The 60,948-nt window shown below is 36.0% G+C and overlaps 8 protein-coding genes across 10 annotated transcripts; 3 read left to right on the forward strand and 5 right to left on the reverse strand.

The window, feature by feature from the left end:
* The first annotated feature begins 22,103 nt into the window (after positions 1-22,103).
* Positions 22,104-23,785, forward strand: LOC117780963 (cyclin-dependent kinase-like 1). The gene is made up of 3 exons (XM_034617664.1): positions 22,104-22,271; positions 22,575-23,447; positions 23,505-23,785. Exons 1-3 carry the CDS (start codon positions 22,104-22,106, stop codon positions 23,649-23,651), a joined length of 1,188 nt encoding a protein of 395 aa, XP_034473555.1. The 3' UTR covers positions 23,652-23,785.
* A 2,647-nt stretch (positions 23,786-26,432) lies between these two features.
* On the reverse strand, positions 26,433-27,840 carry LOC117779946. The gene is made up of 5 exons (XM_034616301.1): positions 27,724-27,840; positions 27,526-27,664; positions 27,376-27,461; positions 26,966-27,119; positions 26,433-26,905 (listed from the first exon to the last, which is right to left on the reverse strand). The coding sequence occupies exons 1-5, from the start codon at positions 27,796-27,798 to the stop codon at positions 26,433-26,435; spliced, it is 927 nt and encodes a 308-aa protein (XP_034472192.1). The 5' UTR covers positions 27,799-27,840.
* A 286-nt stretch (positions 27,841-28,126) lies between these two features.
* Positions 28,127-30,041, forward strand: LOC117779947. Its single transcript, XM_034616302.1, has 5 exons — positions 28,127-28,187; positions 28,842-28,927; positions 28,992-29,145; positions 29,204-29,412; positions 30,015-30,041. The coding sequence occupies exons 1-5, from the start codon at positions 28,127-28,129 to the stop codon at positions 30,039-30,041; spliced, it is 537 nt and encodes a 178-aa protein (XP_034472193.1).
* Positions 30,042-30,305: 264 nt separating this feature from the next.
* LOC117781791 (beta-1,4-glucuronyltransferase 1-like) lies at positions 30,306-31,713 on the forward strand. The gene is made up of 4 exons (XM_034618655.1): positions 30,306-30,515; positions 30,566-31,006; positions 31,064-31,355; positions 31,454-31,713. Exons 1-4 carry the CDS (start codon positions 30,379-30,381, stop codon positions 31,658-31,660), a joined length of 1,077 nt encoding a protein of 358 aa, XP_034474546.1. The 5' UTR covers positions 30,306-30,378; the 3' UTR covers positions 31,661-31,713.
* On the reverse strand, positions 31,390-34,994 carry LOC117781790 (beta-1,4-glucuronyltransferase 1-like). Of its 3 annotated transcripts, none has more exons than XM_034618652.1 (5): positions 34,726-34,994; positions 34,026-34,161; positions 33,429-33,938; positions 32,191-32,962; positions 31,390-32,013 (listed from the first exon to the last, which is right to left on the reverse strand). In XM_034618652.1, exons 3-5 carry the CDS (start codon positions 33,854-33,856, stop codon positions 31,816-31,818), a joined length of 1,398 nt encoding a protein of 465 aa, XP_034474543.1. In that variant the 5' UTR covers positions 33,857-33,938; positions 34,026-34,161; positions 34,726-34,994; the 3' UTR covers positions 31,390-31,815. The 3 variants fall into 3 exon arrangements, with proteins under 3 accessions (XP_034474543.1, XP_034474545.1, XP_034474544.1); XM_034618654.1 differs by having other exon boundaries at positions 33,429-33,913; positions 33,985-34,161; XM_034618653.1 differs by lacking the exon at positions 34,726-34,994 and having other exon boundaries at positions 34,026-34,278.
* A 1,309-nt stretch (positions 34,995-36,303) lies between these two features.
* On the reverse strand, positions 36,304-39,518 carry LOC117779948 (septin-interacting protein 1). Its single transcript, XM_034616303.1, has 3 exons — positions 39,513-39,518; positions 36,777-39,062; positions 36,304-36,572 (listed from the first exon to the last, which is right to left on the reverse strand). Exons 1-3 carry the CDS (start codon positions 39,516-39,518, stop codon positions 36,441-36,443), a joined length of 2,424 nt encoding a protein of 807 aa, XP_034472194.1. The 3' UTR covers positions 36,304-36,440.
* A 1,594-nt stretch (positions 39,519-41,112) lies between these two features.
* On the reverse strand, positions 41,113-42,529 carry LOC117779949. The gene has a single exon (XM_034616304.1). It carries the CDS (start codon positions 42,527-42,529, stop codon positions 41,201-41,203), a length of 1,329 nt encoding a protein of 442 aa, XP_034472195.1. The 3' UTR covers positions 41,113-41,200.
* Positions 42,530-50,586: 8,057 nt separating this feature from the next.
* LOC117779508 (ABC transporter G family member 20) lies at positions 50,587-60,741 on the reverse strand. The gene is made up of 10 exons (XM_034615728.1): positions 60,508-60,741; positions 54,424-54,624; positions 53,914-54,336; positions 53,756-53,849; positions 53,015-53,358; positions 52,545-52,954; positions 52,300-52,486; positions 51,565-51,830; positions 51,413-51,499; positions 50,587-51,359 (listed from the first exon to the last, which is right to left on the reverse strand). The coding sequence occupies exons 2-10, from the start codon at positions 54,525-54,527 to the stop codon at positions 51,148-51,150; spliced, it is 2,127 nt and encodes a 708-aa protein (XP_034471619.1). The 5' UTR covers positions 54,528-54,624; positions 60,508-60,741; the 3' UTR covers positions 50,587-51,147.
* Between the last annotated feature and the right edge of the window lie 207 nt (positions 60,742-60,948).

Raw genomic sequence — 60,948 nt, forward strand, 5'->3', positions numbered from 1 at the left:
TCCTACTGAAACGCAGCAAGATCGGACAAGTAGAACGGCAGTAATGGCGAATTTATGTTTTCAAAGCAATACAAGTAACAAGTACAATAAAGTAAGTAACGGGTATCCTGTAGTCGGGAACTCGACTATAGCCTTTCCGACCTGTTTTCAAAATATATACCTACTCTTAATACCTTGGTAGAAAAACGTTGTATATAAATATATTCAAATAATAATAATTAGAAATAACAACTTTTTCAGAGACAGACTTTTAAAAATGTTTTTCGAAATAAATTAATAATTTTATATTTTTGTTTTACTAATCTTTATTTTGCGACGGTAAATAATTGTATTTAAGGTTTTGTATACAGTAATGTTTTCATGAATTAATAAATAAAGTTTTAAAAATAGATTATATTATATTCTGGGCATTTTATTTTATTTAAAATAATTATACTCAATGTATGCTATGCATTAAATGAATAAATCATGTCAGCTAATGAAATTTATATCTCACATTTTTTGCAGGGAATTGCACACTCTTAACCAAAAGTCCTTACGTTGTTTGATTCTTATATCTAAACTTATGTTGACTCTCCGCTCATATTAAGCCATACATCATCAATCGTTTATTAATATAAATCAGAACCCTTGAAAGCAGCCTGCAATCAACAAATTTTATAGAGCTTCCTGCAAAGAAATTACTTGACCGCCTTTGACTAGGTATTATTTGCATGAGGTATGTTTTGTTTATAAATATACATAATTTACTTTGTGCTCTTGGCATGGAAAGAGTGACAAATAAATTGCAAAACAAAATTCAATTACTAAATGCAAATCCAAGACGTTTTGGCCATCTCCTCTCCCTCTCCTTGGCCCATCGTTAAATGTGTCAAGAAGCCGCAACCAAAAAGCATTTGCCATTTATTTACCATATTTTATATTGAAATTCGTGTTTATCGGGCCAAGTGTGGGGCGCGTCGACATTTTATTTATTTATTTGTATTTATTTCTTGAGCACTGCACAAAATTATTGAAAAGAGTTCGAGAGGCCTGTATCGGGTTCCTTTGCTGAGCAAAAACTTGGCAAACAACGACGGAAATTTGTTTTGGCATTGGCAAACAGGAAAAACCAAGCGCCTGGAAGTTGCCAGGCTTTTCGTAAAGGCGTGCATATATAAGTCATATTATTTTATATAACCACATATGACAATACAAAATTTCAAATGCTAACATAATATTTAGATAAATATTCAAACACTTACGCTATCAGAGATTCAGCACAAAAGCGGAATTTTGAAACCAATTTTCTGAATAAAAGAATACATCAATTTTTATATACAGCATTTAAAGCTATGTATATTAAGTCAGTACTGTTGACTACCTCTCGTAGATCTAAAAAACTAGCTGCCGCAACCAATGCCCAACGTATTATTATCAAATTTTCGTACACTCAACGCGTAATTCGCTTCATCAATCCCCTCCATTCCCTAAACTTCAACAATTCTCTGTATTCTTTGCTGTGTTGACCGCATATAAACAACTCTAACGCCAACGCCAACAACAAATAACAACCAACATTTAACAAACACCAGCGCTGCTTAAAACTTTTTCCAGCCAGTTAAAAAAATACCACTAAATGCAGCAACAACGAAAAAATACAAAAAATCTAGTTGAGTTTGAGTTTTTCCGACAGCCACTGGCCTCAATGCACATTTCAATTGCTCTGGTAAAGTGTGGATGGGTTTTTATTTTGCTTTGCTTTGTTTTTTTATTCTGCATTTCAAAAGTTAATCAAGTGCTAAATTAACTAAATTGCACTTAGTCTATGCCACAAATTGCTTGCAGTTGGTTTGCATTTTAATGCGATGGGGTATGCGCAATATGCCTTGCATATATTAAGTATACGCCATGTACAGCCATTCAAAACTGATTAAAAGTTTGCTGCAAATAGTTTGCAATTTAAATAAAAATTAGTTGCTTAAAAGCAAAGCCAGTAAAATGAAAACTCAAATATTTATTTTAAGTAAATATATACAATACAATATTTTTTTATCATAATGTGTTATGGGAAATGTAAATACATATGTTGGACAAATTTTAAAATTTAAATATTTAAATTTAACTTCATAATGTTATTGTCAGTAAATATGAAATATAAATGAAAATAGTTATTGTTTTTTGCAATCAACGCTAAGCGAGAGATTTCAAGGCTCATCGGTCGTCACCTGTGAAATTAACGAAGCGCATTAGGACAACAGCAATTGTCATAATAATACGCCTGAACAGCTGCGAATGACCAGCAGAGTAAGAAAAACAAAAACAAGTGTAATAATAGGGGACTTAACAAGCAAACATCCTTGGCTCAGGCCCGAGACTTACAGGTCTGAGCACCCCCGAGTATCTTTCTTGACTCTCCTCCCATTCCTTGTAAGTTGTTTACATTATTAGCTTCTTTTACGCTTGCCTGACCGAGATCTCAGCACCACGCCCCTAAAACTGCTTACCACTTGATTCGAGGAAGCTGACGAGCATATGGCTGACAGAACGAGGGAGCAACTGAACAGGACTGTGGGAGACTATTCCTGTCCCTTTGCTCTTGAGTATTTGTGGCTTAATACGTGCTAATTATTACATAATGATAATGTTTCATTATCCGGCAGTGGACGGATTGGGGACAGTTTAATGTCCAAAGTTTCCTATGCATTTTTCATGGTGATTTCCCTTTTACAGAAACTTTAAGCAAACACTTCTCTCTAAAGTGCAAGTAATATCCCATAGTTAGCCAGCATGCTACATCACTTTACGAGTTCTCCGCACTTTCCACTATGACACATTTTAATAAAAACCTGTAAAATTGTATGCGACTTCATGGTACACACCACACACATTGCGCAGGCAGAACAAAGCGAAGTTGGCAGTTGTATAAAATGATGGCAGCGCAAGAATATATAAGAGAACGTATGTATATATATCCGATATAGATACCGCAGAGTTCAAGATTCGCAATAATGCACAGATAGAAATTTCATGTATGATTTGATAGAAACTCAAATTCTAAATACTTATATTCAGGAGCCGATAACTGAAACTTACCATTTAATTTTTATTTAGTTCTCAAAATAAATGTTTTCGCTTTATTACGACAGAATAATTTTTTGAAAATTCAAATTTGTAAATCTCAAGTTTCAACTTTCAGACAACTTTTTATGTCATAATTAGTATAAAACAACACTTTCAACTTGATTCTGAGACCTTTCATTTTTGTTTGTTAAAAATCATGCCAAATTGGCTAAAAATTTAGACCTGTAAGGTGGCTAGGTCAAAGGTCTGACCAAGTTCAAACATACATAGCTTTGTCAAAACTCATTCGATTTTATAGCGGAAAATCATTTCGATCTTAAATTATTCTCTATTCAAGTTTATGCAATGCGTACCCCCTTGTGCTTTCGAAAATTCAAAATTTAAATCTCAAGTTAAGCCTTAATAAAAAAATGTTAAAATTGATTTGATGCACAGATACCTTAGAGCCTTTTACCTTTGAATTGAAAACTCAATACGGGTGCTAAGAAGTAGAATTCATTACAAACAGAATTCCAGTAAGTTATCCGAAAAAAAATGTGTATTATATAATCTCAGACAATAACCTGGTGAAAATATATACTTTACTAGCGTTCAATTTATATTTAAGACATAATGGATAAGATTTCTCTGAGTGTACTTTTCATATAGAAAACAACAAAAAACTCATAGCACACTTCGTAAGCAATTTTAGCTGTGCATTGAGCTGCAAATAAAACGCCACGCTGCACATAAATGTCACTAAATGCGCTTGCAACATAAACACATACAAGCACACACATAGCCGCACAAACACGATAGTGTGAAATAAAAGAAAATAACACGCACAAATACATAGAAAAAACAGGTGTCACAATGTTGTAGCTGGCGCTGTTTTTATGTCATTTTAACATTTCCTAATGTGTGTGGCATGTTATGCAACCAAAACCACAATACAAAAACAGCAACAGCAACAGCCACATCTTCATTCTAGTCAGAGTCGCAGACAAAAAGTTTTAAGCAAAAAGATTGAGGCATATTCAGTTACGAGCAACATTACAAAACACTCACATACGTTCTCTGAACTAAGTTTGTGCGGTTTATGTTTTAGAGTAGGTGTCCCAAAATAAATGTAATGCTATTTGATGACTTTGCTGGATATACGAGGACAGAATAATCCAGAAATACAAGTTTTATGAATATATGAACTTATATTTGAAGTCAGATTCTGAATTAAAATTAACATTTTATAAATGTATGCCTGTGAAAATTTTGAAAGCAGCAAAAACATAATGCTGTGTTAAGCAACCTATTTCTTAAAGATTAAAATTAATGGGAAATAACTTTAATTAAATAGAAACATACTCCAATGTCAACTTTAATACAATGTGAAAAATAAAATTAGCTTTATTTCGTTTAATCTTATATAATATTTATTATTAATAGATTCTAAAAACTTAATTAAATGGGGTTCAAATTAAAATGTAGGTACTTCATTTTATTTTTTACTATATTCATCAATTTAATATCAAAGACTTTATAGCAATTTTTATTATTTGATGCATTAATGCTGAAATTGGATTCCTTCTGCGTGTATATTAAGTTAAAATTTTATGACCAATAAACAACATAAGTATGTAATTGTATCTGTGAAACAACTGGCAATTATTTTAATTTTCGTATCAATATGTGTATCAATGGCGAAGGCAACTTGAAAAGCAATTCACAATGCACAGAGTTCTCAATTAGCCCAATAAATAAGCAAATAGGTTTGGCAACACAATTCCCTTAGTTTTCTTGGCTATTGTGAATGTCAACAAGTGTGTGTTTGATTAAGTTGGACTTCAATTTCATTTGAGGGAAGAGACTGCTTCTACTGCTGTTGGTGCTAAATGTAACTAAATCCAATTTCAAACAATAAGAATTGCAACGATGTGTGTGTGTGTGTGTGTGTGTGTGCGTACACACTTAATGCAATTTAAGTCAAATTTAATCAATGCATAACGTAAGCGACGCACCAAAGAGCCCAACCGACCAACTTTCAGCATGTTTGAACCAATCGAGCTGCAGACATGAAACATATCAGCAAGGAAGGAGGAAAGAAGCATGCAGCGGTAGGGACAGAGACATTGGCATGAACTACAGTCAATAGAGTAAAAGTTATGCCCGACTGCCTGACTGCCTGACTGCCTGGCTGACTGCTTCTCCCTCCACCGCTTTCCCGGTTGGAACTGCCTGCAATGAGTGGAGTTTCGCCTTAGTTGTAGTTGTAGTTGCATTGTAGTTGCGGCAGTAATCAAAAGTAGTTTGGGGCACAGTCAACTGAGCCTTAGTTACCAGGGGAGTTGCATTGGAAATTAAGGGGAGGAGCAGGGGCTGCGTTAAGCAATTTGCAAAACTAAAAACCGGAGCACAGTTTAGTTTTAGGCATTGCTTTGGCAGGCTCTTGAAACTTTTGTTCAAATACGAACTCCTACAAAATGCGGCATATGTGTACAAAATTATTTGCCAAAATGTAATAAGTGAGTCACGAGGTGGCAACCAGCAAGGGGCATGATTTACGGAGTAGAAGCTGAAGGACAACGGCAGCTAAAGTTAAATATAATGCTGAGAACAAGCTGAGAGCTTAAATGAGCTTAAATTAAAAAGATATATCCTTACACCAATCAACTGGAAAATATTCTCAATTTTTGTATGTTCACCAAACTTTAATAAACTTATCAGATGAGTTGTTTGGTAAAAATATATATATAGCAACTGAAACTCCAATTAACGAAAAAAAAATAATTAAATATTTTTTTCTACATAAAGTTTAAAGAAATAAATCATGGGCTGGATGATTTGCATAATAATATTAAACAATAAGTCTTGACAGCATTATGTTAATGCTTAAACTGCCGAACTCATTAGGCCATTCTTAACAAGAGTTAAACTATCATTGTTGCACTTGAACTGAGGCTGTCCATGAATCTCTCAGTTGAAATCTGCGCCAGCCTTTGTTTATGGGCGGAAATTACATGACTATCAAAACATAAGTGCCAGTTGACTGCTGTTGGGCCTGTTTCTATGCCGATGATGAAGCTGATGCTGATCCCGATGGCGATGGCGATGAGTGTTCCTATTTGCCATTGCCGATGGCCATGCAAATGTCTATGGGCATTGTGCATGGTAACAAGTGCGTCCCCTGCCCCAAATGACTCCAGAAAGGACAGAACGGACAGTACACTGCACGTCGCAACAACTGGGCCCACAGGGCGTATGCAGCATTTTGCATTAATTGCCTCGGTCAACTGCCATGAAATGCTTCGTGCTGTTAGAGTCAAGTGTGCTTGCGTGTGTGAGTATATTCCCAAGGATGTTGTTAATGCCAAAAGCCAAAACTGTTGATGCACGAGTGTGAAGAGAGCGTGTATTAAGGTAGCACTTATGCAGTTTGTGTTTGTATCCCATAAATATTTAACATCTCTACTGATTTGTAATTGTATAAAAGGCTTCACCTTAATTAAGTCATTCAAGGAGCTCTAATTTGTAGAATGTTATAAGCTGATTCTTGTGCTTAATTGAATAAGTATAAATTGATAAAAACTTATTCGTTTATACAATCCATAGAAATGCAAATTAAATAAAATTACTAATAAGATTAATTCAACATCTCTCTCTTAGCTATAAACTTCAGAAAAGCTTGCGTTCAGCTAGTGTGAAGGTTAGGAATGACAGACTTCGGAAATGATTCTGTGAAACCTTTCTCTTTTATTTATTTGAGTAAAATATAATAAGGTTTTACGTTATTCATATTAACTTTTACATTTGAGCATGTTTTTAGTTTACCTAAAGCGGTTTTTATTTATTTTGAAAAGGTTTTTAATTTAATTGTAAGCCTCGAATTTGACTGTATATAATTTTAATTGTAGCACGACTTTTGCAATTGGTTTACTGTAAAGTGACGGATTAATACGCAAATACTTTTAATTAAAAGTTAAGTTCAAGAAAAGCTATCACTCTACTTAATTAATCAACCTATCAAAAATCTAGTTGAAATTTAAAATTTAAGTTAACATTTTTAATTAATATTAGATATAGAAACGATGTTATAACAAACAGGATTTTCCCAAAAATTATCTTACCTAGCTCTGCTATTACAAAATTTCCCAAAAAAGCTTTAGAAGTTCCAAGACAACTCTAGTTGCCAACTTTTATACCAAAACATTTACCAAACAAACTAAACAACAACAACTATTCAACTCAATGAAAGCTCTAAAGTTATTCCACCAACTTGTAAAAGCTTTGAGTCAAGTATGTCCTGGTCGCCCTTTGCTAAGTTGGTAATACAAGTCAACGAGCTTCTGCCAGTGTATACACAATAAATAATATGATAATTCAAGAAGCACGAGGCACCTTAAAATAATCCAAGTTTTAAGGACACACAGAGCCATAATTTATATACGATATTTACAGCGCTATCAATGCCAATATCAACAAACGTAACTTGGAACACATGTGTGTGTGTGTGTGTGTGTGTGTGTGTGTGTGTGTATCTGACAGAACCACTCACACATTGCTAAACATCGTGCTAAAAGTTATTAACATAAATTCTTATGCCAACATCGCGGCATCGAGTTGACTCGACAACTTGCCCCAGCTAAAGAGAGGCCAAAAACTTTGCCACCACAAAAGTCAAAAGTGTTACTGCCCCCACACTGAGTCCATCTCATTGCCACACCTCAAAGTTGAGCATTTTTCTTGGCTTTTCTATTTTCATTTTGTTTTCTTAGCCCTTTAAACTTTACCTCGTTTAGATGCGATCGTCTGAGAGCGCACCTCGAGTCGAGTATTTAGAAATTTATTTAAAAGTTGCTGCAGCAACAGCAGTGATGCCTTTTTGTTGTTGTTTTTGTTGGCAGCATTTTCATACGCCCAGTTACACGCATAAATTTTGTTATGGAACTTTTAGCAAGGTTGTTGTATGCACCACAAGATGTATGTATGTATGTACGTGTATGTATATACATAGAGCAGCCAACAGTGAAAGTTTTGACGCCATTTTTGCTGCAGCTATCGTTGTCGTTGTTGTTGTTGTTAATGCTGCACAAGGTTCCGTTGGTTTTCTTTAGTTGCTTGCGGTGTTATTGTTGAGGTGGCACAATAAAGGCATGTAAACTTTAGTTAGATTATGTTACCTGTGCCCCGGTATAAAGTCATTGATTACAAGCAGAGCGGCAATGTGAAGCACGTCTATATTTAACTTAACATAAGTATTATTTGTTAAACTTTGTACTCTTGTAGTTGCTGTTTAAGCTAACGCTTCTTTAAATTATGGATGGTAAATTTAAATGCATAAATCGATTCAACTCAATTTAAAGCAGTCAATTGATAGTCACAAACATCGACAGTGAGATCAATAGCTTTTATATAAGATCGATGAGTGATTGAGATTGAGCTTTAGAACCATTTTTAATGTAGAATAAGCTTATGTGCTACAAATAAAAATGGATCAAGGATAAGTATTTATTTCAATTAAAGCACAAGCTGAAAATAAAAATTTTAATATTTAAATGTAAGTCGTGAAAGTTATTTAATAATTTTTTCTTTCTATCTTGTCCAACTTTCTATTGATAAATGCATTTATACACTTTCTTTCACATATCCTGTCTACTGATGTGAGTAAATACTTATGGCCGTAGTAAAAATTAACAGAAAGCTAAGTGCAAGCGAAAGTAAATTCATTCTTAACTCTTTATAAGCCTGTTTATGTTGCACATTTCAAGTCGCGGAATTCCCACAATATGTTGAACACAAGTGTTTTGGTCATATTCGAGTGACAAGCTTAATGCAAATGAAATGCAACGGTTGATATAGTAGAATGCTAAGCCACGTTTAAACTTACGTGCACTTTCCTTTTTCGCATTATCTTCATGACATTATTTTCACTTAAGCCCTAGAGCAAAATGCTCGACAACCTCTTGCATCCCTCTCCCCCGCCAGTGTTCTGTCCCAAAGTCCGCTTGCTATAAGTTGGAGCAACGCACAATTGTGCACGCAAAAACCTTGTAAACAAATACAATAAATTGAGGGCTTGAAAATTTAACGTAGAAATGTGCAGCATCCAGCACAAACAGGTGTTAATCCTCCCTGGCCAAAAAACAGGGTTAGACAACGCCGCAAAGTATGCAACAGAAAAGGAAAACTTTAAGCTGCTTTTGCCACTGCACTATGGTCCGGATGACGATTTTTTAGGAATAAATTAATAACTCAAGAACGAATAAAGTTTTTTTTGGTTTAGTCTTTTGCATTGGGCCTATGATATAAATACGCAAATGGATTAGAAAAGTGGGCGTGGTCCCGCCTTTATTTTCGATTCTGCGATATTTAAATTTTTTGTTTTTCAAGCTATCAGGACCAAACTTACAGGTTAGGCGTGTTACTATGCCCGTAACGTGTTGGCAAAATTTCATCCAATTCGAACAACTATATCATATAGAAATAATAGGAATTATCAGTCGAAAAGTCACTTTTTTTATAAAAACGCTATTTTTTTCCAAAATATCTGACCAAACTGATCGTATATAAGTGATATTATGCTACTGACATTCTGACCAACAAATGTCAAGATCGGAATACTATCATTTTTAATATCATATTGCTCAAATTATTAAAATCGGTCGTGAACTAACTTTTTGTATGAAACTAGACATTTTTATTTTTTGTCGATTGTAAAGATTTATCATTTATTCAATACGTAAACACGAGTTTTTGTAATTTTCGCCAATGCGCACAATAAAATAAGCCAAAAAGTCATAATTTTCGTCAATTTGTCTCATGTGTTGTCGCCACACTTTAAACGAATACGCATTTTATAACGTGAGGTTAGCTAAAATAAAGTGAAATTGTGAAAAATGCGCAAAATTGCGCAACTTGAGCTTAATAGTAAAAATTCAGAATTAATTTCTCTACAAAATGCATATAGTCGCATTGCTAGCATATGCTAGCAAAATTAGTTACCTCTTTCCAAAGATGAAATTTAATCAAAAAATTTTTTAACGAGGCAAGTTTTTAAATTACAAAAAACAACACATTGCACGTTGATTTTCAACAACGCGGATATATAAACACAAAGTACAAGCCACAATATATATAATCCACCATAAATTTTGTTAAAAAAACTTTTGAATTAGTGCTGTAAGACAATTCAAATTAACCTTAAAAATGAGAATATCCGTTTCATGTGCAGTTTGTTTAAATCAACTCTGTTTCACAGCTGATTGCTAAACAGTGTTGGAAAATGTTAGAATTTTAGTTATGCAACATTTGAGTTGAATGTATTTTGAATGCATCGCCATCGCCATATAGCTTTAACAAATGACTTTTTTCCAAAATAATCGTCATCCGGACCATAGTGCACTGTGCACTGAGTGTGTTTCTGTTCTTACACGACTTTGTATCTGTATAAAAAAGAGCGAAGATATAATCATAACAAGTGAGCATAAGAGAGATGAAAGTGTTGAAACTAACAGATACCCTGATGACTTAATAAAAATAGATACTTTTACTTTAAAAAAACATGAAAAAGAGTCATAAAATTCATTGAGTTAATAACGAAGATCATTACAATTTATTTTAATATTTTTTGATTTCATTAAGCTTTCAGGGTTATCTAGAAATGGTAACTTAGAAATGCTCATATTTAGAAATCATGTGATACCGACCAATACAAGTGACGAATCCAAGAAGTGTCCATTAACTTATATATAGGAGTGATTGGTTAAAGGAGTAGAATTCTATAGAACACTTTTCTTAGGTATGATCGTTAATTAGTCAATATAATATTTGATATTTTTAATTTGCAGCCAACTAAAAAAATATATATTAAACATTTGGATTATTTACATTGTATAAACAATTACTTGACTAATTGTAGTATGGTAATCGAACTAAATATATCTTCTTAGTTAGACGAGGTATTAATACAGGGTATTAATAATTTATTGCACATTAAACAATTGTGCTCATTTGTAGAGTGTTAGAGCAAGATAGAGAGAGAGACAGAGAGAGAGAGAGAGAGAGCGTGAGAGAAAGGAAGCGTCGGAAATTTGAATTTGTTTTGGTTGCAAGTTGTCGTCGTTTGTCAGTTGTCCTGGCAACCACTTGCCGCAATGCCAGAGTGAGATAGCAGATATTTTTATAGTTGTTGCTGTTGTTTGTTGTCGTTGTTATTATTTTGCTCGTTGTTGCTGTTGCTGTTGTTGTCTAAGCAACTTGCATTGCTTTGCATATGCTCGCACATAGAGCTCCTTTTGGGTCCTTTAGCTCCTTTTTGGCTGTCGTCATTTAGTTTTAGCATACGAGCAGCTTTTAAAGGTTATCTCACATGTGCCATTTCTTTTGTGCTGCTCTTTCTGGTCAAAAAAGCGGCACCTTCGCAAATGGAGCAAAACATAAAGTGAAGCAAAAGCCTTTAGTGCAAAGGCAAAGTGCAGCAAACACAAAACGAAATGGAAAAACGCTAGAAAAATGAAAGACAAATCGGTTGAGATGGAAAGTTAAATGTTGGTATTGCTTTTGCTTTTGTGCTTGTCGTGCTTGCTCTTGATGTTGTTGTTGTTGTTCGTGTAAGGGCTTTGCATCTATTTTTTTTTGGTTTTGCATATGGTTACACCGGCATTTCTCCTAAGTGGTTTACTTCACTTGCTTGTATGTGTATGTGTTTGTTTATCTGCTTTTGTGTTGGTGGCACGCGTTTTAGCCGGTAAAGTTGCGCGTTGCCATTAGCATTTACCGTTAACGCTAACAGCTCTGTAAACGGCATTGCCAGGCTTAAATAAAGTAAAGCTCAAGCTTTGCATGCACAACTTTTGATGATTGACAATGAGAAAGCTCTCTTACGGCAAAATAAACTATTTGCATTCCATAAATATGCTTAAATATTTTACTTTAACCAACAAGTAACTAAATTAACTAGTCTAAAACTGATTGCAAACTGAAAAATTTGAAAATATTATTAGCTAACTATTGAACCATTTGTGTTTGTTAATATACAAATACAGATTCAGTAAGTAACCAAAAAATTATGAGGAGTTTTCTGTTATTTTCTTGAATCAGATATATCATATTTTAAATTAAAAAAAAAAAAATTGGATTTATAAAAAGACTACCCAACTATAAAAAATTTTGCTGTAAATGTTTATTCAAAAATCTGTTATTTCTGAAGAATTTTCATTATTATTTTGTATCAATCTATGTGATAAATTTAGATCTAATATTTTAGTTTCAGTTTTTAAAAAATATTCATTTCGTGATAGTTCATCTATGTGATAAATTTAGATCTAATATTTCAGCTTCAGTTTTTAAAAAATATTCATTTCGAAAATTAAAAAATTATTTTTCAAGACAAAAAATTTAATTTTTGGAATTATTTTGCTATCACAATCTCAATTACATATTTAAAAAAAAAAAACTTAAGTTCCGTTTTACGGCCCAAATGGAGTAGATCAGAAATATCCATCGGGAAGTTTTCTATGAAGTAATGCTAAAATTCTTCTACTTCTCTTTAGGGCACCGATTTTTTAATACAGATTGAAGACCTACCAGGACGTTTTCTGGTCTACTTGTTACTCTCATTGTATATATAACACCGGATATTATGACAAGTTAATTATGACAAGCATCTTATCTATTTGTGACAAAACACAATCAGACAGATGACAGAACAAATGTTATATTAATAATCCCAATATGGATGGGGATAATTGAGGCATGTCAGGTCATTTAAATAACATTAAAACGATATCGAAATGTTGCCCATTTCTATGACAATTAAGTTGAATGCCTCACCTCAACTCTGGGTCATAAAATTATTATGAATATTCGAAAATAATTTGCTGGGCAACGCGAAATCAAAGCGTTAACTTTCTATGCACATGTTTAGTAAATTTTTTGTTTGTTTTCAATGACAATGGATTGACAACGCAAAACACAAACATGCAGAACTACAACTATAACAACACTATTAATAACTTAAATACAGCAATAGCTACAACACGAACAACAATAACAACAACGACTGAAATCCACCCCAAAGAGGGCAAAAAGCGTTGCCAATGTCAACCGACGCCGACACCCCAACAAACCTCAAACCCCTCATTGTTGTTCTGCGGCGTTTTCAATGCCGCACAAAAATTCCGGCTACGGTTGCGACTCGGGTGTAATATAAACAAACTTTATTAACATTGCTCAGAGAACGGACGCACAGTATTTTCGCGTAATTAGTCAGAAAAATAGAAAGCGTGTGAAATTAATATAAGAATTTAAATAACTCGAAAATTCTTAAAATGTGGCAAAACTAGTTGCGAATTATAATAAGCAACAATATAAAATATAATAAAATATACTCGAAGCAAAGGTCTATGGACAAATGGTTTGGAGAGAAACGTTTATGGCTGTTTGGTAACCATCTTCCACTTCTGCCCAGAAGGTAAGAATTCCATTGTATTTAAAACAATCTCGTATTTATTTCAGAACTTTCTAGTACTACGCATTGCTCAGCACATATCGAATAAGTTCTTAGTTTGGTTTAGGGCAATAGCCTTACATTGTTTTGGCTGGAACTTGTTGTTTTCAGCAAGTTCAAGATTGATATGTGCGACGTTGATAATTGCCATTGCGGCTTACCTGACCCTGATTTTGTTTGGCTATAACCTTAGTTGCTTTTGACTTATTGTAAAATTCCTTGACACTGAAAATTTTAAATGCTGACTTTTGTTTATCATGGCAGAAGACAATGGAGACATTTAATTTTATAAATTCAAACTAATTTATTTTAAATTGTATTCTAACTATTCAAGCTGGATGATATCTACTCGTATGCATATATGTTAATATCTAAGCACACATTGTATATCTTTATCTTAAAAAAAGCAACACTGCTGTAAATGTGATAAACGAGTTTGGTTGAATATTAAATACAAAATCTTTTTTTCTTAACCACGTTAAAAATATATTTAATAAACTTTATCTTACAAAAGTCAAAGTAGCTTTGATTATAAGAAGCATAATTATTATTTTTCAAGCTTGAATTCGACTTATAAACTAGTCTAAGAATCTTATATTTAATCATTATTCGCAATTTATACAGATAAAACTTTAACCTTCAATAATGTAATTCCAAACTGTGAATCGAGTTTAAAATCCGAATTTTAAAGCCGCCACAAAAAGAATCAAGTTTACGATTAATCGGCAAATACATAACACATACTTTTGATTTTATAAAGTGTCAAAGGGAAAGTATGAAAAAAATGGACAGTGTTGCACAAAAAATTTATTTTCCAATTTTTATTCAGGATCAAGTTAAACATGATAAAATTTATTATGATAAAATTGACAATCCGGAAGGAAATTTTTGAAAAAATTTAAAGGAAAAGCTCCTCTTTTGATGCAGAAATAAATTAGAGTTGAATTGTCACTACTCAATAAAACTTTGACTTAGTTAACTCAAATAAAAATAATAATTAAGTTTAAGGAACTGAAAATCACTTCAGCAAAAATCGGGTTGTAGATTTTTCAATGTATTTTTACATCACTACTTTTAATATATTTCACTTCTTGTATTGTCGTCGCCAGCATTTTAAGATACTAAGATTATCAGTGCCAACAGCGGGAAATATCTCATAAATTGTCGAAAAATTCAGCAAATGTTTGGTGCACGGTGCAGACCGTTTGCTCGTTAAGGAGAACGATTCAAATGATTTCAATCAGACGACAATCGAAAGAAAAAAATGTATAACCGCAAAACTAGAGAAATATCGTCCTTATTTTCGCCCGCATTTTCCATTTTCCATGCAGATGCGCTATGGCGTTGACATGTTCGCAGAAGCAAATGGTTCCTCCCAGGCAAAGGAAGAAGCATTAAAAACCGCTAAATCATCCGCTGCCGCTGCCAATAAGTATGCAATATTCCTTTTGAGCTGTTTGTCTGGCTGTCAATCGTTGCCGGTTTCCAGGTTTGGGATCCGGTTCCCCTTTGCCTGTCGAATCCGGGTAAAACAGACCAAACAAAAAAGTCTAACAAAGCGATGGTCGCATATCAATGCAATTTGATGTCTGTGTACTTTTTTGCACATATTCCTTTTGATTGAATTTCAATTTGATTGCAGTTTTAGCTTTTTTTCTGATTCAGCCAGGTTTGTTGACGAGGTCCTCTAATAGTTGAATGGTTAATAGTTCGGTTTATTGGTTTTCATTTGGCTCATTTTGTTGTCAGCAATGTATCGAATATGTACTAAAATATTTGGTGAGAGACTTCAGTGATGAAATCGTTTTATTGATGGATTGCTTGTCTAGCAGGGGCTCTGAATTAGCTGAGGGCAATTTTTTCGGTTGTGGATAATTTGTATTTAATAATACAAAAAAAAATATTTTTTTTATTTAACTGATATTTAGAAAAGCGTTTTGTTATTTATTGCCGCAAAAAATAGATTTATTAACAATTATTCAATTACAACAATGTTCTCGTTATTTTTAATCATTTTTATTAAGCGAGTTCGGCTGAGAAAGTGCTTTAAAACAAAATTTTTTTGCTAAATATTATGTGGCAGCTTAAATAATTGAATTAAAATACAAATTGGGAAATTAAAACTAAATTCAAGAAATAAATATTAGAGATTATAATCTCTCACAAAAATGTACATGTAGTTTAATACTTTTTATAAATTAAACAAAAAATTTTTTAACCCTCAACTTTAATCTTGTTGATTATTATTTAGATTTCAGTCAAATATTTAATAACTTCACTGTGGACAAGTAAAATCTTAGATAAAATAAAATATAAATACCTAAAATAAAAATTAATTAAAGTTATTTAAAAACCACGTAACATCTTATAGTTAAATCTGAAAGTACAACTATAACCAATGTAACTCAGAACAAAATCATTTTCGTACACAAAATTTGAAAAATAATAAGTATATGTCTAATCGAAATTTATTGTAGCTAGATTTTGGAGATTACAGAGAATAATTTTCTGTTGCTCTGAACAGATATTTTCATGGCATGCAAGACAATTTAAAGTCTACCCTAGGTAGAACCTTATATTGGCTCCATCGTCACGTCTCTTCCCACATCATGTAACCCCCACTTACCCATGCACCTGTGGCCCCCCAACCTGCTTGGCTTTGCTTTGGACATTCATGAGCTTTATATTGCATGTGCCGTGCTTTTCCTTGAATCTTTTTGACTGCCATCGCAACTCTCGCTCTCTGCAGCAGGTGCAGCTACTTTTGCAGCCTGATTCATTTGCATGCGCCCCTCTTTCAGTTTTTCCTATGTAGCACCTGTTTACTGACCCCAAAAGCAAAAAATAAAACATAACAAAAAAAAAGAAAAGGAGAATAAAGAATTGGGCGACGCTGACAACACGACACACACCACAGTCAAAGCGGCAAACGCCTAGGGCATTTGTAGGGATACAGTAGGGATGGATAGTATTGCAATTCGTGCATTAAATATGCATCATGTCCAATGCATTTTAAAGCATTTATCGATAAAATAGATTGAAGTAAAATGCCCGTAGTCTAAATTCTGTGCTGGAACGGTGCAAACGTGTTTGGTGGCATTGTAAAATGTTTCAGAATTATTATTTGCCTCAAACGTTTCAGGAGTCCTTTCTCTATCGCCTTATACAAAAGATACAGGTGTGCAATGAGCCTGTTCTAGATGCCTGGCACCGCAGGTAGGTCGGAGTCATAGTCGAAAAACGAATCGAATAAACTTTCGCCTTGTGGCAAGCTTGACTCGACGTAATTAGCTACGTTAACTTTTGTGGCAATAACGGAAAGTGAAAAATGTGCAAAAGTTTACAACAAACAATCGCCCAATGACATTTAGTCCTCTGTAACGGCCTTGGCCTTTGTTACGCATGCCATATTGTCTGCAGCCGCAGCTCGTAAGTATGCAATGCTTTTTCACCTGTGCGTGTATGAGTATGTGCACTGCACATTTGGCATTAATAGCTTGTTATTTATTGCATGCAACGCCCAACAAGGCCAAGTCAACACCAACACCACCAGCAGCACCACTAGCCTTAACGGAAACTCAACAATCCCTAAAGTTTCCATATTTGTTCAAAAACAGAACGCAACGTTGCCGCACTTCACTTTGCAATGTTGCCCTTTTGCACAGTAAAACGGCAAAACTTTTACCTGGCATTAATTCTATTTTTGTACAACATGCTCGCTCTTCTATGGCCTAAGTTGTTCAACGACGTAATGCTGATTATTTTTGAGCAAAGTATACTAACAAATGTGAGCTCTTTCCATTTTGCAAAGGTCACCTCGCTTTAGACAGTTTCAGTTTAAATTCGTTGCGCATTTTATACTCAGCTTATAAAGATTTCTAATGGAAATAAGATTAATAAATTTGAAATGTAAGATGATTTAAACTTAGCAAAAATAAATTATTTTGTCTTTATATCTATTTTAGAAGTTGTTCTAATTTTACCCCGGAGTATAAGACTTAACGTTCTTTCGATGATAAAATTGAGTTACTTTAATTTTATAATAATAAGATATTAAATTTAGGTAATTAAAAAGAACGTAAATTAACTTACTACAGTTACTAACTGAATAACATCTACTGCACCTGAAGATTTAGCTATTCGGTAGACTTCTCTGTCGAAGCAGCCGTTAATTTTAGCGTATTTCATACCAATCAGTGCAATCAATCTATTGTTTAACATTTGCCTCGTCACTTGACCAAAAGTTGAACAGCCCCAGCAGAGAGTCGACTATTGAACTTCAGCGGAAGGCAAACAACAGAGCCAAAACTCTGTCCGTACAATGAAATGAATAACTACATGGCAGTATAGCCTTCCACTTTACTCTTCCAGCCGAAAAGAATGTAATTAAGAGGCATGAAAACAACTACAATTACATGAAGAATGTCGAATAATCAAAGCGAATGCCTTCGTAAACACAAGGTAGTATTAATAGCAGTGGCAAAAGAAATAAATAGAGACTGACCCCTCGACAGCTGCGAGTATTATTATGCAAATTGAATTGCATGAACCGCTTGTGGCTCAATCCAGCCCAGTTGGCCAAAACAAAAAGGTCAAAAGCCGTCCCCGTATGGGCTTAATTGGAGAGAGGGCAATTTCTTGTAAATAGAAACAAAGGTGTTACACGTGGTTTTCATTTGAACTTAGTGTCTGTTTGACTGTCTGTTGGTCTGCTACAACACTGCGTATGCGTGACAATGGTTAGTAATTCATTTTAGAGTCGCTGCTTGCTTGGATTTCAATGCATTTTTGAGTATTTCTAATGTATATTTAATGCAACACGCAACCGAAGCAAACTGAAGCCAAACGAAACATAACGGAAGAGCCAATGTCCAACACGACGTATGTGCAATGTCCGCATATGCAATCGAGTTGAGCGGCCATTTTGACTTTTTTCGCCTGTTATGTCGCCTTGTTTGCCATGTTTCCTTGTTGGCCATTTTGCTGACTTTACTACTGAAGTCCTGGCCAGAACAAACTTCAGTCGATTGCCGGCTGTTGGCGTTTCGACATCGTCTCTTGCTCCATTTAGTTCGTTGGCGTCGTTGCGGGCGACGCTTTTGGTGTGTTGTCGTTGTTGTCATTGTCGTTGCCATTGCCATTGTCTTTCACTTTGTTGTTACTGCTATTAAAGTGCTAAAGGTGACAAAGCAATAAAATAAATATATTACAACGCTCACCATGAAAATGTTTGAGATCTCCAAGTTGTTTTCGCTGCGAAGGTAAGCCAAAAGACGAACTCTCCAAAATATAATAGATGAATCTAGAATAATCACAAGAGCTAAATACTTAAGAGGAACTGAGCTAACGCACGCCTTGATCAATTTTTTTAAATTTAAAGCATTGTTTAATTCAGTTATTCAATTCAGATAATTAATATTAGTGCTATCATAATGTTTTCAACGCAAATAAAACTAAAATATTTCAATTTATGATGCTATTTCCTATAGTACTCTTAAAGATCTATAGTATAAATAGTCTATCGATTCCCGACTAAAGGGATTAAACAATATTCTTTAGGTATGAAATCAATTCATGGAAAATCCAAACTATTGCTAGCTAGATATAAATATATATCAGTCTATCTTTCAATATATATCTATCTACCTATCCATGTCTGTTGTTAGTTGGGTTTCATTTTAATTGGACTACATTAAATATTTATTTATCAATTAAGGAAGTAAACAAGTGAATTTGTAACCCTTAATTGAAGTTTCAAGCCGGAATATCTCAGCGTATTATAGCGTAATTACACTTTGAAATACCAAACATTAATAACCCATAATAAGTTGGTAGAAAAACGTAGTGAGTCGTAACCCCGACACCCTACAATTTCCCCATTCAGCAAGCTGATTGCACTGCTGCACCAGTTTGACTGTCTTCCCTAGTTTTCTTCTTTATTGTTGGGTTACCCTCTTGCGCCTTTCTTCGACCCATCGAGAAGTTTTTTTGTAGCACAGTTTAAAAGGCGACGGGGGTACACGCCCACAATTCCCGTTAACCAGAAACTACCAGGTAACCTCAAAAACAAAAAAAAAAAAGAAATGCCAAAAAGCAAACGAAAAAACTACACCTCAAATGCTTTCCGGTGTTCGTCGTCGGCCGTTGCCTAACAAAAACAAACACAGCAAACCCACCTCAACTATGGGGAGACACTATTAAAGGGATGGGGGTAAGTAAATTGGTGGAAGGGTAGAGAAAGCTACTACATGGAACATGAAACTTCTTGAAAAACTTCAGAGCACTGCGCATGGTTTGCTTTTGTTGTGGTTTTTGCTTTGTTAACTTTGGTCGCATTGCTATGACATTGGCTCTCGGGTCTCTCCGGTTGGACGTATTGCCAGACGGCCAGACGGCAAGGGGGGTGCTTTGTCAAATCGGGCCAAAAGTCCGGGAAATCAGTCGTTGGTTGTCAGTCAAACAAACGGCTCCTGTACTTCTCGCACGCGTCTAACTGCATTTCAAATATTACAAATAAAACTTCAACCACATTGATCACTATTCAAAACAAAGTTCCGAATCGTCTAGCGTATGGTGTGTATTATTTCTGCTCGTATATTCCAAATTATTAATGCTCATCATGAAAGTATTCATATGTATATTAAATCATTCAAACATTTTGACATTTCGCACTTCAAAAACTAGTGGCAAATACGTCAAATTCTAGCCAGATGGATACCTAGTAGGTAAGTTCTCTATTCGACTTTTCCTCACAAATACGTGTGTGACTTTTTTTCTGGTTCTATGCTTATTGTATTTGTATCCTTTTCCGTTTCATTTGCACTTAGACCTTGTACCCGCACATGAATATTTAATTTAATTTAATTTTCTATGTTTACGACCGGAACACATGTTTTGGGTCCGGCTCCGACAAATCCGCTCAAAGTTCAGTTACCTCAGATTGACATTGAAAAAAACCAACAAATGTTGCTTTTAAGCTTTCCTAACTTCATAATCTCCACCATAAAACGCCAATTTGACTGAAAAGGACACACGCATTAAGGACTTAGTCTGAAAATCGATTTTAGCCTTGTTTTTGAGGGGCACACAGGTCTTATTTGCAGCGTGTTTTGTTCTGTTAAGGTTTGTAGACGTATCGATTTTTTATGATTATTATAAAACTGCAGTCAAGCTTTTGTTCCTTAAATTCCTAGTAAGCTTCGTAATAGTTTCAGTCCAAATTATTATATTTGATTATTACAATTTTGTTCTCAACATAAATTTATTGGTTTTTATGCTAAGAGAATTTTTAAATTTTTAAAATTGAAATCCATATATCTCAATCTTTCACTTTCAATCAACTCTTTAATTAGCATAAAACAACACCCTAAACTTGATTCTGAGACCTTTCATTTTTTTTTATAAAACGTCATGAAAAATATTTTGACTTGTCAAGTTGCTAGAACCAAAGTCTGACCAACTTTAAACTGCCATAGCTTAAATAAAACTCAATTGATTTTTAAGCGGACTGTCATTTTTACCATGATTTGGCTTCTAAAAGTATTCTGCAAATCAAATTCATGCTATCCGTTGTGTTTGACACAAACTCAAGATTTTAAATCTTAAGTTTTAGCTTTTAATTAAATTCTTATGACATGACTTGTATAAAAAAAGACTTCAAAATTTAAAAATTTTTCAAAATTGATTTGTAGTACCGGTACCTACCGGTACAGACACTGGAACCGAAAGGATAAAACCGAAATATATAATTTTCTCCCGAAAATGCTTGTTTCGAGTCATACTGGAACCGATATTTGTTTCGGTTTGATTCACTGCTTAAGTATTTATTTATTGGCTAGCAAAGTAAGATCTGAGTGTGCTTATATTTTAATGGATAGTATAAGTGTAGATTTACAAGCATATATTTATGTGTGCAAATGTGTGTTTGAGCACAGTGTAATAACATAAAATATAACAGAAAATACTATATTTATTTTTTCTTAATAATTTATTAAAATTCACTTATAAATTAAACTGAATTTTAGAAAATAATTTATTTTAATAATTATTTGCTTATCAAGGCATTCACTGGCATTCAAATAACTCATAAATACTTTTTCAATCTCATTTGTTTTCGTTGCAAAAAAAGAAATCCATCAAAAAACTAACACAACTAATAAGATTCGCAAATCAAAAACAACTTTTGGACATCAAGCAAAATTAACCAGAGAAAAAATTCAAAAATCTGTATATAAAATGTTTTTGTGAATGATCACCGCTCATTTCAATATGTCATATGATACAATAATGTAGTCCCAATCCATACTCGTATGTGAATGTGATCTCTCATGTGTTCGTGTCAATCAGACAATCAAATAACATCATAAACATTCTATGTGCCCAATGCTAAGCAATGCGTCGTGCTAACATCAAACGTGGTCAATGTTTGAGTCTAAGGTAATCTAATTTAACCACAACTAACTATCTATCTAAATGTCAACTATTTAATTGCTTAGCTGTTAACTCTGCTATTTTTTAAACTAAACTTTGAAACACTTTCAGACCACAAGGTAGCAGCAAAATGGATCGGTATGAGAAGCTCAGTCGACTGGGCGAGGGTTCCTATGGAGTTGTTTACAAATGTCGAGACCGAGAAACAGGAGCCCTGGTTGCAGTTAAGAGATTTGTTGAGTCTGAGGATGATCCGGCCATACGTAAAATAGCACTGCGAGAGATAAGGCTGCTCAAGGTGGGTAAACTATCTTAAAATCTTAAAAAACTCAGAGTAAAACAAGTTAAATATTATATTTGAAAATTATTTCGGGTAATAAAATTAATCTATATAAATAAAACTCTTTGTCCCTATTTATAATTTTAAGCATTTTAGTACAGTATCAATCACCTCAAACTCAAACAACGTACTCTTTTTTAAATGTACCAGTTAATTATTTAGTCTAATAAATTTCGACACAAAACTAATGTGATACATTTTAAAGTTTGAAATCCATGCTAAGATGTTTTACCTACTGTTTTATATACTATATTTTTTCAGAACCTCAAGCACCCGAATTTGGTATCCCTGCTAGAGGTCTTTCGACGCAAACGACGCCTGCATCTGGTCTTTGAGTTCTGTGAGCTGACGGTGCTGCACGAACTGGAGCGACATCCCCAGGGCTGTCCGGAGCCACTGACCAAGCAGATCTGCTATCAGACGCTACTGGGCGTGGCCTACTGCCACAAACAGGGTTGTCTGCACCGGGACATTAAGCCGGAGAACATTCTGCTCACAGCACAGGGTCAGGTAAAACTGTGCGACTTTGGATTTGCACGTATGCTCAGTCCAGGGGAGAACTACACAGATTACGTGGCGACACGCTGGTACCGAGCACCCGAGCTGCTCGTGGGTGACACACAGTACGGCACACCTGTGGATGTCTGGGCCATTGGCTGCCTCTTTGCGGAGTTGGTGCGGGGCGAGGCGTTGTGGCCGGGACGGAGTGATGTGGATCAGCTGTATCTGATACGGAAAACTCTAGGAGATTTGATGCCAAGGCACATACAAATCTTTGGGCAAAACGAGTACTTCAAGGGCATAACGCTGCCAGTGCCGCCAACGCTTGAGCCGCTCGAGGATAAGATGCCAGCGAAAGCGCTGCAAAATCCACTAACCATCGACGTGCTGAAGAAGTGCCTCGACAAGGATCCAGCCAAGCGTTGGTCCTGCGACAAGCTCATCAAGCACTCGTACTTCGATGACTACATAGCCAAACAGCGCGAGCAGGAGCACATCAACAGCCTCGAGGCAGCCACACTGCGGCAACAACAATTGGCCTCCCAGCAATTTATGCTTGCCACAGCCGCCCAGCAGTTGCAAACGGGCGCGGCACAAGCAGCTGCCATTGCCGCGGCTCGTGATAAATCAAAGGTGATCCCAACTAATTCACATTCCTCATACTCGAACTTATCATTTGCTTTTGGACAGACTTCAAACACCTCGTTGCCGCTGCTGCCGAGCAACCAGCATCATCATCATCATCCGGGTCATCATCAGGATTATGTGAAGCTGCAGCCGCTGAATAAGAATGCAGCGATGCTGCATCGCACCGAGCATCATCTGCCCACCATTTGAGAGGCGTCTCCATCTTCTTTCGACTGCACTCAATTCAAATATTTACTTTCATTCTCGGGGTTGGGTTACATATATATTCCGTTTGGTATTCTAACTAAAGCTAAGTACTTGATAAATGTATGAAAATATTAAAGTTACAACAATTTCATTGTTTATTTCGAAAAAATAAATGTGTAAAGTGTCTCAAAATAAATATGTTTTTAAAATCATTTCATAAACAAATCTTAGCGTAAATAAGAAAAAACAAGTTTTAAAAGTTAAGCAACATAGACAAAAAAAAAACTGGTAAGTTTAAAAATGATATTTAGAAAGTTTAATAATGATATTTACAATAGTCTTGTACGACCGATTATTCGTATTATGCAATAATAATTTACAGCACATATTAACTGATGATACTTTTATTATATTTTGTTTTAATACTTCTTAAAAATTTTCTATCCAAATTATGTTTATATTAAATGTAAGCTCTCAAACAAATATAATACGTAATTTATACGCGATTATTTTTTATCTTTTAAATCCAGACTAAATGTACATACACACGCACATTGAATTAAAGTTCAGTCATGAACTTAACAGCTGACAAGTCTACACACATATATTTTTGGTTGCAAGCACACCTTAGCCCGCAGTCAGGTGTCTCACACTTGTCTTTAGCTTTTACCTACACACATCCAACATCTCCACTGTCATCCACTTGTTGGCTCAAAGTGTGCGTCACACTTCGCCACGTGCCAACGCCGACGATGTTGAGTTGGAGTCTGTTGCCAAGGCTCGACTCGTTTTTTGGCAACCTAATCTGCTGCTAAGCACCCGACAGATAATCAACGACACGTAGAGCTCTTACGTGTGTTCTATCCATGTCCTACAAATGGCCAGAAAAGAGAATTGAAAAGACTATCAACTGACGATGCTATGCACTAATGCCTTTTGATTGCAGTAATTACGACCATGATATTACGTATAATTAAAATCGTCTATTCACTCCACCTGGACTTAAATAAAAGTGCATATTGAGATAAATATAAATACGCATACAAATAATTCAAAAATAAATATAGCTATAAATAATATTAACATTCAAGATTAGTTTCGAGTTGACAATTGCTTGAAATGTATTTCTGCTACACAGCTAAATATTTTTTGGTATTATCATTCACCGTTGTCTTTAATCAATTCGATATTATTTCCCATTTTATTTATTAAATAAACTTTGTCGAAAACTCGCCCGAATATTTGGCTTATTTAATTATTAACCCGGATTGGTTTGAAATTCCATTATGCATAATAAATATAAATCTAATTCTCCTTAAGAGCTATACAATACAATTGTGTGTTGGCCTAGTTTAAACTCTCTAATGACTGACCGACCGACTGAGTGTGTTTTATTTTTGGTCAAAAAGTTTTAATTAAATTAGTGCACAAGTTGGCAGCACTGCAACTGTCAACATAGTGACGAAATCTCTAGAGAAACGGGGGGAGTGTGTTAATCAAATGCGAATCATTGGGGGAATGGAACGATAGACGCAGATAGACATTGAAATTGACTGTATCGTCTGGCCATCTCTCTTTCACTCGTTCTCTCCTTGTCTATCTCTCTTTCGCTTCATTGCACCCGTCGCCAAGTGCCTGGGACAATTGTTAGACACTTTGATTTTTCGTTTGGCATCTCACAATAGTCCAGAAAGTTTTCTCTTCACTACTTTTTATCTAAACGCTGTGCATTTGACTGCAAATGCAAAAGGCAAAAAGCATTTGTAAGTCTTTCCAACAGCAACTTCCCTTCACCCCCTTGTCCCATTTGCATGCACATCCTGGCCAGGATATGCAAAGTGTGCAGCGTGTTGTCGACTCGACGCTTGACAATCCCAGACAGTTGCATAATCTGTACTGCCGTTTATGCAAAGTGCCCCCGAAAAAAATAGAAAGCATCCAGGGATGTCGAGGGATATTGTTAAGAGGTGTCCAGAATTGCTCGGCTCTTCTCTCTGTCCCTTTCTCTCTTCGGCAAACACAGCACAAAGAGAAATCGAACTTTTATTGAATAACTTGAGACTTGATAAAGCATTATTTATTCTTTTATTATATCTACCGCAATTTTATAGCTGCTTTACAATACGAATACTCACTGAATGGACAAAACATGGCCAACATCTTTGGTAACTAAAATTAGCAACTTGTCTATCGTTTCAGGTTATCACTATACTTTTACTTATTAATTTTTATGTATTTATTATGAACAGTTGTCACAGCTAGTTAAATTGTATAAAATAAGGCTAGGTAAATATACTAAAAGAAGTGATTAAATCTTTGATATTAATAAAGCTTAAGACTACACATTTGGAGCTGCCATATCCATACTATAAAAAAGGAACATAGGGAGACAAGAGTTTTAGAAAATCTGGCCAAAAGTAAGTATGTTAAGTAAAAATTACTTGGTTAGATACATTAAAGCAGAGGGAAATTAAAAACGGGCTTGAGAGTAAATAGGTCAATCAAATGCCATACACATACAATTTAAATTTAATTTAAAAACTTTTATTACGCAATGTTTAACAAAGGATTACATTTTACCATGCTCAACAGAATTTACCAATTTTGTTTGGATATTTTAATACAGAGTTTTAAAGAATTTAACGCATTAAAGACTCAAATATTTATAGTATTATTTCAAATAATATATTTAAGTTATTTAATTTGATAAATTTGGTTAAATTGTGCTGGTGCAAAAATACATGTAATTAATTTCGGATTGACTTAGGCTAAACTGAACACTATTCAAAATCTTTCTCTGCTTTTATAACGAAATCCATATTGTTGCGCCTCTGCATAACGACGATTGAGGGCGTTTTTGCGTTCCGCCTCGCCGGCTGCTCCCTTTAACAGTTCACCACGTTGCCAGTTGCGAAGAACGGCAGAGTCCTGGAGCTGATCATCCTTGTCGAGGGCTTGCTGTTGCCACCATTTTAGGCTGACAGCTGGCGTCTGCACCGGAATGACTGAAATCACCTGAGGCTTACGACTTGGCCAGAGACCCAATTTGGCCAAACGCTTCTGCTCATCAATGTCTGTATCATCCGGCACGCCCAGCATGTGGAGCTGTTGTACGGAGTCATAGCTGCCATGAGAACGCCTCAATGGAATAGGATGAAAGGGATCTTCGCCATAGAGTTGTCGATACTTCGGGCTTTTAACCAAGCTAATAACTTGAAACATTGCAATGCAAGTGACGCAGTTATAACCAGCAAAAACTAAAAAAGTAATCTTTATTAAGTATTTAACTAACAATATATAATTTAATTGTTTCTTACGACAATAGAAACTGCCAACCAAAGTGAGAACAATGAGCAAACCCAAATTAATTTGCTTCTTGAGCATTATCATCAACACAATATGCGCAATTGTAATGCCCAGAAAATAAACGAACTCAAATAGTGCCAGGGGAATTACCAGCCATTTGTGCAGCTTAAAAAAAAAAAAAAATTTTTAGAAATCATCGAGGTTTTAAAGCAGCATAAGTGAGGAAAGACATAAAATATTATAATTAGTCATAATCTTAAGTAATACTTTTATTGGTTTAATTTTGTTTTTTAAACAATTGCATTTATTTAAAAAAAAAACTCTGGAAATTTGAAAGAAAATAATTTATTTTTTCATCAAATTAATTTAACTGAAACCTTTCATTATGGTTGTGCCATTGAATCGATCTTTTATAACATACCCTTATCGCACCGAAAATACCCAAAAGGGCGGATATTTTATGAGCATAGCACATGCACTGCAAGAAAACTAGCACATTATCAGGTGCTACATTTAAAAATACGTAAGTTATAAGTTCAAAGATATATGTATATATATATAATAAACTCACAATTATGTACCCAGTGTATAGACTTCCTCACCATATTGCTATTCTTATACTGTGAGTCATTCTCCAGCAAATCGATGAGGCCATCAAATATATGCACTCCATGCACAAAGAATAGAACGCTCAATGTTATATTTATGATCTATTGGAAATCAAACTTAAATATATAGACATTCCGAGTAGATATACGAGAGTTCTTACAATACGCAACACAGCGACAAGCAAAACGCCTAGCCGAACTGAACAATAACACAAATAACTTTCCATAAACAGCATATTTATTGCTCGATTATTTTAATCGCTTGACATAACTCTAAAGTACAACTAACTGGTCCGACAGGACCCTCGCCAGCTACTAAACCCTGACAAATTTCCAACGACAACAAAAACACAATCGCCAAGTAAGGGGAACAGGAACAGAGGGGGCCAAATGACAAAAACTTGTTCCAATGATATCTATCTACATATCATACTCTGGTCTGAATTTTTGTCATAATGCAACTTGAATGGGAAACATTATTCATTCGCCTGCTGATTGTCATGGAGTTCGCTCCTATTTATATATATGTCCTGTCCTTAGGGACGAACTCAGTCAATGGTTATCATGGTCCTCATGAAGTCATATTTCTTCTGCGCATCAGTTCGTCTGGGTGTTATCATTATCAGTGCATTTGCCTTGGTCGGTTTTGTCTAGTTGTATGTTCGCTCGGAAATTGAAATGGTTTCTATCTAAAAATATTTCAAGTTCTTACAAATAATCGAACACCCTTCAAACTTTTTATATTCATGGTCTATTTCCATTTCTAAAATTCAGTGTTTAATTAAAGCAAAAATCTTTCAAATTTCGAAAGATTCTTTCTTCTGGAGGTGCTCAGATGTTTTTATTTATTATTTATTAAAGATCGACTAAATCAGTTATTTAGCACTTTACATTTATTTTTGGAAATTTTAAATGTATAACTAAAATATAAGATAATTTGATAATTAAGTCATGGGTCGACCACAGTTTTTTAATGGCTCTTAGTTCTGAAAGTGTTCAGTTTTCTTTCCAAAATTGAAAAAAGTTTAGTTCTAAAAAGAAGTTTATGTCTTTCTAATATAACATTTACAGCTAAAGAGTATGATTATAATTTATGTGGTGTCAACGCAAGGCATGCGTTTTACACTTTCAATAATTTCGACATTTGATATAAATCTTAGTTATAGAGCCAGCTACTATTTGGTTAGGGATTCTATTTACTGGATGGAAAAGTGTAAGTACCAAACGAGTCACAAACAGACTATGCACATTTAAATAATTTAAGAACCGTATTTTACAGATCCTCAGGCAGTTTCTGTATTGCTTCAGTTATACAGTATTTTCCATGTTATGTCATGTGCTGTCGCCGCTTACGGTGCCTTTAAGGTGCGTATACTTAATGTTCCTAAAGCCTATCAATTCTCTAGTCGATTCTCTTTCATAATTTTAGCTCAAAAAGTGCTTTGTCATACCTCTCGCTATCTTTGAGTTTATTTATATTGTGGAAATTGTTACGATCTTCACACTGTTCCTGCGAATCCTTCGACATTTTTTAAGCCTAACCCAATTGACGTTACTGACGATTGCGGCTACTTTTTATGCCAGTGTGTATTCCATCTTCTCATTGTTATTTAATTTAACTATTTAACCTAAGTTTTTCAGTATTGGTGGCCTATGACTTTTTAGCGTTGGTGGCCTTTGAACAGATTGTGAGATTAGTGAAGAGCGAACGATATCAACAATTTTATGGCTTGGATCCATTTAATCCCAAAACACCGCATCATATTAGATTTACTTACACTAAGAAACGAAATATAGATCATCCTCTAATTTTCTATGTTATGCCAAAGACGCCAGCCAAATGGTGGGATGTAAAAAATTTTGAACAAAATACTATTAGAGAAGCTTGTCAGATGGATGAGTTCCATAAATATTTTCAGAGTCAGGAACTTTTGCCAGATGTTATAATCCACAATGTCATAAATACAAGTTATACTAAGAATCAAAAATTTTAATTGAATATACCATAATTACATGTTGCTATATAACAATAAATCTTATCAGCATTGAAAATATTTTCGAAATCGTTGAAATAACCGTGCACCAATAAAGTGTTTGTAATTAATTAATAGTAATTTTTTAAATTTAAATGGATTTATTGGTCAGACGTTACCAGCTTTTTGTCATAAGGCTGCCACCCTTGATAAATAACATGCCAATGAAAATATTTGGTGCATTTAAACGCCATCTAGCGATAGTCAGACGCAAATTCCGACACCAACTGCTCACTCGCAATGGCAATGTTACATTAACAGAGCAATGAAATAAAGGCACGTATATTAACTATGTTTTACACCCCAACGTCATTTTCTGAGTCAGAGTAGTACTCCTCAGCCGTACATTGCACCTCATGTTGGAATCGAGCAGGCAGAAATCTCTTTTTAATCAACCTAATCGATACCTCGAACTACAGAAATCGGCTGTGATACTGTTGTGCTAGCAGAACTTTAGCAGAGTTAAAAGTGCTCTGTAAAGCAAAGCGCTGCCACCCTGTTAGTATGTTAAACTTTGATTTCAAATTTCGAATTTTAAGGGCATACAATTTATCTATCTATCTCTTGTTGCAGTAGGCCCCATAAATGTGAGTATTCGTATATACATTTTCCCAAATAATAATCTCAGATACATATATATTTCTTAGAATGTCGCCATTTTTCGGTAAAATTGCTTTAATTATATGTGGGGCGATAATATTTAGTTCACTTTTGTTTATATTGAATAAAGTACATTCGATTAAGGACGATTGGGCGCAAGATGATACACAGCCTCATGGATTGATGCGTCAGCATGGGAATTACTGGGTATGGCATGATTATATTCGTAGAAAACACAATTTCAATGGCAACAAGAGCATTACGCTAACCACACACGCAACTTACATGGATCTTGGTTTGTTGCCCACATTATTGGACAGGTGAGTTTCTTTTGTAGACCTAAAGTTATACTTAATGTTTTATTTTTCAGATGGCAAGCGCCCATCAGCCTGTCAATTTATGCATGTGGCTCGGACTTTGATAAGACAATCCAATCTTTGTCATATCTCATTTACTGTCTGAAGCAAGGCGATCTCATGCGTCGCTTTCTCAGCGTTCATCTGGTCATCGATAGCGAAAATATACCCGAAAATTTAAAACGCTTTGGAATCTCATTTATAACACCGCCCTATACGTGTGCGAGGTCAGCACCTTTTGAGAAGATGCGACAGGATTTGACCTTCTGGAATAAAAAGAAGCTGACCTATCCTGTTAATCTACTGCGAAATGTGGCTCGATATAACGCTGAGACGTATTACATAATGGCCTTAGACTTGCAGCTAGTGCCACCACCCAACTTTGTAAAAAAATTCCTAAAATTCGTCCAGACATATTATATTTTAAAGTCCTATATATCCTCGCCATACACAAGGTTATTGTTATAGATCATTTCCATCATTAGAACTTCATTTAATATCCCTTCTTTTAGTGTCTATTGCTTGCCAACATTTGCTCACAAGCCGCACGCTCCGTTAGCCCAAACCAAGAATCAATTGATTCAGGTTCTAAAGGAGTATAGTATCACCAATCCCATCTATAATCATTATGAACTGCAAAACGAATGGCTGTCGACTCAAAATTCTAAAGACGATCTTAGGATCTTCAGTAGCTCATCGAAAATGAACATGTGTGTGGGTTATATAAGCATCAATGAACTTGAACCACTTTACGACGAGAGATGCGATGTAGAGTCCATATATGATAGAGGTGCCAACTTAAAGGTCGGTCTATTTTCGAAAAAAAATTATGGAAACATATTTTTTTCATTTATTTTTATTAATTATAAACTTTCTAAGAATATCTATATTTATAATTACAGGCTAAAGTACTCGTTGGCCTTAACTATACTTTTTTAATTTTGGATGGAGCTTTTATAATTCGTCATTCACTCGACAGTTGGAAATCTATAGATCTGGTTAGAATGCAGCATAAGACCATTTTGAAATTTTGGCTAACATGGTATAAATTCTACAATAATTTTCTGAGTCTAGAACCTGAAGCTAAAAGGGACAACTTAAATGTTTAATCATAATTAAGAAGATTTTATAATACAATTAAATACAGATATTGAGCTACTAAGATCTTAAGCTACTAAATTCTATTTGGAATATCACTTAATTGCCTTGCAATCAATCAATCTGTCCATAAGCTGTACTGTTAATTCCGGCATCATCTTATCAATCATGTTACGCAATGCTTGTTCTTTCCATAAAATATTCGATACTCGGGTTCAATTTTGGACTTGATGAACTTTGTCATCTGCTTGGCGTAGATAGCGCGTTTGGAGTTCAGCGAGGGCTTCTTAATACCAGGACTATGGACTAAAAATGCAGGATGTAGGACATGATACTCATAGCCCAACAGGCACATGGCATAACCCTATAAAGAAAGTAGGAAATTTTAGAAAACAAAACGTTACTAGTTAAGCTCTTAAGAATTGTGAGTATTATTGTAATATTAAGAACTGAGACTCTAAATTAAAATACATTTTCTGAGGATTGATTGCCAAAATTCTTATAGGGAATCGACTTAAGGAATGTGAAAGGCTTTACCCACCTGTATACGCTTATTGGACTGTCCCTCCCAGGTGACTCGCTCATCGAAGAAGGGCTCTCTATTATCGCTGACATAGAAAGGCTCCCAGTATTTAAAGGAGCCCTGTCGCAACGTCATGCTAAACAGTTGCAGCTCATCCGTAACGTTTGGGACTCGATTTATCCAATCCTGATATCGTGGCACCTTGTGACAATTCGCACAGACCCTTGCATGAAAAAGCTGAGCTCGTTGCTTGTGGTACAATTTCATTAGCTCGAATTTATCATTAGGCAGCTGCTCATTCTCAAATATCTCGAAGACTGGCAAGGGATACACTCTCGGCGGCTGTTCGTTGTCCAGAGACAGCACACTATTGTTGAGGTATACCATGTCAAGAAACTGGTCCACAAAACCCAGACTTGGAAACAGTTCGATATCGCAAGCGAAAATGAAATGGGTGTTAACCGCCTGACGGGCAATATTCCTTCCCACATTTATCGGATAGGTCATATTCGCCTGCTCCTTGTACATTTCACTGCGATTCTGTACATAAGGCGGTGGCAATAGGGTTCCATTTTCCGTTGTGCATTTGAAGGGCCAGTCTAAGGTCTCATCCTCATTGTAGGGTACATATTCTGGCATATGTTTGTTCGAAAAGAAGACATGAAAGCTCACATAATCATTGATAAATTGACTTCCTGGCAAACAGTTTCTCACATACTGTATCGCATCCAGAGTGGACTTAAGATCAAAGCCAGGCGAATGTATTGCAAAACTGATGGGACCCATCCAGCTGAAAATAGAGACAGACATTCACGACACAATGAAATCAAAACAGATTAAAGATACTACTTCTGAAAAATCTTTTGGAAAATTAATACGGCAAGGATTTTGGAGTGTTTATAAAACTATCTGATATAAGTGTAGGTAATTTTTTCACATTATATGCAACGTATTAAATTTAATAATATTGTTGGGTATTGGCTATGAACTATAAAGGATTAGCAAATTTCTTGATTTTTTCTCAAGATCTAAGTTTTATTATCTCAAGAACTGTACATTTTTTATTTTCGGGCGTATTCGTTTGTGTATTTTGAAAATTAGACTTTCATAACTTTAAATACCAAAAATTTTAAATATTTATATTAAAAGATCTACAATTATTTTTCGAAACTTTGTCGACAAGCTCATCTCAAGTAATTTAAGATTATAATAAAATATGGTAGACCTTATTTCGTTTCATAATGAGATCCACTTACCGCTGGGCAATCATTTCCAGATTATCAAAGAATGTATAGTCACCGTTGGTGGTATATGTTATGGACTCTGCACATCCCATGCGACGACTTTCCCGTCCTATGACCATATTCTTTACAACCCAATAATCACCATGTTGTACCTTTTCTAATTTAAGCCGACGATTGCGGCATTTGAGCAGCTTTTGGAGTTCTCGGGTGCGTTCAGTTACCAGTCTGGGCACCTCAGTGGACTGCGGGAACAATGGAGTCGCTTTGGAAAAGCCGAGGAGATCGACAGCCTCTAGTTCGAACTCATTCACTTGCTGCGGCGACAGAACTGTCAGCTTTCGGGCATCTTGAAGATTCGTCAGCAGGAGCAGGGAAGTCAAAGTAAGCAGCATGAGTAGCGAAATAGTTCGCAAACTGCGTTTATTGATCTGTAGAGCCATGGATGTCCGATCTGGTCTTGGACACTGACTATGAAGCACTAAATTGCGCGACACTCGCAATTATCAGAGTATTACTATTTCCCTGTAATGTTATGAAACAATTAACATATTTTTACTCCCACTGTCACACTCTCAACGATAGCTCCGAATTGAAGTTATATCCAATTACCTTTGAGTAAAACTATACCAATTACGTGTTAGTTCCACACACAAAAATTAAGCGATTGTGCCTCGACAATATTGACCATAGCCAACAATTTATGTGGTCGATTTATTTTAATTTATGGGTCCATCGATAAAGATTGCTGTTGTTTGAATCGTAGTGCGAGCATTGAATTGTTTAGTATGGAAAATAACAAAGTTGTTGTGAATATTGCTATAGGTTACTTTAAGATTTGAAATTTGAATTCTTTTTGTGATTAGATAATTTTCTAATCTTATAATCTTACATGAAAAGATTACAAAAAGGTTTACAATTCTAGAGATTAAATGAAAAAATAGTACAGTTCATAAAAAAAATACACATAAAAAGTTAGACATGTAAATAATGTTCCACTGAATAATTACAGATAAAGTAAGACTGTTTTAAAATTTAAATTATTTAAGGAATTTTTTTGGAAAGTTTAACTTAAAAATACACAAGTTAGTAATACATAGAAAATAAATTCAATTTGCTTTTACTTTCATCAAAAAGATTGTTGAAAATGAAATTATTTGATTTGAAGATTACAGTCAAATACACAAACTCGGCATTTTTAATAAACACATATCACCGAAATTGACTTTATGATCTTTATTATGATTTACTGTCTGAATGACCGTTTGTATTGATAAATACTTACAAAGTTTTCGTTTATATTATTATTAACAATTTTTAAAGTTATCTTGTCGATAGCCTATTTAAATTTCCGATCTCGATTACGATTCACCTGTTTATTTAACGAACATAATTACTGATTACTTATAAAGGTTTCTTTTTATTAAAAGTCATTTAGAGATGTCAACAGCTCTCTTATCGATGGACTCGTTTGAACAAATTTTTATTAAGTAGATTTTTTAAGTTGTAATACATTCGTAAGCATTACTTTCAAAACACGACCAAGCCCGAAAATTCCGTGCGCCAATAACCGCAAGCGTCAAACGATGGCTAACAACTGAAGAGTTCGAAACAAATTCTATATGACAGAAACTGAGAGCGTGAGAGTTCGTAGATCCGAAGAGCGAAGTTTGTTTGATAAGCGGAAAGTGCCTGATTATGCCAATGCCTTGGGATAGTCCATTTATCAATACCACGTTGGATAGATATTTTAATATTATATATACACCAATACATCCATATGTACTTGGTTTCATGTATGAATGTATACATTTACATACAAATGCATATTTGACCAGTTGTTACTATTGATATTGTACGGGTATTAGATTAGTCTCAAGCGTCTGATAATGACAATCTTAAAGATTATACAATATACTTACTATAAGTAAAATGATATGTTTAGTTATTGTACCAAGTGGCACTTATAAGAAGTCTAAGAAGGGTATATTGGTTTTGTGTAAAAGTATATAACAGGAAAAATTAGGCTTGTTATGTATTTCTAAATGTATAAATACTTATATTAAATACACGCTGAGAGTATCTTGTGGTTGTCCCCTATCAACTGGAGTTTTCTGAATGGATGCAATGTATCATGTATCTCCAACATTTATGGGTTAAGTGTTAAGACCGATAAGAAATTTAGCTTATATTTTGAACCCAATAAAAAATTCCGACCATCTCCTTTCCAGTCTTCTTCCAATATTTCATTATTTATTGGCTTATCTCTTAGCTGCAAGATAACTAATCAGATTGGGAAACCCATTTATTGAGCTCGATGACGAACGTTAAGGTTAGAGATTATCCACTATAGAAAATATGATTAAAGTAACAAATACTTTGTTATTTCCTTAACTTTATTATACATTTTTTTTCTTACACTTTTTTTTTTCATTTTAATTACTCTATAATGCCTGTTGTGATAAGTCGGAATTCGTCAACGAATTTCAAACTTCCTGTTGAGCTGATAAATTTTTCTCATTTATCCGAATTTCATGCTACCGAATTATGAAGTATTCTTAGTAATTTCATTAAAGTCCCCAGTCAGATTTGATTTTATAAGCCAGCTATATTAAGATCATATAATTTAATACTAAATAGGTCAGTAAAGTGCGAAACTAAAGGTGAATTTTGGCTATATGTACGTGCTCATATTATACTTGATACGCAATCATCATTAATTTCGTAAGGGAAACAACAATATGACAGTTTCAATATAAATGCGTAAGTAAAAATCGATAAGTTGTTGGGAAAATTTTCTCATTATTTATCAAAATTATAATAGATTACAGTAATTAAGCTAATTTATCTGCAAGGTAATTGGAGATTTTTTAATCATTTTTTTTTTTTTATTCAACTTATGATATATGTTCATAGTTTTTCTTAGTAATCTTATCATTATCATGAAAACTATTTTATTATTATTATAATTATTTTATTATCATTAGGCTTAGCGACATTTTGGACGTCCAGAACTACAATTTATTTTTAAAGGAGTCCAGTTTGAGCCCGCTCCAGCAACTGATTAAGTCCCACGGGTTGCCAATTCGTAAAGCTGCTGTCGCTCAGCATGCATACATTGCGATCGATGTAGCAGAAGAGCTTGCCCACACGATAGATCTGGGAAAGGGATAAAGTTTAAAATAAAAATCAGATATATTGTTAATGTAGTAAAATATCATTGATATGATTTTAAATCGTTGAAGCGTATTAATCACAGGAGAGCTCATTTTAAATTATTTAAATAATTTTGAATCTATTCTATAATGGTTTAATCTCATATATATATCAAGGCTGAGGCTCTTCTTTTTCCCCTCAACTCACCTGTTTGCCCAGTTCCCGTCGACCTGGAAGTGGGGCAAATATAATGCCCAATTCGGCGCATTTCTGCAAGACGAGCTCCTTGAATTCCAGTTGAGCAGGTGGCGCCACATCGACAAGCATGACTGGAGTGAGGAGCACAGGCGCGGGTGCTGGTGGCATGGGTGGTGGTGGTGCAGAGGTGGTTTGCAGGACCGCATCGGTAGCACGGTGCAGCATATCAAGAGCGCGACGCAAGTGCTCCTTGATGCAAGGCTCACGTAGGATTGCCTCACTGAACATGCTCTTCCAGCCGGCATACCAGCGAGAGATTTCCGCGTAATCCGGCGACTGATTCAACCACATGACAAGAACCTGCATCCAGCGCGGAAAGAAATGCTTGTCCAGCAGCTGGGCCATGTGATGGGCGGGTATGAGCTCATGCCACTCCCACACCTGATGCCACAGCTCCAGATTCTGTTGCAGCGGATTGATTACAAATTCGGCTAGTACCGCCTGCAGCTTAGGTATAATATGACGCAGCAGGAACTGAACCAGTTGCTCCTCGGCAAAGGCCGTTTGCCAGGGCGTCAGCATGGCTCGTGCAGATCGATCCTGCGGTGACCACGCCTGCAGCGCAACGCCCAGTTTGCTGCGGATCTGCGGATAAATGGACTCCTCCAGTTTGGCCCCCAGGATGGCATGCCATGGCAGAATCCAGCTATGTATCGGCACAGTATCGGTCAGAGGATCCCAGTCGCTCACGCCAATCGTCAGTCGCGGCAGCACAAGCTGCTCCAGGACCGAGTCAAGCACCCAAGTGGGCAATAGAGGCGCCCAAGCGTCCAGCAGAGCTGCCATTGGGGCATGCTCCTTGGGCTGCCAGCTGGCGGCACAGGCTCTAAACGATGGCATCACACCAGCCCAGATGAGCGAGGAGTAGGGATCGAAAATATTGCGAGACTGTTGCTCCGACACATCTGGTCCATCCTGCGGCAATATGCCCCTCCATCGCTTGATCAGCTGCAGTGGATGCGTGGGCTGCTCCAACGGTTGCCAATCGCTGAGATCCCGCTTCAGGAGCGGCGCTATAACACCCGCTGCCAGATCGGCCAATCCAAATTCCTTGTATTCCGCCGCATAGTCATGCTGCAGCTCGAGGAACAGTTGCTCTGCCTGGGCGAGACTCAACTCCGGATTCTCGCTGAGCTGATCGAGGCGGGCGAGTGCCGCTTGGAGCGTGGTCATGTGATTCCTTTCCAGCTGCACCAGTTCCAGCAGCTGTTGCTGCTCATGCTCGAGCGCCGCCTGACGATCCTCACACTCACGCTCTGTCTTGTCTATGGCAATTATCTCCTGCTCGCATTGGCTTACCAACAGCTGCAGATTGTGGGTCAGTTCCGGCATGCTGAATATAGAGACGGGCGAGCTCTTCTCCCCCTTCTCCTCCATTCCCTGCGCATCGTAGAGTGTCTCTTCGGGCGTTATCTTGTTTTGGGCTAAGGCATGATATCCGCTGAGCACACGTCGCTCTGGTCCAGTCATATCTATCACTGGAACATTGCCAAGTCGCTTGCTCAGCTTTTCAGACAGCAGATGATCTGATTTTTTACCCTTGGCAATGACTTCCTCCACGGATTTGTAGTAGTATCGCTTGCTGGACTTTTCCCGAGCTTCGTTGCCGCCTTTCTTCCATTTGTTTAGTTGATCCTTGGACTCTTTGGTCTCCTGGACTCCCTCGTCGATTTTCAGCGACTTTGGCTGCCCGCCCACGCTAGCTGCTGTCTCTGGTCCATAGGCGCCAATGGCACCGCGTCCTTTGCGCACATGTGCCTGCACCGGCTGCGAGATACCCTGCAGATCCTTACCTAAACCCTTGCCGGGCTCGTAACCCATTTGCAAGAGCAGCTTGGCGCCTATGCCGCGTGTATGCTGTTCCCAGGCACCCACATTTCGATTGCTCGCAATGTGTGAGTTATGCCTGAGTCCGGCTGTCTGACGTGCCGTCATCGTTGTCTTTCGCGGTTGATGTTCTTCCGCTCCCGCCGAGCTGTCGGAGCTATTGCCATCGCTGTTGTCCATCAGCTGCGGCTGCTTGCGTCCAAATGAAGGACGCGATTCATCGCTATCGCCCGCATTGCTGCCCCCCTCCTCGTCACTGCCTGCGTTTTCCTCCTGCTTCTTCTTCTGCTTCTTGCCGGCTTGCTGAATCCCACCGGCCACGAAACTCACGGGCGCTGTGTAATCCTTTGATTTACCAGCAGACCCACCGCCTAAGCCGCGTCGTCCACGTCGACCGCTGCTTTCTCCCTCATTGTTTCATCCACCACCTTCAAAAAAGTACGCCCGTTTCCTGACCTTTGACGTAACTTTGTGCAACAACAACAATAACAACATTTTGCAACCCCGCTCTACAATATCCTTGCGCGGGACATCAAAAAAAAAAAATAGTAGAAAAGTTGAAGGAAACAAGAAAATGAAAATATTTACTGCCTATGCAGTTTTTCCATCCACCCCTCGAACTGTGTTGCGCCCCTCCTGTCCCGAACGGGAACCAACAACAACCACCGAAGCAGCGAAACCAAAAATTTGTTCGCATAGAAAAACCCAATTGGACTCGTTTGGCTGGGCAGGACTCGACAAGACAGGACAGCATTTGGACTGGGAAAATTGGCCCATTTGGCCGTGTCACTGTCGGTCCGAGAACTCATGGGCTCCCCGTAATGAACTGGAAACGTTGCATTTAGTCAATTTTCCAACCACCATCAATGCGATTGAAACTGCAGGCAGCAAAGAAAAAAAAGATAAAATCGCTTATTTCAATACTTGACACACTATGAAATACGCTGTAACATATAATATTATAGATGGAATTCAACTTTATTTAGTAAAACTACGAGAACGAAATACATATTATAAGCTATAGAACCAAAATTCATGAAACAATATTTTGTACGAAATATTTATTTTATTTTTAAAATTGTTTTCCAATTTACAATTTCATAATTTATTAGAAAATCTAGCTTAAAATAATGAAATAATTACTTTTTTTTAACAGTTTCCTTTGGTTATAATATTTTATTTACTGTACAAGAAAGACTATTACAAAGATTTTTAAATTTTGAAATACTATAATGTCGATGATAAAATGATCTGTACCGTTTTAAAGCGAGTTTACCTAATTTTAGATGTTGATAGAACATATTAAAATATATTAAATACCTTCTTTATCTATTGAGTACGGGGTATCAAAGGAACGAAAACACTTCCGATTCAACTACCTGCTTCGCCAAATGATTGAAGTTCCACTTTTCGATTTGAAATGCGTTTTGCAACTGTCCACATTCACACACACACATACACAGATACACAGACACACACATATATAAACTGTTATGTCAAAGCACATTTTCCACATTTGCATTTTGCCTAGGCCTCATCAATGGGTGGATAAGAAGGAGGGGTGAGGAAGGAGGTCGATTTGCGGCTGCTTTCGAACGTTGCTGATGTTTGACTGAACTTTGTTGCTATTTCTAACTGTTGTTAATGGGGAATGTATGCGTGTGTATGTGTTAAAGATGCAAGGGGTGCAAGGCCTTCATTGGTGTGCGTGTGTTTGGTGTGTGTCCTGGAATGGTATCCAAGCCAACTACCCATGCTTTAGTCTCTTATTTGTAACGCTGTTCACGCACTTTTAACCAGCTTCCTGAACAAGTTGCGTGTGTGCAATGAGAAAACATTCGCCTTCTACATAAGAACTTCCCATTATAATCAAAGTTATGGTATGTCCAAGCTAATAGGCCCATAATTTGATTGCATCTGCTTCATTTGGGTTGACCGAACAAGGTGAATTGTATGCAGAAGGGAGGAGGTCAGCCAGAATAGTCAGTACGAAAGTGGACTGATAACTCATTGGCCTAAATAGGAAATAATTATTTGTTAATTATTTAATTTATTGTTATGTCGATCAGTGTACAATATTTTGTAACATTTTAAAAAACCATTTCTTAAACATGTGTTCTGAAACTATTCTATTTTATCTAACAATAGTTTTATACTCATCTTGTTTTTAAATATAAAAAAATATATATTTACATATATTTAAGTTATAATTGGTAAAGCACTTCTCTCAGCTTTATACAGTAAGTAAATGAATTAATTCGATGACACAAATTAATCACAAAGTTGTTTCCATTTGCTTGACCTGCACTTTTGACTAATCAACTATTAAGTCTCCTCATGTGTGTGTGTGTGTGCCCCTCCCCCTTTTAAGCAACTTGTGTTTATGTTGCCATTTTGCTTCAATTCGATTGGATTGAATTCCTGTCGTTTTCCATTGTTGGCCTCGAGGCAATTTTCCTTGTATTGTGTGAAGATTCCTCTTTGATTCCTAAACTCATGAAGTGAGTGTCATTTGGTTCGCCTTAGATTTCAATTATCAAATGCATTTAGTTTTGTCGTGGGATCGGCCTGAGGCTGCGTGTGGAGCCCGTATAGTGCAAATTTCGATAGAGGGACTCAGCAGATTCGCACGTGGTGGGGCAGTTGCCATTAACGACGGCCGTCAGTTGCTCCAACAGCGAACTTGCAACATTCTCGGATCCGTTGGTGGCATAACAATGGTTGGATCTCATGTCTTCTGATGGGGGCTTCTTCACAAAAGTTCCGCTGCAGACGAATCGTGCAAAGTCTTGAGGTGCTTGTAATTGCGCTACTTGCTCCCACATGGGCGACTGATTTTGAAGACGCTTGCGTAGATTTCCCAGAGCCCATTGGGTTTCAAATCCTGACTGTGCCTGGAATTCCTCCTCGCTGAGCAGACGCCTTGCGTGTGGTGGAAAGCATTCACGTTTGATTCTGACACACTGTAGTCTCAGACATGTGATCAGCCAGCCGAGCTCTGGCCAAGGCAGCAACAAGGATACACATATCCAGCCAAAATATGTATGCTCCGAGGCACCAAGAATGAGGAAATACGAGAGCAATCTCAAAAACCGGAAATGTGCACTGCGCACAAGTTGATAACGCCGTAAGGCGCGATATCGTTGATAGAATCTGACCAGCAACCAAGCTCCGGCGACCAATGCCAGTGTGACGATTGTGGGATTCCGTTCTAGCAGCAATTTGAAGTTATCGCCTAAAGGTCGCAAGCCTTTCAGCTGAAGATCACCGGAGCACAGGAGAGCTACACAGACGACGCCCAAGCTGGCCAAATGCACGCCCAGAATGATGGCAAGAAGGTAGCACAACATTAGGGACTCCCCCACCTGCGATGCCGTCATCCACAGCATAATTCCCAGCGCGAAGCGTGTCACACGTTCCCCATCGCAGCGCATCTGCAATAGTGTCAGATTGTACGCTTGATCCGTATAGATGCCATAACAGACCTGCGAATGTGATGGTAGTGCAATGTAGTGCACCTGCTTCGACCTGCCGGACATAAGTTGCCCCTCGTGGCATTCATCGCCCTGGAGATTTGCTCGATAAACCGCCTGTGCCGTTGGCCCCTTGTACTGCATGTACTTAACGTTGGCTTCCTGAGTTATTAACCTCAAGCGATTGCTTTGGAAGATGTTTCCCAGCTGCAATCGCTGATCATTCCTGCAATAGATGTGCACACAGTTGCGGGTGTAGATCGACTGGATGAGCGTCAAAGCGTCCTGGACATGTGTTCTATTCACATGCAGATAACTGACCAGCTGCTCACTGAATTGACTCCGGAATGAACAGTAGCTGCTGGATATCAGCATAAGCTGAATCAAAACTAATTCAAACATTCTTGAAAACTTTTTTTTTCTGAATTATACAAAATTCTGATAGTTGAATTAGAAATTCACACAGAACAGTTGAGAAGAGACATTCAAGTAAATTCTTAACCAATTATCTCAGCCTTGAACATGCGTAGTTTTCATGGACAAAAGTTTTATATTTAAATATATAATTAATTTTTGGTTTAAAATAATAACTTTATATAACAAGCTTAAAAATTTAATTAGTTTATAAACATGAAACATGTGGCATCAACAAATATTCTATTGTCACAGTTGCAGCTGCTGATTGTGCTAATTCGTATACTCGGAGAACACACGCACACACGAGCACCTTTCGACAGAGAGTTTGCATTTTGTAGTCGTCTTTTAGGAATGCGTCAAACAGATTCCAAAAGCAATTGCACATTGTAGTACAATTTTCAGAAACATTTTTTGTCTGTCAGAAGGATGCATAACCAAAAAGTTGAGTGGTTCATATTTTCAAGGAATTTGCAAAATGAAAGAAATATCAGACAATAGTTTTCAAAGCCTAAAAAAGAAAGAAACAAGATTTTTAAAGAAACATATTTACCCAAAAAGTGAGATAGTATTATTTATTAATATAAAATCTATTCTATTATAATAGATTATTACCAATTGTGCCAAAAGCATTTTTATATCACCGTGCAATATTAAACCAATATTTTTTTAATAATTTAAAATTTATTTTTCTTTGCAAATTTATAATTTAATTTTATTATTTATATATATTCTTTGAAATTCCTTTTAGATTCAATACTAAGCATAATAATAAATGTAATTTTATTATTGATTTTTAAGCTTCGGGTTTTTTTTAGTGCTAAAAATTTAATTGTAATATTTGATTAAAAAAAATTTGACAGACTTTTTCAAAAAACTATGGAATCAACCACTTACGGATAATATTTCCGCATTTACAGCCTTTGTTCAAGTATACTACTTCATACTTCATACTACTTCCTACGGATTTTGTTTTGGTGTATTTCATTTTCGTCATTTTTTTGCGTGTTGTTTCCTTGTTGGCTTTTAGACATCGCATGTCCTTTGTGCCACATTTATACTTCGTATTCGTAGGTGCTCTTTTCCATGCCGACTTTTTGCAGCATACTACGAAACTTGACTAACAATGTGCCTAGCGTAGTACTACGACATTCCTCTCTCCCCGGACCACTTCCCATCAATTTCGAGTACAAGTCCCAAACAAAAAAAAAATAAAATACAGAGAAGAAGGAAAAAGAAGATGAATTTCCCGGTCATTCTATCAAAGCGCAAGTCGCGATAAAAAAAAAAAAAAGAAAAGGAAACTGTGGGAAAAAAAGAAAAGCTACTGCAATGGAACATCTACGCACAAAGTGGCAAACAGGAAGAAAAAACAGCCGAAAGAGCCGCAAAATGAAAACGAACGAATAAGAGATAAACAGGGTGTGGAACAGGGAGAGGAAAACTGAGAGAGAGAACGAACTTAGGTGGGAGTGGGAGTGAGAGGCATCTAAAGATAGCGACTGAAATGCTGCAGCCTTTTCAGCGTTATGGACCAAAAATCGAACAGAAATTTGTGCAATTTTTTTTTGTTTCTGTTGCTGCTGCTTTTTCTGTTGTTGTTGCTGCTGCTGTTTGTAGTTTTGACTGTGCCCGAGTTCGAGTCCGAGTCCTGTGACTGTGGCTATCCATTGCGTTCTTGCTTGTTTTGCTTTTTCTCCACGCTCTTTTTGGGCCTCATGCATTTTCCGTGTTTCGTTTTGTGCGCAAAATAAATTGGTAAACAAGCGAGACGGCCCAGAGGCCTCCACTCCCCTATGCGGGTGACAAGGACAGCATGCATGGGAGAGCGAAAGAGTGAGTGCGAGGGAATGCAGTGGGGAGAGCATTATGAGGTGCCTGGTCAATGGCAATACATGGAGCATCCGATTCTCGTACATAGCCTCGTCATGTGTATGTGTGTGTTTGTGTGTGTATATATGTGTATGTGTGTGTGTGCATACATGTGTTGTGCACGTTTCATTTTGGCTGCATTTTAGTGCCTGTCCATTGTTTTTTGAGGTGGTCGCCTCCCACTCTCGAGTGACTCGCAAACCTCCAATTCCCCCCAGTATAACGACAGTCCCTCTTCCCATCCCATCGCCCATGTACCGCATATTGTGCGTCTCTTTGATAGTGTGCGGACCGCGTGGCACATACATGCATTGCGTGGACGTTGTTGCGTTTTGTGTCCCCTCCAATTCTGGCTCCACCTCTGCACCCGTCGGTGCCACTGCCACGGCATTTTTCCACGTTGTCGTCGCGACTCTTCCAACGCGCAGCAAAGCTGCGACTGACCCACGCCTCTCCTACTCTCATTGTTTTTGGTGTTGTTGTTGAATTTATTTCTGTTGCTGTATTTCGGCTGCTACATTGGAGGCGCAGTTTATGCTTTGCCTTTGTGCACAGTGACACAAGTTTTAGAACACTAGTTTCACTAAAAATGGTATAGTCCATTTTAATACACATTTTGTTATAAAAAATTTAATTATTTAATTCATTTTATATGCTTGAAAATAACAATAATTGCTTATACAAAATATACAAAAAATTTATATTTAATGAATGTCCTTACATTTAAATTTTATGAAGACTCAACTAAACCAAAATCGATAAATTGTAAACTTGACTGCTTTAGGTGCTGTGATTTCTTTGTTTTAATCATTTTAGTTATATATTAATTTGATAACATGAAATAAAAAACTTGTAGGAAAAGTTATCATCGGCAAGCCGATAAAGAAGTAGCTTTACAGAAAAAAATATCTTGAGTCTCTATCCTCTCCTGTTTATATTTCCCTTACAGGAAATAAATGAAAATAATAATAAAAATGTAACCCCAAATTAACAAGAATCAAGTTTCAAAAACAATATTGGTGTTTTAAAAAAAATTAAGCTTTCTGAGATTTCCTATGACAACCTCATGACAGACTAGTTCGACTTTAACAAAATTTAATCAATTGAAAGAAGATATGTAGATGAGATACACAGACTAAGAGTTGGTTAAGATACAAGTTGGTCAAGAAGTCACTAAATTTTACCAATAAAACTTGATTTTAGACCAATAGATCCTGTGGGAGACATATGATATATATAAATATCAATATAGTTATATACAAGACAATGTGTTACACATTTTGTGACAAAATGAAGATTAATGAATAAATTTTATTTATATATCTTTATATCAGTTAAACAATTCACACGTTTACAAATCAAAGTTGCTCCAATGTGCAAGTCCAATCAGCAAAAGCGAACGAAACTTGCCGCTGCCGCTGCAGTCGCAGTCGGTAGCTATATGTGCCAGGCAAAAGGCCACACGCATGTGTGTCGTGTCACCAGCCTCCTCACTTCTTATGCCCCACCACACAAACACACACACACTCACACGCACACACATGTATTGCATGTGGTGTACTGTACATAGCAACGGAGAGAGAACGAAATAGAGATAGCCTGCTGAGCGTAAGTGAGAGAGAGAGCGTATGAGTGTAAAAGAGAGAGAAAAAGTGAGAGTGAGTGAGTGAGTGAATGACGAGCCTATACATAAAATGGCGTTGCATATGAGCAGAAAACCAAATGCAGTTGTATGAGTGACCATCTCTCTGCAAAGTACGCATCTGTGCGTGTGTGTGTGTGTTTGTGTGTGTGTGTGTGTGTGTGCTGCTTCTGCTGTTGCTTCGGCATCGGCTTCACCTCAAATGCTGCAAACGCATTGAATGCGTATCGAGTCGAAGTCCAATGTTGATTGTATTATACTGCAAGCGGAGTCTCCACCTCGGCCTCCCTCTCACTCTCTCCCTGCCTCTTTCTCACACTTTTCGCACAACGTGCACTTAAATGCTTGGACCCCCTTTGGGCTACAAGCTGCAGCAACAGTCACACAAACATACGCACACACACGCACACGCACACATACACATGCAAACATGCAGCAAATTGAATAAACTCCCAAATCAAATTTTTCACCAGTTTTGCTCAACTGACATGACAGCCAGCTGCTAGTTGTTGTATGTATATAAATGTGTATGTTGTGTATGTGTATGTTGAGTATGTGTGTGTGTGCGTGTGTGCGTGTGTGTGTGCCCATCTTTGCCATTTAAAGGGTCAATGAAATGCAAAGGCTATACTAGCTTCTCATCCATGTCCGACTAGCGATTCACATTCCCATTTGCGATGCGATCCCAGTCCTTATCCTCGTTCTTCATTGATTGCTTGCCCATTTTGGTCGAGAGAACCTTTCAAATCAATTCCTGTTTTTTCTTTATATTTCTTTCATTCCTTCTTTTGTGTAGGGGTAGGGACCCAGTTTTGTTCATATTTATTGTGACATTCCTTGTCGAGCTTGTGCTCGTATATTGGCTTTGATTTAGTTGCCAAAATATATTTGCCTGCTGGTCAATCTACAGTTTCTACAGTTTTTATTGACCAGCTCAGTTGTGGTAACATTTCATTCATTTTACATATTCAAATTTGTGTAAGCAAAGTTGACAATTGAGGACATTTCATTAGAATTCTTTTATTGCTTGATATAGTCGAAGACAGATAAAAGATTTCGATCGAACGATCGATATGTCGAGACTTAAGAGCGTTTTTACATATGCAATTATAAATTTAAATTTATTGGGCATTTACATTATTTTTTGATTTATTTCGGTTTTATCATCACATTTCCCAGGATTTATAAATTATAAAGCATTAATAAAGTATGATAGAATTGCAAAATCTTCGATGTAAGAATAATTATTTTCATATTGTTGAACAATATTAAATTTTACGTAAAGAAATAAAGACTGTGAATTTCATTCTCTTTAAATAAAAGTTTTAAAAGAGATCTGTCACATCTTAATAACCACGACAAAAGACATTTAATATACCTAAACCCTTTTTTTTTACTAGAAATCAATCAAAAGTTGAATAAAATTTCTATATTTTGAATAACATTATGAATCTCTTTTAATGTTTTCTAAAGTAAAATATTAATTAGTAAAAATGCATAATATTTAAAGTTCTTCTTGCATAGTTCTTAAAGAGAAAATCCTTTGCTCATTTACAGCCCAAATGGCTTCCAGTGAAAGAAAGACAACATTGTATTATGTTTGCCTTTGTTTCGATTGTTCAGACTTTGCCTAACTTTCTGACATGCTTTTGTCTAGCTAACAGTTTTATTCTAGGAACTTTAGTCAAGAATTTGCTTAAAGCTGCCCCAAAAAATTCAGACAGACATGGCAAGAGCATACAATAAGGCTGCAAATAGGCAACAGATACACACAGGAGAACCACCCACCACACACACCCACCCACCCTCCACGCACACAGGCACACATCTAGCTTGGCCGCAAAGAAAAGACAAAATGTAAACAAAACAGTTTTACCTTCATTAAATTTACATATAAATATAAGACCTACTCTTCAATCCAAACATACATACCTATGTGCATAATTTTAGGTGTGTGAGTATGTTTTTTTTGTTTGTTTTGCAATTGTTTTGAAGGTCAAATGGCGAAATTTGGAAAGCACCCTGGATAACATTTCATTACTATGTGTATATTAAATGGAGCAAAAGTTGTAACAAACTTTTCCCAGAGCGATTGAGGATGGTGGAGAGTGCGGGAAAGAAAAGGAGGCAGTTGGGTGTGAAGGACACCAGACCGGTTGAAAATTGTGTTTTTATTGTAGACACTCAAAAACTTTTGTGGCCTAAACCCAGGCGACTTGACCTACAAACAACCTGTTAGTATGTGTGAATTTATTTGTTGCTTCCAACTGTTGATGGGAATTTTTATTTTTTTCTACGTATCCATTTCAATTTCACACTGCATAACAAAAGGATTTCAGTCTCAGACTTGTGTTACGAGGCGTATGTGCAATATTTATATGTCCAGACTAAAGAATGTGGGAAATATGTGAGATGATGGGTTAATCTGACATAAATGTACACTCAGAAAAATATGCCATCCTAAAATTAGGTACGACCGTACTTGAATTTTTACCGTTTCGCTCTTAAAATTGTAAGATTGCTGTGTACTAAAAATCTTGAATTAAGTATGAATCAATCTTAATTTTAGAATTCTGACTTCACATTCCTATAGTAGTCCGATTTTATCTAAGCTTAGTCAGAATATAAATAATGTACTTAAAATAGTTTTTTTTTTCAAGATTGAAAGGAAGTTAAAAATAAAGATCGTTTCGTACTAATAACAAGTACGTTTTGGGATATTTCTTTTTCATTGTCGCACATTAGAACTCTCCACTGGTTCTAGCGACGCAAATATGACGTTAAGGTTGGATCGCTGGTAAAACCAGCACCTATTTCGATAGGTCGCTAACCAAGAAAATACACCATTATTGAATGGTATTTAATTTTGGTAATTTGAATAAATTTAGTACACATACTAGTGTATGTTTTAAGATTAAAGTTAATTAATTATGACAATGTTTTGTACTAGAAACAAATTCATTTTGGGTTTAGTTCAAAATTTTTGTGTACTTAACGTAGTATGTTTTCAATTTTTTCAGAATTGAATTAAACCAAAAACGTACTTAAAGTATCCCCAAAAAATCTAATTTTAAGATTTCCGTTCTTGCGAAAACCGAACTTGAAATAAGATTTTTGTTCTCAACTTTAGAAATTCCGAACTTAGACAGCTTTTGTGATCGTTTGTACTTGGAGTGTTTAAGTACGGAAATCTTAATTTTTTTCTGAGTGTATGTTTTGTGAATGATTATGTGCAAATTATCAAGGATATTTTTAATAATGTTGCAGTTCAATTTCAACGTATTTCAAGTTCATTTAGAAACAGTAAAACATATGCTGTTGGGTACTTATAGATATTTATAAGTCAAATAGAGAATTTATTGTATTTCCGAATTAAAACAACAGTTAATTAACAAAATAACTGTTTGCTTTATGGGTTTCTCTTCATATTTTATTTATTCGTAATCATTGAACTTACGATTTTGTTTTGTTGTACTAATAACCATTTTTAATGATTGTCTGTTATTGTCTTATTTTCATGACCTTGTCAATCCTGCTTAAATACAGATAAAAGATGTATAATATCAACTGTTTAAAAAATAGCAGACGAATTAGTAATCAAATTCATTTAGTAAGAGTGAAAATCCCATTTAATTTGGTTCGCAGTGTATTTCTAGTTTTTCTTTTAATCTTGAAGATAATTTAACTGTTGAAATGTTTTTCTATTTTACTGATTTCACAAGCAACAAGTTCCAAAGCCATTTTCACGCACACTCTGGCCTCAGGTTCAGTGAGAAAACTTTTCTTTTCTCCTTTTTTTTATGTTTTGCACATTTTATGCAACTTATATAAATGGCAGGCGACACTTTGGCCTGGCCTGAAGACTGGCCCTTTATTCCCCAGGTCCGCCCATTCCACCCACCACTCACCGCCCACAAGTGCCGACCGTTTGCCTTTTTTGTATATTTCTCTTCGTCATCGTCGACGTCGTCGTCGTCGTCGTCGTCGTTTTCGTATTTGGCAAAGATAAAGTTTTGTAATAAAAATGTCTGTTGGTAGACACCGGCAGACTGTCTGCCAGCCTGGCAAGGCAGCTTAATGTGCAAGTGGCTAGGGCGGGGGGTGGGGGGTTAGGGGCAGTCTACTGGGCAGACATTCTGTCTAGCTATTTTCAAGCCCGAAGTGTGTCAGCAACTTTGCCACTTCCTCTACATCGTCGTCGTCGTCGTCGTCGTCGTGAACGTGTCCTTGTCCTTGGCCCCCACTCAGTCAGACACTCTCAGATATTTATATAGATGTATATAACTTTTAGAGGTGGTTAGGAGGGGGCTGCAGGAAGAACTTTCGCTTTAGTTTTGCGCTGGTTTTCATTTTATATGAAGTCGTGCATGGAAGAGTTTGTTGACAGTTATTTAAATTTGTTTACTCTTCATCTTTCATCGTTTCACTTTCTTTTCAATTTAAAGATGTATTTTCATATGATTATGATTGCAATTTTCTATAGCTCTTTATAATATGTATCTACTAAAATGTGTTCTTAAATAAACTTGTTTTTATTTCGATACTCCATTAAAGACATTTATTAAGTTTTGTTTTTGGTTGCTTTGAAATGTTGTGTTAAATGATTTGCAATTTAGGAATTCTTAATGAAGAGCTTTATAACAATACTCGATTTTTTCTGTTGGTCTATTTACACAAGATCTGAGTATAATAAATGTTCTAAATTTAGTACATGCTCATGGATATGTTCTTTATTACTTAAATTTGAAACGAAGCGTTTATCGTTCGATGAATGCGTATGTTTTGCTGTGTATTATAAATATCTGTGAGACACCCTTTAGACCATATATTTTTAGTACAGTTTGACATTGGGTTGCACCAGTTTAGTACATATTTTAAGTACAATTTTGCTTAAAATCAGTGGTCAATCCAATGCAGTCTGGCTAACAATGAATGATGAGTTTGATGAGAGTCTACGAAATGCGAGTGATATGCTTCCGATAATTATTAAATTATATAGATACTATGACAATATACATAGATAAAATCGCCTATTGGGAAATTCTAATACGCTACTACTCCTAGAAAGACCCCCAGTAATGAATATAGCCCACTACGCCTTGCGTCTAATTCCTATCAGGCATAGCACAAAGAATATTATAGTCCAGGCGGCCATGACGAGAAATCCGTTGTAGACCTTTTCATGGGTGATACTCCAGCCCTTCTCGATGACATTTCGTGCCGATATAGAGGGTATGGTGAAGGGCAGGACCATTACCAGATCCTGTAGAAAGCCCGGCATGCTCTCCAAGGGCCACAACAGACCTGAAATACGCACAAATCTTAAAATCCAACAATTAAGATATTTGACGACTTACCGCAAAGAATAATCATGGGATAGAAAGCACCAGTTGCCACAAAATTAGCCTCCGTGTGAGACTTACAGAATACAGAAATAAAGAGACCTGTGCAATAGTCAGGAATTAATTTATAAAAGTCTTATAAATGTTTTACTATATAAATACTATACCAAATAACATGCCACAAAAGGCTGTCAGCGTTAGCAATCCTATCAAAGTTGTCGTATCTCCATTGTTATACGTGTCGAAGACGATGCCAATGTACATAACGACCTCAAACGATTGCAGAGCCATGATAATCAACTGAGTTAACAGATGAGCCCAGAGCATTTCGGTGGCCGATACCCCGGCCAACAAAGTACGATCCCAAATGCCATCCATGCGCTCCGAAATGAATACAGCTGCCGTCATCAAAGTGGCCAAAAAGAATACCATCCTGAAAATGAACAGATTGAAGAAGATATGATATTTTACTTTTCTTATAACTTTCGATAGATGTCATGACCTGAAGAAAATTTCGAATACTGTTCATAATACATGTTTATAAAGCAAGGGCAAAAAAATTATATTAAAATTTATAGAAAGCAAAATAAGGATGAAAGGGAAAACCACAAAAAATTTGTAAGTAGTATAAAGAACAACAAAAAAATCCAGGTCAATAATTTTACGAAAACCCTTTGAATTTTCTAACTCTGGCTAAATTTTTTTTAAGTGGTATGATAAATTATTATTATGATAAAAAAAAGTTCTATTAATTAATTAATTCATTTTCATTTTCTAATTACAGGTTTCCTAGTTCAATGTTTTTAACTATTTTTTTTCAATTTTAAAATTTGTAGTATTGTCTGTTAAAATATTATAGAAAATCTGTTATCGACAAATATCGCAACGAATCTATTACTTACGTCATTACCACGCCGGGTGCACAATATTGCTGAAACTCAATTTCCATATTGCCATATATGGGATCCTCAAATTGTACGGGGAGCTTAACGAGAGCCGCAGAGACATTGCATTCCTGGACAACATTGTTCATGAAGTTGCTAAACTTATCACGCAGTTTGCGTTGCATAAAGTAGGCAACTTGTTGATCTGTCGAGGAACATAGAAAGAAAAATCTAAAGAGTTCAATACCCAAGAGTCTACTTACCTGTCATATCGATGTGTACGCTTAGCTCGGCATTATCCACAGCTCCGTCGCTGGCATGGATGCCATCCTCAATTAGTTCGTAAACAGATTCGCTGAAATTTTTCGCAAAGTGTATGTAGCCCACGGTAACTGTACGTTTTGCATCCGCGAGAGCTGCCGCTTCGGTTGCATAATACTTTCTGGTGGCGACATCGTCACCCAGTTCCCTTATGTATCGACAGGAGAGCTTATTAAAGTGACAGCTATCGTTTGCCGTGTAAATGGTCCGTAGGTTGTCATCGAAGCACTCGGAGTAGCTTTCCACCTCGCCGGAGTAGACGCCCAGCTCGAGATTCGTCGGTGTTTTGCCAATAGCCAGATAAAAGCAGGTTAATTGAATGATGGGAAAAAGCAACATGAAAATTATGCCACTGAAAAAAAGTCATGAAAAGTTTAAAGTTGAACTGAATGGGAGACTTGAGTCATCTTACGAGGGTTGTCTAAACAATTGTACAAAGTTTTTCGTCATCAACGCCTTGATTCGTCCTTTGGTCGTAAAGAAAACCTTTTTGCGATTCTCGTTCACTGAGTCATCATACTGTACGGGCGGTTTCTCCGCCGTTGGCTCATGGGAATCTATAACCTCAGTTGGTAGCACTGCTGTGGGTAGCGCCTGATTTCGGTTATGATTCATTATCTGGTCCAACTCATCCTCATTGCCCTGTCGCTGGCTGAGTATGAGAAAGGCATCCTCAATGGATTGTGTGCCAAATTTGATCATGATATTGGTGGGTGTGTCTTCGGCCAGCAGAACGCCATTGCGCATAAGACCGATCTAGGAAAGAATAATACAAATAACAGATATACTTTCAATAATATTGAAATGATTCCTAGTTCATGGTTCAAAGTCTTGTGTTCTTAAAATTCAGAGATACTATAACAAAAAATTAAATTACGAGTTTCGGTTTAATTTCTACTTCAAAAAGCTCAGACCGAATAACATTTTTTTTTCATAACGGTAATTTTAAATTCTATTCTTTAACTAAATATACAAAAATTTAAATAGTATTATTATTTCAATTTTTATTTTAAATTTGTAGTGTATCTCATATTTGTAAATTTTTATTGTGTAAAATTTAAAGCACATTGAAAATATAAAAAAAAATTCCAAAAATAGTAAAATACATAGATACGGAATTGATAAAATATCCCGAATTACGATTAAGACTTACGCAATTCGCCTGCTTGGCCTCCTCGATATAATGTGTGGTGATAATCACAGCCAATTTGCTATTTCTAGTTGTTTCGACCAAAAAGTCCCAGATTCTAGAAAGATATCGTTATGTGTAATTATTAAATTTTAACTTTTCTCAACAATATTGCTCCTCACTTTTCGCGCAACATGGGATCGAGTCCGACAGTTGGTTCGTCCAGGATCAACAGCTCGGGATCGTGTATCATGGCGCAGGCGAAGGACAAACGTCTCTGCTGTCCACCGCTGCATTCCTTGATCATCTGTCGAGCTGGCGGCAGCTGGAGAAGCTCCTTGAGCAGCTTAAACTTCTCCCGTATTTTCTCGTCTGTGAGTCCATAGATGCGTCCAAAGTAAAAGATCGTTTCCTTGACCGTCATCTCCTCGACTAAGGCGATTTCCTGTGGCATAAAGCCAACTCGAGAGCCTGGCACGCCGCTGCCCGGCTCTCCAGGCTTAACGCCCAGCACAGATACTTCGCCGCCGTTGAGACGACGCTGACCCACAATGCAGGAGAGCAGTGTGGTCTTGCCGCAGCCCGAGGCGCCCAAAAGACCATAACTAAAATAGAAAGTGGAATTGGGGAAGTTAAAAAAAGAAGACATCGATTGATCAATCGATCAGAAGTTGATTAAGAATGCAACTCACATGGAGCCACGCATGACGTTCATGTTCAGCTGGTTGAGCACAATCTTGGGATTCGATTTGGAGCCATAATACTTATAACCATTGCGCACTTCAACGGCCGCCATCTTGTGGGTTTTGTGTGTGTTTATCGCTCTCTTTAAATCTCCTTCTCTACCTCTCTCTCTCTCGGTCGATCTCTCTCTGTGTGACGTTGCTAATGTGCTGTGTGTTGATCGAAAAGAATATGATGAGCATCGAGTAATTACTTGCGTCAATAAATCTTTATACGGTTATGTATTTTATTGATTGGCGCTGCTTTATGACAGACACGTGCCAAGGCACACAAAGCGGCCAACATGCCAAAAAAAAATATCAAAAAATATATATGAATTTGTCGTTAATTCTAAGCATTCGCTTGGTAACCATTCAAACATATTTCTGAAAGTGAAAATTAAAGTAACAAACTTATTAACTATGTGTCCGAGTTCAGTGCCCCGTCAATTTAAAAACTTTACCCACTTGTCTGTCACTTCAGTTAAAACATTTCATTTCATCAGCTGTCAATCTTAAATTGTTACTCTTCAGTTATTATATTTGTATATAATCCCATGAGTTGATCGTTTCATTAACCTTTGATTTTTTACTTTTTATGGAATACATAGTTTAACAGTCATTTAAGAACTTGATGATGTTTTCTTGATGATGATGAAAGGGCAGCATGATTTGTGTTTTTTTTAATGCTATTAATGATCCGCAAAGCTGACAGATGTCATTAGATTAAGTGGATTCAAGATCCTCTTGGTAATTTCAACCACAATTGAGTTTAGAGTTACACTCATTATAATAATATTCGTATCTAATAATGCAAAAATTTAATGATTTAAGTTTCAAAGTTTAACATTTTAGAAACTTTGAACTCATTTCAGCACTTGCTCTCTTATAGGAAACAGAAACTGAATTTTAACACAAATAAACTAATTAATGCCACATTTTAAAGAAAAGTGTAGAAAGTGTAATTGAATTGAATTGTTAAAAATTATACACATAATTACATTTTACTTGGATAAAATAACAAATAATTGACATTCTTCTCAATCTGACCGCTCAACTCTTCTATATAAACACAAACTTTATATTCAATTAGCCGATTGTTAACCTCAATTGTCGCTTTGAAGGTCTTGTTTGTAATATTGCATTTACCAATAAGAAACATCCGTTAAATCTAGAAGTAAACAAGGTAACGAGGTTTCTCAGAAGAACCTTCAAGTGTTGTGTCATTGAAATTGTGCTGAATAAATGTAAAAATTGCGCTTCAACAAAACTCAAACCCGAAGTCAAACTGATGTAGCAAATATTGACAAAAGTTACAGATATGTGTAAGCAATGTGAAGTTGTTGTTCAACAACTGAATTTCACTTAACTTACATTATTTATGCATGTCTGTAAATGCAAATTACAAAAGTGCTCAGAACGTGGGCCACTCGGGCAATGACAATACGGAAAAATCAAATGAGAGAAGACAAAGCGTCTTGAATAACAATACTCTATACACACTTATACATATGCTTATAATATATATGTAAATATAATATATCAACGTCAAGAAAATGCATTCAGAATTAACAAATAGAGTGTCTGTGTCAAATGGACTGTGAAAGGTTGGAGCTGGTAAACAGAACTATTTAGAAATATTTTTTGAGAAAAATAATTTGCACCTCGGGGAGTGGATCTTGTAACTTGTTACTTCTGACTTTGATTATCGACCAAGTGGAAAAAAAGTTCCCTATACACCAAATTGGCAACTGTAGGTTTAAGTTTACAAATGTGATTCAGTTTAGCAAAAAAAGCAATTTCTTAATTTATATTGCAATGCAAAAATGTCGAAATAATTAGTTTTGTGTCATTTGTATGACAGGCACGTGAATCATTATTCAACGTTCAGAAGATAAAATGTTTTAGTATCCTATACATATTTGAGAAGTTTTTTTAGTACAAATTACTCATTAAAAATACTTAATGCGTTTCAAATTTAAATGAACTTATTAGGTCAGAATAAACAACAATTAGCTATTTCACGTTTACTTACTAGGCATAAATTGAATAAAATTTAAATTGGTTTTGATATTTTTGTAGACAAATTTAAATTTTTGAGTCCTTGTCTGTAATTAATTTAAGTTTGTTGTTTTGTCAAGTCTATTGGCAACTCCTGTTTATAAATCAATAGCCTCGTTGTCAGACTTTGACCTACTTACGTTGCCAGCTCATGTTCAGCTGAAATACGTAAGCTAATACACACTACATGTGACAAGACGTGGAGTTATCTCTTTTATATCTTGGCATCTCTTAGATACATAATCAAATGAGCCGGCTAACTAGAAAAAACAACAACAACAACAACAAACACAGTTATAATAGCAGAAACAGCATTGCACACACAAAAAGACCATAAAACGTTCGAAAGTCAAACTTGAAAAACATTAAAAAAAAAAAAACAAAATAAGCTTGCCCAAAAAACTTGAGTAAGGTTAGTAACATGAATTCATGAACATAAATTGACGAATCCGTTGTTGTTATTATTATTGTCGTTGTTGTCTTTGTTGTTTGTTTAACATTATGCCTTATGACGCAAAGGACAACAATTTAGGGCTTGATATGTTTTTAACACAAAAGTCAGACGCAATAAAATTTATCCATTACTTTACTTAATTTTGTAAATTTAAAACTTATGAGTCAGATATAAAACAAAATTTTGAGTAATATTTGAGCCTTACGCAAATAGAAAAATGAAGGATTAACTTGCTTTCGGATAGTCGCAGAATTAATACCCTGGAAGATTGTTAATTTTTTTTAGCAGGTGCAGTTATCTGTATTTATATAATATAGTTTCCTTTAAAATCACAATATCTTGATTAACAATAATCACAATAATAAATTAATAGCTTATTAATTTATTTTTTATTATTGAAATTTTTTTACTTTTCTCAAAATTAGTATTTTTATTGGAACAGAATTCCATACCTAAATCTTCTATTTCTAAACAGTCTCTGTTTAAATGCATTATTTATTAGTTAATGGCTGTCATTATTGAATGCAAATATTATTTGTTTATTTATAAGATTTGCTTAGCTTAATTAATATTCCTTTAAATTGTCATGTTGTTTATTTAGTAATTTTTTTGAATCTTGTTCTTAGACACACTGCACTGCAAAGTGCATGCCGAACTGATTATACCCTCAGCAAGTGTAAAGTACGAGTTACAAAAAAAAACCCCAAAATAATCAACAAAAAACGAAATCCAAATAAAAACAACGTAAAGCACAGCGCCAAAAACAAAACAACGCCAAGGTTGCCAACTGGTTAACAGGCGCTAGCGCCGACGTCGACGTCAAAGTCGACGTAAACATTAACGTCGCTCCGTAACGTCAATTGCCGCCGCGGCTGTTCCCAAATTGTTTGGTCTATCTGGGTGCATGTGTGTGTGTTGTTGTTGTTGTTGTTGTTGGTCATATATGCAACGAATTTAATTTGCAAATTTGCAAATCTTTTGCAATGCTTGCACTGAGGCAAGAGGCCCTGAGCTACACACACACACACACACACACATGCGGACTCTGCTCCTCCCCCCTTTCTCAATAGCCAGAACTTGGTTATATAATTATAGCCACTGCCACGCCCCCACCGAGTAGCCACCTTGATGCAGCTTAACGGCTTATTTAACTTTGAAGCAACTGGTCAACAGTCGAACGAGCCGAAAGCTGTTAAAAATCGTTCGACTTGGCCTGCTGCAGTGTTAGTGGGTATTTAGTTCGCTCAACATGCAGCAGCCAAAACAGAGATCGTGGATCGTTGAATTGGTCGACAGTTGCTTCCTTCTCGCTTGTCACCAGCTGCTGCGAGTTGCAAGTAGCAAGTTGCGGGTTGCCAACAGGCCGCACATTTCTCTCGCTCTGTCTGCAGTCTCTGTTTTGTGGCATGGCCACTTCTTATATAATCCAGCAACAATCATTTCGGCCAAACTGCAATACCAACAGCAACAGCTGTCTGAGTTTGTTGTGTGCACTGTTTACATCATTTACATTTAACACAACTGCGGCATTTAACATCGCAAACTGCCACTTGCAACGGTTACAAATAAATTTGAAATTGTCATTACAAAATTCTTAGATTATGCATATCGAAATCTTGAGAAATATGTGTAATAACAAAAGAATATTAATAATAAAAAATATTAATAAAACTAATCCAAATACAGAAAATTAAAAAAAAATTAATATATCTTATTATCCGTTAAAAGATCTTACCATTATTTTAACACTTCATAATAAAGAAATTATTTATAAACTAAAGAAACGAAATCTGACGTGGTAAAAAAAAATATATGAACTAAGTTTTCTATCTTTTATTCTTCTTTTGCTGTTTTTGTATGCAACAACTAACAATTTTTATATTAAATAGTTTCAATATTCTGGTGACTATCAGTAAAATTTATGAGTAGTACTTGTAGTGCTAAATACAATCTTTTTCAAATTTAATATGTATATATATGCATATAAAATTCTCTTATCTATTTCCAGTTATTCAACACACAATTGAAGTATCTAATTTTATTTTTCCATTATTACAACTGCTATGTGAATGATCCCAAGACTTGCTGGCAAGTCCATTTACTTTAATTTATTTTAGCGCATGTGTAATTTTTCTTTCTTTTATTATAATTTGTGCTTTTTACTTGGGGTTTTTATCAACGTTTTGTTTGTTTTTGTTTTATTTAATTTTTTTTTGTGGATTTCCTTTATGTTTTTTATTATAATTATTGCTATTATAATCATATTGTGTGTCAGTTTTGCCGTTTTGTTTTTTCTGTGTCATTTCGCACCAGTGCATTATGAACATGTAACAATTTTGCACACTTTTTACACCATTTACTTTTGCAGACAAAGTACTCATGTATGCATAAGTAGAAAGCCATGATAATGCAAAAGATCTGTGGGTAGCTAGATGATCATCTTACTGTGATGGCAAAGTGGGTTACACACTGAAGACATTCAAATTGCGAGACGTAGGAAAATGTGCAATGGGAAACGATTAACCAAGAAAACTCGATTTTTTATGACAGATATTTTTTCATTTACATCAGAGCTTTGGGGGTTTCCCCCCTTTTAACCATAGACTCGCCTTTTAATTGATCTCCTCCTAACCGATCTAAATCAGTGTCTGAATCAATTCATTTGCCCACTCACATTTTCATAGGAGTATGTCGTATCCCAGTTGCTATAATTGTAGTTGTAGCTGAATCTCAACACAAATTTTATATATGGCCGTCATTGTCTGTTGCAATATTTTGCATTGCCCAATCCCCCGTTCAGATTGCTCTTCGGGGGCCCCTCCAACATGTCATTTCCTATACAGACATACATCTACTTGTGCTGTGCGCTCTTTTTCGAAATATTATGAGGAAAAACAAACAGAAAGACAGTTTACAGTCGACAGAAGACAGTTAACAGTAGCAGGGGCACCCAAAAGAGTTGTCTTCGTTGTTTTAGTCTCTCATGTTAATGTTGTTGTTGTTATTGTTCGCTTGTGAAGTTCAGTTTTTATTTGTATTTGTTTTACAATATGTTTTATTTCTTTTTTGTTCAAGATGAACATATAACAATCCAAAACGAAACAAAATAATTTTGAATAACTTCTTTTTTGGAGATTTCTTTGTGATTGTCTTCACTTGCGTTTCTTTATTTGTTTTGGTCAATAAAACACACTCACACACATACACATTCACATACATACTTCACTTGCTACAGCTGCTTCATGCATTTGCGCACACGCGCCAGCCTGCTCAAGTTTGTGTCTGAAGTCTTTCGTTTTTTATTTTATTATTTTCATTGTGTCCAATGAAAACCCGCTGACTAATTTTAAAATGCGGAAATTTGGTTATAGCCTAAATCTATTTTTATAACTTTTTTTTTCACATTTTTAGAGCACTTTTAAAACTTGTAATTCACTTTAAATATCTATTACGAGGTATGCACTCAGTACTTTGCAGTTATACAGTTAACACACAGTGATTAGTTTATTTATTGTTTTTTATTATATTTTGCTTCGTACCATTCAATGCTCTTCTAACCAACTTCTCCTTGAGAGCGCGCGCTTGATAATATGTTGCAATTTTCTTTTCTTTTTTTTGTATTTTTCTTTGCTTTTCGCCGACTATCGACTGACTACCATGTCTGGCGGCTTCGCGCACCGTTTTTTCAGCTGTCTCTTAACCGTTCCGCTTACCCCAAGTGTCGCGGCCAAGCTCCGTTTGTCGACTGAGCACTCAATTTCGACGTTAGCCCGCTCGCAAGCTCGCGGTGCCGTCAAACAACAACTACAAATTCGACTTCGACTTGTGGCCGCACAGCTTTTGCAGCGCTTTAATGACGCTTTTGTAGCGGCACAAACGAAACAAAAGTTCACAAAAATTCGGATTTTTTGTTGATTGATTTTAAACAGAAATAATCATATAAGATAGATCGTAATAAATAAAAAATTGTTAATGCGATT

This window comes from Drosophila innubila (assembly GCF_004354385.1).
Source record: "Drosophila innubila isolate TH190305 chromosome 2L unlocalized genomic scaffold, UK_Dinn_1.0 4_B_2L, whole genome shotgun sequence".
Classification (NCBI taxonomy): domain Eukaryota; kingdom Metazoa; phylum Arthropoda; class Insecta; order Diptera; family Drosophilidae; genus Drosophila; species Drosophila innubila.

What these genes read in the sequence shown, in the direction of transcription:
- LOC117781791 (XM_034618655.1), top strand. Translation starts at nt 30,379, where the DNA reads ATGCGTCAGCATGGGAATTACTGGGTATGGCATGATTATATTCGTAGA. An exon ending in ATATCCTCGCCATACACAAG is followed by an intron (nt 31,007 to 31,063) that starts GTTATTGTTATA and finishes CCCTTCTTTTAG; the next exon opens with TGTCTATTGCTTGCCAACAT. An exon ending in ATAGAGGTGCCAACTTAAAG is followed by an intron (nt 31,356 to 31,453) that starts GTCGGTCTATTT and finishes TTATAATTACAG; the next exon opens with GCTAAAGTACTCGTTGGCCT.
- LOC117779947 (XM_034616302.1), top strand. Translation starts at nt 28,127, where the DNA reads ATGGTCCTCATGAAGTCATATTTCTTCTGCGCATCAGTTCGTCTGGGT. An exon ending in CCGCTTACGGTGCCTTTAAG is followed by an intron (nt 28,928 to 28,991) that starts GTGCGTATACTT and finishes TCATAATTTTAG; the next exon opens with CTCAAAAAGTGCTTTGTCAT. An exon ending in CGCCAGCCAAATGGTGGGAT is followed by an intron (nt 29,413 to 30,014) that starts GTAAAAAATTTT and finishes CTCGAACTACAG; the next exon opens with AAATCGGCTGTGATACTGTT.
- LOC117779946 (XM_034616301.1), bottom strand. Translation starts at nt 27,798, where the DNA reads ATGCTGTTTATGGAAAGTTATTTGTGTTATTGTTCAGTTCGGCTAGGC. An exon ending in TATACACTGGGTACATAATT is followed by an intron (nt 27,462 to 27,525) that starts GTGAGTTTATTA and finishes TTTTAAATGTAG; the next exon opens with CACCTGATAATGTGCTAGTT. An exon ending in GTATTTTCGGTGCGATAAGG is followed by an intron (nt 27,120 to 27,375) that starts GTATGTTATAAA and finishes TTTTTTTTTAAG; the next exon opens with CTGCACAAATGGCTGGTAAT.
- LOC117779949 (XM_034616304.1), bottom strand. Translation starts at nt 42,529, where the DNA reads ATGTTTGAATTAGTTTTGATTCAGCTTATGCTGATATCCAGCAGCTAC.
- LOC117779948 (XM_034616303.1), bottom strand. An exon ending in GACGGGAACTGGGCAAACAG is followed by an intron (nt 36,573 to 36,776) that starts GTGAGTTGAGGG and finishes TCCCTTTCCCAG; the next exon opens with ATCTATCGTGTGGGCAAGCT.
- LOC117781790 (XM_034618652.1), bottom strand. Translation starts at nt 33,856, where the DNA reads ATGGCTCTACAGATCAATAAACGCAGTTTGCGAACTATTTCGCTACTC. An exon ending in CTGGAAATGATTGCCCAGCG is followed by an intron (nt 32,963 to 33,428) that starts GTAAGTGGATCT and finishes CTCTATTTTCAG; the next exon opens with CTGGATGGGTCCCATCAGTT. An exon ending in AGTCCAATAAGCGTATACAG is followed by an intron (nt 32,014 to 32,190) that starts GTGGGTAAAGCC and finishes CTTTCTTTATAG; the next exon opens with GGTTATGCCATGTGCCTGTT.
- LOC117780963 (XM_034617664.1), top strand. Translation starts at nt 22,104, where the DNA reads ATGGATCGGTATGAGAAGCTCAGTCGACTGGGCGAGGGTTCCTATGGA. An exon ending in GAGAGATAAGGCTGCTCAAG is followed by an intron (nt 22,272 to 22,574) that starts GTGGGTAAACTA and finishes ATATTTTTTCAG; the next exon opens with AACCTCAAGCACCCGAATTT. An exon ending in CGGCTCGTGATAAATCAAAG is followed by an intron (nt 23,448 to 23,504) that starts GTGATCCCAACT and finishes GCTTTTGGACAG; the next exon opens with ACTTCAAACACCTCGTTGCC.
- LOC117779508 (XM_034615728.1), bottom strand. Translation starts at nt 54,527, where the DNA reads ATGGCGGCCGTTGAAGTGCGCAATGGTTATAAGTATTATGGCTCCAAA. An exon ending in CAATTGTTTAGACAACCCTC is followed by an intron (nt 52,955 to 53,014) that starts GTAAGATGACTC and finishes ACTTTTTTTCAG; the next exon opens with TGGCATAATTTTCATGTTGC. An exon ending in GCACCCGGCGTGGTAATGAC is followed by an intron (nt 51,831 to 52,299) that starts GTAAGTAATAGA and finishes GTTCATTTTCAG; the next exon opens with GATGGTATTCTTTTTGGCCA.